The sequence below is a fragment of the Anomaloglossus baeobatrachus genome, unplaced genomic scaffold (genome assembly GCF_048569485.1).
Source record: "Anomaloglossus baeobatrachus isolate aAnoBae1 unplaced genomic scaffold, aAnoBae1.hap1 Scaffold_109, whole genome shotgun sequence".
In the NCBI taxonomy this organism is placed as follows: domain Eukaryota; kingdom Metazoa; phylum Chordata; class Amphibia; order Anura; family Aromobatidae; genus Anomaloglossus; species Anomaloglossus baeobatrachus.
In genome coordinates this window covers 13,590-85,678 of record NW_027441879.1, presented here as the reverse complement: position 1 = coordinate 85,678, position 72,089 = coordinate 13,590, and the positions used below count along the sequence as shown (strand labels likewise).

The following is a 72,089-nucleotide window of genomic DNA, read 5'->3' as shown; positions in this document are numbered from 1 at the left end:
TGTCAGTGTCATTATCCTGTAACCCCAGTGTCATTATCATGTACCCCAGTGTCAGCGTCATTATCCTGTACCCCCAGTGTCAGTGTCATTATCCTGTACCCCCCAGTGTCAGTGTCATTTTCCTGTACCTCCAGTGTCAGTGTCATTATCCTGTAACCCCAGTGTCATTATCATGTACCCCAGTGTCAGTGTCATTATCCTGTACCCCCAGTGTCAGTGTCATTATCCTGTACCTCCAGTGTCAGTGTCATTATCCTGTAACCCCAGTGTCATTATCATGTACCCCAGTGTCAGCGTCATTATCCTGTACCCCCAGTGTCATTATCCTGTACCCCAGTGTCAGTGTCATTATCCTGTACCCCCAGTGTCAGTGTCATTATCCTATACCCCCCAGTGTCAGTGTCATTTTCCTGTACCTCCAGTGTCAGTGTCATTATCCTGTAACCCCAGTGTCATTATCATGTACCCCAGTGTCAGCGTCATTATCCTGTACCCCCAGTGTCAGTGTCATTATCCTGTACCCCCCAGTGTCAGTGTCATTTTCCTGTACCTCCAGTGTCAGTGTCATTATCCTGTAACCCCAGTGTCATTATCATGTACCCCAGTGTCAGCGTCATTATCCTGTACCCCCAGTGTCAGTGTCATTATCCTGTACCCCCAGTGTCAGTGTCATTATCCTGTACCCCCAGTGTCAGTGTCATTATCCTGTACCCCCAGTGTCAGTGTCATTATCCTGTACCCCCAGTGTCAGTGTCATTATCCTGTACCTCCAGTGTCAGTGTCATTATCCTGTACCCCCAGTGTCAGTGTCATTATCCTTTACCCCCAGTGTCAGTGTCATTATCCTGTACCTCCAGTGTCAGTGTCATTATCCTGTACCTCCAGTGTCAGTGTCATTATCCTGTACCCTCCAGTGTCAGTGTCATTATGATGTACCCCAGTGTCAGCGTCATTATCCTGTACCCCCAGTGTCAGTGTCATTATCCTGTACCCCAGTGTCAGTGTCATTATCCTGTACCCCCAGTGTCAGTGTCATTATCCTGTACCCCAGTGTCAGTGTCATTATCCTGTACCCCCAGTGTCAGTGTCATTATCCTATACCCCCCAGTGTCAGTGTCATTTTCCTGTACCTCCAGTGTCAGTGTCATTATCCTGTACCCCCAGTGTCAGTGTCATTATCCTGTACCCCCAGTGTCAGTGTCATTATCCTGTACCCCCAGTGTCAGTGTCATTATCCTGTACCCCCCAGTGTCATTATCATGTACCCCAGTGTCAGCGTCATTATCCTGTACCCCCAGTGTCAGTGTCATTATCCTGTACCCCCCAGTGTCAGTGTCATTTTCCTGTACCTCCAGTGTCAGTGTCATTATCCTGTAACCCCAGTGTCATTATCATGTACCCCAGTGTCAGCGTCATTATCCTGTACCCCCAGTGTCAGTGTCATTATCCTGTACCCCCAGTGTCAGTGTCATTATCCTGTACCCCCAGTGTCAGTGTCATTATCCTGTACCCCCAGTGTCAGTGTCATTATCCTGCACCCCCAGTGTCATTATCATGTACCCCAGTGTCAGTGTCATTATCCTGTACCCCCAGTGTCAGTGTCATTATCCTGTACCCCCAGTGTCAGTGTCATTATCCTGTACCCCCAGTGTCAGTGTCATTATCCTGTACCCCCAGTGTCAGTGTCATTATCCTGCACCCCCAGTGTCAGTGTCATTTTCCTGTACCTCCAGTGTCAGTGTCATTATCCTGTAACCCCAGTTTCATTATCATGTACCCCAGTGTCAGCGTCATTATCCTGTACCCCCAGTGTCAGTGTCATTATCCTGTAACCCCAGTGTCATTATCATGTACCCCAGTGTCAGTGTCATTATCCTGTACCCCCAGTGTCGGGGGCATTATCCTGTACCCCCAGTGTCGGGGGCATTATCCTGTACCCCCAGTGTCATTATCATGTACCCCCAGTGTCATTATCCTGTACCCCCAGTGTCAGTGTCATTATCCTGTACCCCCAGTTTCATTATCCTGTACCCCCAGTGTCAGTGTCATTATCCTGTACCACCAGTGTCAGCGTCATTATCCTGTACCCCCAGTGTCAGTTTCATTATCCTGTACCCCCAGTGTCAGTACCCTGTACCCCCAGTGTCAGTACCCTGTACCCCCAGTGTCAGTACCCTGTACCCCCAGTGTCAGTACCCTGTACCCCCAGTGTCAGTGTCATTATCCTGTACCTCCAGTGTCAGCGTCATTATCCTGTACTCCCAGTGTCAGGATCATTATTCTGTACCCCAGTGTCAGTGTCATTATCCTGTACCCCCAGTGTCGGGGTCATTATCCTGTACCCCAGTGTCAGTGTCATTATCCTGTACCCCAGTGTCAGCGTCATTATCCTGTACCACCAGTGTCAGCGTCATTATCCTGTACCCCCAGTGTCAGTGTCATTATCCTGTACCCCCAGTGTCAGCGTCATTATCCTGTACCCCCAGTGTCAGTGTCATTATCCTGTACCCCCAGTGTCAGCGTCATTATCCTGTACCACCAGTGTCAGCGTCATTATCCTGTACCCCCAGTGTCAGTGTCATTATCCTGTACCCCCAGTGTCAGTGTCATTATCCTGTACTCCCAGTGTCAGCATCATTATTCTGTACCCCAGTGTCAGTGTCATTATCCTGTACCCCCAGTGTCGGGGTCATTATCCTGTACCCCAGTGTCAGTGTCATTATCCTGTACCCCCAGTGTCAGTGTCATTATCCTGTACCCCCAGTGTCATTATCATGTACCCCAGTGTCAGTGTCATCATCCTGTACCCCCAGTGTCAGTGTCATTATCCTGTACCCCCAGTGTCAGTGTCATTTTCCTGTACCTCCAGTGTCAGTGTCATTATCCTGTAACCCCAGTGTCATTATCATGTACCCCAGTGTCAGCGTCATTATCCTGTACCCCCAGTGTCAGTGTCATTATCCTGTAACCCCAGTGTCATTATCATGTACCCCAGTGTCAGTGTCACTATCCTGTACCCCCAGTGTCGGGGGCATTATCCTGTACCCCCAGTGTCAGTGTCATTATCCTGTACCCCCAGTGTCAGTGTCATTATCCTGTACCCACAGTGTCGGTGTCATTATCCTGTACCCCCAGTGTCAGTGTCATTATCCTGCACCCCCCAGTGTCAGTCTCATTATTATAGACCCCCAGTGTCAGTGTCATTATCCTGTACCCCCAGTGTCAGTGTCATTATCCTGCACCTCCAGTATCAGTGTCATTATCCTGTACCCCCAGTGTCAGTGTCATTATCTTGCACCCCCAGTATCAGTGTCATTATCCTGTACCCCCAGTGTCAGTGTCATTATCCTGTAACCCCAGTGTCATTATCATGTACCCCAGTGTCAGTGTCACTATCCTGTACCCCCAGTGTCGGGGGCATTATCCTGTACCCCCAGTGTCAGTGTCATTATCCTGTACCCCCAGTGTCAGTGTCATTATCCTGTACCCACAGTGTCGGTGTCATTATCCTGTACCCCCAGTGTCAGTGTCATTATCCTGCACCCCCCAGTGTCAGTCTCATTATTATAGACCCCCAGTGTCAGTGTCATTATCCTGTACCCCAGTGTCAGTGTCATTATCCTGTACCCCCAGTGTCAGTGTCATTATCCTGTACCCCAGTGTCAGTGTCATTATCCTGTACCCCCAGTGTCAGTGTCATTATCCTATACCCCCCAGTGTCAGTGTCATTTTCCTGTACCTCCAGTGTCAGTGTCATTATCCTGTACCCCCAGTGTCAGTGTCATTATCCTGTACCCCCAGTGTCAGTGTCATTATCCTGTACCCCCAGTGTCAGTGTCATTATCCTGTACCCCCCAGTGTCATTATCATGTACCCCAGTGTCAGCGTCATTATCCTGTACCCCCAGTGTCAGTGTCATTATCCTGTACCCCCCAGTGTCAGTGTCATTTTCCTGTACCTCCAGTGTCAGTGTCATTATCCTGTAACCCCAGTGTCATTATCATGTACCCCAGTGTCAGCGTCATTATCCTGTACCCCCAGTGTCAGTGTCATTATCCTGTACCCCCAGTGTCAGTGTCATTATCCTGTACCCCCAGTGTCAGTGTCATTATCCTGTACCCCCAGTGTCAGTGTCATTATCCTGCACCCCCAGTGTCATTATCATGTACCCCAGTGTCAGTGTCATTATCCTGTACCCCCAGTGTCAGTGTCATTATCCTGTACCCCCAGTGTCAGTGTCATTATCCTGTACCCCCAGTGTCAGTGTCATTATCCTGTACCCCCAGTGTCAGTGTCATTATCCTGCACCCCCAGTGTCAGTGTCATTTTCCTGTACCTCCAGTGTCAGTGTCATTATCCTGTAACCCCAGTTTCATTATCATGTACCCCAGTGTCAGCGTCATTATCCTGTACCCCCAGTGTCAGTGTCATTATCCTGTAACCCCAGTGTCATTATCATGTACCCCAGTGTCAGTGTCATTATCCTGTACCCCCAGTGTCGGGGGCATTATCCTGTACCCCCAGTGTCGGGGGCATTATCCTGTACCCCCAGTGTCATTATCATGTACCCCCAGTGTCATTATCCTGTACCCCCAGTGTCAGTGTCATTATCCTGTACCCCCAGTTTCATTATCCTGTACCCCCAGTGTCAGTGTCATTATCCTGTACCACCAGTGTCAGCGTCATTATCCTGTACCCCCAGTGTCAGTTTCATTATCCTGTACCCCCAGTGTCAGTACCCTGTACCCCCAGTGTCAGTACCCTGTACCCCCAGTGTCAGTACCCTGTACCCCCAGTGTCAGTACCCTGTACCCCCAGTGTCAGTGTCATTATCCTGTACCTCCAGTGTCAGCGTCATTATCCTGTACTCCCAGTGTCAGGATCATTATTCTGTACCCCAGTGTCAGTGTCATTATCCTGTACCCCCAGTGTCGGGGTCATTATCCTGTACCCCAGTGTCAGTGTCATTATCCTGTACCCCAGTGTCAGCGTCATTATCCTGTACCACCAGTGTCAGCGTCATTATCCTGTACCCCCAGTGTCAGTGTCATTATCCTGTACCCCCAGTGTCAGCGTCATTATCCTGTACCCCCAGTGTCAGTGTCATTATCCTGTACCCCCAGTGTCAGCGTCATTATCCTGTACCACCAGTGTCAGCGTCATTATCCTGTACCCCCAGTGTCAGTGTCATTATCCTGTACCCCCAGTGTCAGTGTCATTATCCTGTACTCCCAGTGTCAGCATCATTATTCTGTACCCCAGTGTCAGTGTCATTATCCTGTACCCCCAGTGTCGGGGTCATTATCCTGTACCCCAGTGTCAGTGTCATTATCCTGTACCCCCAGTGTCAGTGTCATTATCCTGTACCCCCAGTGTCATTATCATGTACCCCAGTGTCAGTGTCATCATCCTGTACCCCCAGTGTCAGTGTCATTATCCTGTACCCCCAGTGTCAGTGTCATTTTCCTGTACCTCCAGTGTCAGTGTCATTATCCTGTAACCCCAGTGTCATTATCATGTACCCCAGTGTCAGCGTCATTATCCTGTACCCCCAGTGTCAGTGTCATTATCCTGTAACCCCAGTGTCATTATCATGTACCCCAGTGTCAGTGTCACTATCCTGTACCCCCAGTGTCGGGGGCATTATCCTGTACCCCCAGTGTCAGTGTCATTATCCTGTACCCCCAGTGTCAGTGTCATTATCCTGTACCCACAGTGTCGGTGTCATTATCCTGTACCCCCAGTGTCAGTGTCATTATCCTGCACCCCCCAGTGTCAGTCTCATTATTATAGACCCCCAGTGTCAGTGTCATTATCCTGTACCCCCAGTGTCAGTGTCATTATCCTGCACCTCCAGTATCAGTGTCATTATCCTGTACCCCCAGTGTCAGTGTCATTATCTTGCACCCCCAGTATCAGTGTCATTATCCTGTACCCCCAGTGTCAGTGTCATTATCCTGTACCCCCAGTGTCAGTGTCATTATCCTGTACCCCCAGTGTCAGTGTCATTATCCTGTAACCCCAGTGTCATTATCATGTACCCCAGTGTCAGTGTCATTATCCTGTACCCCCAGTGTCAGTGTCATTATCCTGTACCCCCAGTGTCATTATCATGTACCCCCAGTGTCATTATCCTGTACCCCCAGTGTCAGTGTCATTATCCTGTACCACCAGTGTCAGCGTCATTATCCTGTACCCCCAGTGTCAGTGTCATTATCCTGTACCCCCAGTGTCAGTGTCATTATCCTGTACCCCCAGTGTCAGCGTCATTATCCTGTACCCCCAGTGTCAGCATCATTATTCTGTACCCCAGTGTCAGCATCATTATCCTGTACCCCCAGTGTCGGGGTCATTATCCTGTACCCCAGTGTCAGGGTCATTATCCTGTACCCCCAGTGTCAGGGTCATTATCCTGTACCCCCAGTGTCAGTGTCATTATCCTGTACCTCCAGTGTCAGTGTCATTATCCTGTACCCCCAGTGTCAGTGTCATTATCCTGTACTCCCAGTGTCAGTGTCATTATCCTGTACCCCCAGTGTCAGCATCATTATTCTGTACCCCAGTGTCAGCATCATTATCCTGTACCCCCAGTGTCGGGGTCATTATCCTGTACCCCCAGTGTCAGGGTCATTATCCTGTACCCCCAGTGTCAGGGTCATTATCCTGTACCCCCAGTGTCAGTGTCATTATCCTGTACCTCCAGTGTCAGTGTCATTATCCTGTACCCCCAGTGTCAGTGTCATTATCCTGTACCCCCAGTGTCAGTGTCATTATCCTGCACCTCCAGTATCAGTGTCATTATCCTGTACCCCCAGTGTCAGTGTCATTATCCTGCACCTCCAGTGTCAGTGTCATTATCCTGTACCCCCAGTGTCATTATCCTGTACCCCCAGTGTTATAATCCTGTACCCCCAGTGTCAGTGTCATTATTCTGTACCCCCAGTGTCAGTGTCATTATCCTGTACCCCCAGTGTCAGTGTCATTATCCTGTACCCCCAGTGTCAGTGTCATTATCCTGTACCCACAGTGTCGGTGTCATTATCCTGTACCCCCAGTGTCAGTGTCATTATCCTGCACCCCCCAGTGTCAGTCTCATTATTATAGACCCCCAGTGTCAGTGTCATTATCCTGTACCCCCAGTGTCAGTGTCATTATCCTGTACCCCCAGTATCAGTGTCATTATCCTGTACCCCCAGTGTCAGTGTCATTATCCTGTACCCCCAGTGTCAGTGTCATTATCCTGTACCCCCAGTGTCAGTGTCATTATCCTGTAACCCCAGTGTCATTATCATGTACCCCAGTGTCAGTGTCATTATCCTGTACCCCCAGTGTCAGTGTCATTATCTTGCACCCCCAGTATCAGTGTCATTATCCTGTACCCCCAGTGTCAGTGTCATTATCCTGTACCCCCAGTGTCAGTGTCATTATCCTGTACCCCCAGTGTCAGTGTCATTATCCTGTAACCCCAGTGTCATTATCATGTACCCCAGTGTCAGTGTCATTATCCTGTACCCCCAGTGTCAGTGTCATTATCCTGTACCCCCAGTGTCATTATCATGTACCCCCAGTGTCATTATCCTGTACCCCCAGTGTCAGTGTCATTATCCTGTACCCCCAGTGTCAGTGTCATTATCCTGTACCCCCAGTGTCAGTGTCATTATCCTGTACCCCCAGTGTCAGCGTCATTATCCTGTACCCCCAGTGTCATTATCCTGTACCCCCAGTGTCAGTGTCATTATCCTGCACCTCCAGTATCAGTGTCATTATCCTGTACCCCCAGTGTCAGTGTCATTATCTTGCACCCCCAGTATCAGTGTCATTATCCTGTACCCCCAGTGTCAGTGTCATTATCCTGTACCCCCAGTGTCAGTGTCATTATCCTGTACCCACAGTGTCGGTGTCATTATCCTGTACCCCCAGTGTCAGTGTCATTATCCTGTACCCCCAGTGTCAGCGTCATTATCCTGTACCCCCAGTGTCATTATCCTGTACCCCCAGTGTCAGTGTCATTATCCTGCACCTCCAGTATCAGTGTCATTATCCTGTACCCCCAGTGTCAGTGTCATTATCTTGCACCCCCAGTATCAGTGTCATTATCCTGTACCCCCAGTGTCAGTGTCATTATCCTGTACCCCCAGTGTCAGTGTCATTATCCTGTACCCACAGTGTCGGTGTCATTATCCTGCACCTCCAGTATCAGTGTCATTATCCTGTACCCCCAGTGTCAGTGTCATTATCTTGCACCCCCAGTATCAGTGTCATTATCCTGTACCCCCAGTGTCAGTGTCATTATCCTGTACCCACAGTGTCGGTGTCATTATCCTGTACCCCCAGTGTCAGTGTCATTATCCTGTAACCCCAGTGTCATTATCCTGTACCCCCAGTGTCAGTGTCATTATCCTGTACCCCCAGTGTCATTATCATGTACCCCCAGTGTCATTATCCTGTACCCCCAGTGTCAGTGTCATTATCCTGTACCCCCAGTGTCAGTGTCATTATCCTGTACCCCCAGTGTCAGTGTCATTATCCTGTACCCCCAGTGTCAGTGTCATTATCCTGTACCCCCAGTGTCAGTGTCATTATCCTGTACCCCCAGTGTCAGTGTCATTATCCTGTACCCCCAGTGTCAGTGTCATTATCCTGTACCCCCAGTGTCAGTGTCATTATCCTGTACCCCCAGTGTCGGGGTCATTATACTGTACCCCCAGTGTCAGTGACATTATCCTGTACCCCCAGTGTCAGTGTTATTATCTTAGGCTATATGTAATTACTCTTCAGGTGGCCTCTATATGTGATGATAGTACAGGAGGGGCCTCAATATAAATACATGTAAATAAAAAGCCTGATCTGCCTATAGAGCAGTGTTGTCAGAATACACAGGACTAGTGAAGGGTTTATCCAACATGTAACACTAATGTGGAAACCATAGTGCGGCTTTTCTAGGCCTCTGTCCCCTCAGAATGACTGGTCACATCCAGTGCAGACACTGGGGCCGATCATTACCTGATAATGATGTAATGTGTGACGGTGGAAAGAGAAGAGAATTCACCAGAGTCTCCACATGGAAGAGTGTATGGAGGGTAATGCTTCACACCTCCACATACTGACTCTTAGGCCCTGTGCACAATAGAAAATGGAATTTCCTTAAGAAAATTCCGCACCCTCTGGCAGAATTCTGCACCCGCGGCAAAAAAAAAACACCAAAAACTGCATGCGCATTTGCCGTGATTTGTTGCATTTTTGGTGCGGATTTGCCACGGTTTTTCCGCGGGTTGGTCCCTGCAGTTTTTAACCATTATTTAATGGCAAAAACTCAGGTACCTGTGGAAATAAAGCGACATGCTACTTCTTTTTGCTGCAGAAATTCTGCAGCAAAACCTGGAGAGAAAAAAAAAATGCAGTGTGCGCACAGCATTTTGATTTTCTCATAGATTTTGCTGGAGAAGGACTGCAGGAAGGTTACGGACAAATTCTGCAGCTTTAAAATCTGTGACAAAAAACGCAGTGTGCACACAGGGCCTAATAGGGGATTTCTCAGATAGATGGTGGCAGAGGTGGATTCATTTTAGTAATCTTTTCCCTCTGAAGATGCTGGATAACATTTTGCTTCTCTTTGAATATTGTTTGGCTGATGGACTCGGTGATTTACCAAGGACAAGAAATGTCTGTGTGTGAGAAAAACTGCGACTGACTGTAAATAACAGATTCCATTATTAACTACAATAAATAGGCTACAACAAATCCTGTGATATATGCAGGGCACAGGACAGGTCTCTTCTGCGCACTGTAGAGTTTGCTAAAAGGCGCATGTTATACTGAGAGAAGCCGAAAATGATCAAGTAATAAAAATGTTTATGGCAGCTATAGTGCGGGCCCCTAGAGGCAATTTCCCTGGAGGGCCCCTGGCACCCCAGTCCGACCCTAAGCAGATATGGCAGGTCCACCTGGTATAGATAGATGCAGCAGGTATGATAGGAACAGCTAGTATAGATAGATAGATAGATGCAGCAGGTTTGCCGGGTACAGCAGATACAAGGATATAGTCACATGTTCACACACACAGCATAAGGCTCAACAAATGGAACAGGAACTGACAACTAGCAACACTTACCTAAGGACAGACAATGTTGCCCAGACACCTCCCATAGGAGGAGGATGCCTTTATCACCTAGTGCCAATTAGCCATAAGTTGAAAGGCACTCCCAGGTTAGGGTACATTGGACGTTTAAGAATAGGTGCACAGATGCCTTAAGCACACTTCCAGGAGACCTGCATAGCATGTGCAGGTCTTGGAAGACGGCAGCAGGGACCGGGGCCATGGAAGCCACCATTGGGTGGCCAGGAAAGTAAGTATGCGGGGACACCGATACCAATGTTACAAGCTATTTTATAAATGATATCTGTGAAGATGTAATTTACCCTCTCACTGTATATGCTGTGATACTATGTCATGATATGTATATTTCCCTGGTTGTATTAGTTGTAATTCATGTATTTCCTTGGGGGAGCTGCTGATCTCAATGTGTCTCTCTCATACAATTGTAGTCTTGGCATCTAATGTGATTATGTAAATAGCCTGTCCTCTTCTTTCCAGAGTTGTGTATCTAATCTGTAATTGAATTGGCCAGTGAAGGAATAGTCATTGTTCTGCACAGCAGGGGATCCCTTCATCTACTGTGGCTGGCAGACATATCGGAGCCCTGTGATGGACCAAACCATTGATGATAGGATGTGTGACCCCTACCCCCTGAACATGGTGGGCTGGTCAAGGAGCACAGACAATGCATTTCCCTTTTTGTAACTTCAGAGTGAGCTGAAACTTGAAGGGAGCAGGAGCTCCAGCCTGTGTGGCTGTGGACACGGACGGAGCTAGGCCTGTGTGGCGGCCCGTGGGATTGTGTGGAACTCTTTGGACTACTGTAAGGACGATTGCTTTGTAATCCGGTCCGAGGATTGTCGGGAAGGGCCCCCGAATCTGTTTTACGTGGACTTATCGTGTGCTGTTCCAGTGTTCTTGTGAATAAACCTGTTGGATCGTTCCTCGGCCTGTTGTCTCTCCTTGCTCTGTTGTACACCCCCGTCACAAACTGGTGGCAGCGGTGGGATCAGAGCAGAAGGAATGGAGGACAATGGCTCAACATCAGGAACCAGCACTGCAGAGTACAAGACCTGGACTTTGGGGAGCCTGCAATCAAAGGCCCGTGAAGTAGGAGTTCGTTTCAAAGGACTCTCCAAGGAGCAGCTGATTGAGGCGCTAGAAGGAGTCTGCTCGCAAAATGACGTGGAGGAAGGATCCTCACAGCAAAGGGAGGAAAGACGGGAGCTGGAGGTAAATACCCAAAAAAGTCAATGGATTGTGTGGTACAAGGAAAAGATGGCACTGCTTGGAGATGAGGCCACCATAGAAGATAAGAGGGAGGCCATGCGTGGAGCTGAAGAGAAGGAGCGCAGGATGGAGGAGATGGCATTGCTGGATAAGCAGCTCGCTGTGGAAGCCGCGAGAGGTTCCAGACAGACTGTAACCCCAGCACCCATCATAAGGGAACTTCCCAGAGTGTCCCGCAAAGACTTCAAGCAGTTTAATGAGGCTGCTGGTGACATTGATGGCTTCTTCAAGGACTTTGAGCATCAGTGTCGATTAATGGAAGTCCCAGAAAGGGAGCGCGTCCGGCATCTGGTTGGGCTCCTAGAGGGGGGAGCTGCTGAAGCCTATAGAGCTATGGACCCTCGGTGGAACTGTGAGTATGCGGAGATTAAACAGACTATTCTAAAACATTATGCTGTGACCCCAGACACTTACAGGACTCAGTTCCGTGCTTTAGCCTGTGATGGGGAAGTGTCTTTTAAGATATATGCTCATAGACTCAAACAAATATGTAATCGCTGGCTGGAGGCAGAGGAGGCCTTATCTTGGGAGACCTTCCTGCAGGTCATCCTAAAAGAACAATTCTTTGCCCAGTGCCCCGCTGAGATCCGGGAATGGGTGCGTGAGAGAAAACCAGCGACAGTGGAGGAAGCTGCTGCTCTCGCTGATGAGGCTCTCACCATCAAGCCTCAGTGGAGGGTTCTGTTGGAGGATGGAGAGACGCCTAACAGCTCCACAACACCGGATGCCCCCAGTTATTCTGTCCCCATTGTTCCCCGTTCCTCTAAGCCACCACATGTTGATACCCGTGTTAATGTGCCTCCAGTTGCTTCTACTGCACTTTCTGGAATACGCCGGGGAGAGGAAGTAACAGAGCGCAGGTGTTATGTTTGTAGGCATCCCGGGCATTTGCAGGCCTCATGCCCAGCCAGGCCATGGAGGAATCATCCTCAAACCCCTACAGCACCTTCAGGTGGGAGCCGGCCTCCAAGTTCCCCTACCCCTTACCCAAGAGGACGCCTTGGATGGAGGGAGACCCAGCTCAGATGCTATCAATGTGGACAGCCAGGGCATCGGCAAGTCTCCTGCCCAGCTGTTCAAATGAGGACTGATCCTGCACCCAATCGGATTGTTAATTATTTACAGCCCAGTGCCATGGAGGAAGATGTGGCACCGTTATGTGAGGACTGGCCTAGTGACTCAGCCCCCCATGTTGCACCACCAGGAGTTTACGGGGTGCGACCCGCAGTTATGACGACTTCTGCTCATCGAGGTAAGCACTTGCAGGAGGTTGTGCTGGATGGACAGAGACTTGTTGGATTTTGTGACTCGGGTGCTTTCCTCACACTGGCTGATCCCCGAGTGGTTCGGCCTGAGGCAATCCATAGAGGACCTGGGATTGTTATTGAACTGGCTGGTGGACAATGGAGGACTATTCCCACAGCCACTGTGGATCTGAACTTTGGTTTTGGGGTCAAGCGATGTGTGGTTGGGGTGATGGGTGGTCTGCCTGCAGCTGTTCTCCTGGGCAATGATGTGGGAGAGCTACGATGCCAATTCGTGGCTGCATGAAGCCACATGTAAGTAACGCTCTGCCTGTGTGTACTTAACCAGTGACCTGTAGAGGTCCCTAGTACGTACACAAGTTGGGAGGGGGAGGGATTGTGAAGATGTAATTTACCCTCTCACTGTATATGCTGTGATACTATGTCATGATATGTATATTTCCATGGTTGTATTAGTTGTAATTCATGTATTTCCTTGGGGGAGCTGCTGATCTCAATGTGTCTCTCTCATACAATTGTAGTCTTGGCATCTAATGTGATTATGTAAATAGCCTGTCCTCTTCTTTCCAGAGTTGTGTATCTAATCTGTAATTGAATTGGCCAGTGAAGGAATAGTCATTGTTCTGCACAGCAGGGGATCCCTTCATCTACTGTGGCTGGCAGACATATCGGAGCCCTGTGATGGACCAAACCATTGATGATAGGATGTGTGACCCCTACCCCCTGAACATGGTGGGCTGGTCAAGGAGCACAGACAATGCATTTCCCTTTTTGTAACTTCAGAGTGAGCTGAAACTTGAAGGGAGCAGGAGCTCCAGCCTGTGTGGCTGTGGACACGGACGGAGCTAGGCCTGTGTGGCGGCCCGTGGGATTGTGTGGAACTCTTTGGACTACTGTAAGGACGATTGCTTTGTAATCCGGTCCGAGGATTGTCGGGAAGGGCCCCCGAATCTGTTTTACGTGGACTTATCGTGTGCTGTTCCAGTGTTCTTGTGAATAAACCTGTTGGATCGTTCCTCGGCCTGTTGTCTCTCCTTGCTCTGTTGTACACCCCCGTCACAATATCCTTACATTTTTATATATCATAAAAAAAAATATTTTTATTCTTGGCAGATGAGTGTACCAGGAGATTAGAGGCACAACTGACATCTTCAATTTTTAAATCAGATGATCTTGATATTACACAAGATATAACTGAAGTGAATGCCGTTATTTCAGATATACCATCATCCCTTCACAGCAAAGATCTATCATCTGATTCTTTTAAACAAGTCCAATCTTCTGATTTATCACAGACTATTAAGAAAAATAAAAGTCACAAAAGAGGCATTAAAAATCAAAGTGCTTTTACAGCAAAGAAGCAGTTTTCAATTTCAGAATACGAAAAAATCCATAAAAAAATTCACACAAGGGAGAAAAGATTTTCTTCAGAGTCTGTTTTGTTTCAGAGAACTCCCACAGGGGATAAGTCCTATTCATGTTCAGAATGTGGGAAATGTTTTACACATAAATCACATTTTGTTGCACATCAAAGAATTCACACAGGGGAGAAGCCATATTTATGTTCTGAATGTGGGAAATGTTTTAACCAAAAATCACATCTTGTTACACATCAGAGAACTCACACAGGGGAGAAGCCTTTTTCATGTTCAGAATGTGGGAGATGTTTTGAACGTAAATCACATCTTGTTGTACATCAGAGAATTCACACAGGAGAGAAACCCTTTTCATGTTCAGAATGCGGAAAATATTTTTCAAATAAATCAAGTCTTGTTAAACATCACAGAACTCACACAGGGGCAAAGCCATATTCATGTTCAGGATGTGGGAAATGTTTTGCAGATCGATCAAGTTTTGTTAAACACGAAAGAATTCACACAAGGGAGAAACCCTTTTAATGTTCAGAATGCGGGAAATATTTTTTATATGAATCAAGTCTTGTTAGACATCGGAGAACTCATACAGGGGAAAAGTGAGTGAATGTGAGAAATGTTTTGCACATCAATCAAATCTTGCTAAACACCAAAGTAGGCACACAGGGGAGAACTATTGTGTTTAGAAGGAGGAAAATATTTTACACACAAATGGTGTCATTTTTAACATCAAAAAACTCACAAGTGTAGAAGTCATTATCATACCTAGAAGGTAAATGTTTTACTTGAAAATAATTATTTGTTGACCACTTAGAAAAATTCACATTGGAAGAAATCATATACAGTTCTGCTCATCGTTATTGGCACCCATGAAGTTTAAGTACATAATGTGGAATATCTCCTGAAAAAAAATAATCAAGTGAAATAGCTTTTTTGTATAGAGCACTCATGCTAAATATAAATGAGCAAATGATAAACAACAATTTAAAACAAAAAACAATGGGAAGCAAAATTAAAATACCTAAAGCTGCTATGACACTGACATCTGCACACTTTACATTAAATTGGTATGGAAACACATTTTGACTCGCCTGTGGTAAATTACAAATGAGAATCACCTGTGATAAATTGTCAGTGCCCATGTGACATGAATTAGCCAATGAATGACGTCAGTGTTTTAAAAAGCCACATATTAGGCCCTGTTCCTTTGTAACAATGGTGAAGACAAAGGAGCTGTCTGAGGACATCAGAACTGCTATTATTAGCAAACAAAAGGTTTCCAAAGGGTGTAAGGGTACCTTCACACTTAGCGATGCAGCAGCGATCCGACCAGCGATCTGACCTGGTCAGGATCGCTGCTGCATCGCTACATGGTCGCTGGTGAGCTGTCAAACAGGCAGATCTCACCAGCGACCAGTGAACAGCCCCCAGCCAGCAGCGACGTGCAAGCGACGCTGCGCTTGCACGGAGCCGCCGTCTGGAAGCTGCGGAGACTGGTAACTAAGGTAAACATCGGGTATGGTTACCCGATGTTTACATTAGTTACCAGTGTGAGCAGGGAGCAGGGAGCCGCGCACACTGAGCGCTGGCTCCTTGCTCTCCTAGCTACAGTACACATCGGGTTAATTAACCCGATGTGTAATGCAGCTACATGTGCAGAGAGCAGGGAGCCGCGCACACTGCTTAGCGCTGGCTCCTTGCTCTCCTAGCTGCTGTACACATCGTGTTAATTAACCCGATGTGTACAGCAGCTACATGTGCAGAGAGCCGGAGCCGGCAGCACAGGCAGCGTGAGAGCTGCAGAGGCTGGTAACTAAGGTAAATATCGGGTAACCACCTTGGTTACCCGATGTTTATCTTGGATACAGCTTACCTCAGCTGTCAGACGCCGGCTCCTGCTCCCTGCTTGCTTCATTTGTCGCTCTCTTGCTGTCACACACAGCGATCTGTGTGTCACAGCAGGAGAGCGGCTTTGAAGAAAACGAACCAGGGCTGTGTGTAACGAGCAGCGATCTCGCAGCAGGGGCCAGATCGCTGCTCAGTGTCACACACAGCGAGATCGCTAATGAGGTCACTGCTGCGTCACAAAAAGCGTGACTCAGCAGCGATCTCGGCAGCGAGCTCGCTGTGTGTGAAGCACCCCTAAGACCATCTCCAAAGACCTTGGTACCCAGTTTCAACAGTGCACAATGTTATTAAGAAGTTTACCAAGCATGGAATAATCAAGAGCCTCCCTGGAGGTGGGGAAAAGAGGAAAATTTATAAGCGATGTCTTTGAAGGTTGGTGCGAATGGTGTAAAAACACCACGTCAAACATCCAAAGACTTGAAGGCCAACCTGCAACAGTCTGGGACGATTGTTTCTACAAGTACCATACATTTCACACTAAACCAAGCAAAGCTTTATGGACAAAGGCCAAGGAAGAAACCATTGTTGAAGAAAAAACATAAAAAGGAAAGACTGATCTTTTTCAAAAGAGTATTTTGACAAACTGCACTCCTTCCGGGAACTGTTCTGTGGACAGATGATACAAAAATATACCTTTTTCCCAATGCAAAGCAACAGTTTGTTTACAGATGGCACAATTAAGCTTTTAAGGAAAATAATACCCTACTAAACGCTAAGCATGGTGGAGGATCCATAACGCTGTGGGGTTGTCTTGTTGCGTTTGGTACTGGAGGCCTTGACCGTATCACAAAAATCATGAAATCAGAGAATTATCAAGAGATTTTAGAGCAAAATGTCCCACCGAGTGTAAGAAAACCTAGGTCCTCCAGCAAGACAATGACCAAACAGCACACATTTAAACGTAAACAGGAATTGGTGAAAAAGAAAAAATATACTGTTTTAAAATGGCGAGCAATGTGTCCTGACCTCAATCTCATTGAAAATCTTTGGAGTGAGCTGAAATCTGCCATTGGGAAAAAGAACCCTGCAAAACATTCAAGAGTTTGAACAAAGTGGGAGAAAATAATAAAATACCAGCTGAGCAGTGTAAGAAGCTTATAGATGGCTACAAGAAACGTTTGGAGGCTGTAATCAATGCCAAAGGGTGTGCAACTAAGTATTAATTAGGGGGGTAACCAAGTATTAATTAGGGGTGCAATCAAGTATTAATTAGAGGTGTAACCAAGTATTAATTATGGGTGTAACCAAGTATTAATTAGGGGTGCAATCAAGAATTAATTAGGGGTGTAACCAAGTATTAATTATGGGTGTAACCAAGTATTAATTAGGGGTGTAACCAAATTAATTATGGGTGTAACCAATTATTAATTAGGGGTGTAACCAAGTATTATTTAGGGGCCTTTATTGCTGCACATGCTGTTTATTTTGGTTCTTCTTTGAAATTGCAGCATGTTTTATTGTTCTATTACTTTGGATCACTAATTAAAAAATCCTGAGGATATAACTTCGTTATATTTCCATTTATTTCTGAAGATATTGTATAGTCTATGAAAAAAATGAGAAGGTGCCAATAATGGTGAGCAGCAGTATATATGGCAAACTGAGCAAGAAAACACAAAAGAGACAAAATAAAGACAAGAAAGTAAGGAAGAAAGGGAAAGCATGCTAGAAGTGACATTAGAATTATAATATATACAATTAATAATAGACGTCTGTTTTCTAAAAATCTAATAAAAAGTAATATTCCATGTGCATTGAGCATTTCACATTGTTATATAGTTATATATTCACTATATGTACAAGAGTATTACAACCTCCCCCAAAATACCCAACATTCCTCCTTTCTCCCTCCTAACTCCCAATCTCAGCGATCTGCCATTCATTACAGTTACTTTCAGCGCACAATCTCCATGTCTGAACAATGTCTGTAACTTCTCTATACTACAATAATAAACATGATCATATTACAAATTACTATTTCCATCTACCATCCATTCCTTCTTTGTGGAAACATCTGATGTGATCGAGTTTTTAAAATCGCTTTGTTTAGTATTTTTCTTTCATCATTATCGGGAACTGACTCCCTTTTCTATTCCCCAATACACAGAATATAGGCTCTAAGGGGACTTTGTCTGTATAAAGTCTGAGTATCTAAACTAATGTTCCTCATTTCTTCTTCCTCCATTTCCTTTTTGCTGGAGCAGAGGTCGCCCAACCTGTTCCCTCATTATGGCATTAAATATCTTGGATACATTACTCTAAGCACTGCAATTGCTCACTAACAAAGTGTTAACTGTTTGTCAATTTTTCTAAAAGTACCGTATTTTTCGGACTATAAGACGCACCGGACTATAAGACGCACCCTGGTTTTAGAGGAGGAAAATGGGAAAATAAAACTTTAAGCAAAAAATGTGGTCATGACACACTGTTATGGGGCGAGGATCTGCTGCTGACACTGTTATGGGGGTAATGTCCCCAAATTCTCTACTAAGGTACCCCATCCTGGTAATGATCCTCCTGCCTTGTATATGATCCTGCTATAAACCCCCATCCTGCTCCTATACCAGCATCCTGCTCATATTCCCCCATCCTGCTCATATACTCCCATCCTGTTCATATACCCCATCCTGTTCATATACCCCGATCCTATTGATATACCCCCATCCTATTGGTATACCCCCCATCCATCCTACTCATATTCCCCCATCCATCCTGTTCATATACTCTCATCCTGTTCATATACCCCCATCCTGTTCATATACTCCCATCCTGCCTGCTCATATACTCCCATCCTGTTCATATACCCCCATCCTGTTCATATACCCCCATCCTGCCTGCTCATATACTCCCATCCTGTTCATATACCCCCCATCCTGTTCATATACCCCCCATCCTGTTCACATACCCCCCATCCTGTTCACATACCCCCCATCCTGTTCATATACCCCCCATCCTGTTCATATACCCCCATCCTGCCTGCTCATATACTCCCATCCTGCTATATGCCCCCATCGTGCTCATATACCATCCTGGTATGTGGCCTGTATCCTATAGCACAGAGAAAAAAATAAACGTTTAATACTCACCTTTTCCTCACTCCCTCCAGCACCGATCATCTTCCTCTCTGCGCCACTGACCTGTGTGTGTGGAGCCATTCCCCTGCTGCATCGCGATGTCTTCCTGTCTGTGCCGATCAGCTGACCAGCTCAGCACAGATCAGCTGACCGGCACAGACAGGAAGACATCGCGTGCAGCAGGGGGGCGGCTCCACACACGGGGACGCGTGAGTGTACTGATTCACTGCACCCCGCGCTGGTAATGATGCGCAGGGGGCAGTGAATACAGCCGCACATGATCACTCCAGGCTGTAATTGCCAGGGGTGATCATGTGGCCGGCTCTTTGCTATGCGCGCGTCCCCGCTCGTCCTCCCGCCCACCTGTCAGTGCCGGCTTCAGCGCTGAGAGATGGGCGGGAGGATGGGCGTGCATATGTAATGAGCGGGCCCACGTGGTCACGGCAGGTGCTGCTGCTGCCTGCTCGTGCCCCCGATGACCCGCAGCACCCTCATTCCCAGCCGCAGCCCTATAGTCAGACCATAAGACGCACCCCCAACTTTCCCCCAACATTTGGGGGAAAAAAGTGCGTCTTATGGTCCGAAAAATACGGTATATCTATTTTTCTTCTGTAAGGCCTGACATAAAGATTTAAGCCTATAATCTTCACCCTTTTTTTTAACAATATGACCTCCTCGTCCTTTTCCTTCCTTTCCTCAGCTGTTTAATTCTTCACACAAGGTCGTTGATTACATTTTCTATGATTTTAAATCTAATATATAAAGCTGTGTATGTGTGTGTGTGTGTGTTTTGGGTGTATGTCCGCTAAAGGAATTTGCACCGTCGCATGTACAATCACGAAATTTTGTACAGATGTTCCATTTGACTCAGGGCACGTCATAGACTATGTTTTGAGGGGAAATTTTAACCCCGCTCTTTACAGTTATTCACCAAAAAACCTGTTTCCATTAAAGTCAATGGAGCTGGGAGGCACAATGCAGCCAGAACTTCAGAAGAATGCGCAGCCATGCCTTTGAATGGAATGTTGGTGTGTCCCAATGCAGTCAGGGAAAGAGACAGACACAGACAGGGAAAGAGAGACAGACAGGGAAAGAGAGGCAGACAGGGAAAAAAGAGAGGGAGACAGACAAAGAAAGAGACATACACAGAGAGAGAGAGACAGACAGGGAAAAAGAGAGACAGACAGACAGACTGGGAGAGAAACAGAGACACAGTTACTATCCTGGACAACGTCTTATTATACCGAGTAGAGAAGCTCCAGGGACAAAGACCCCGCCTTGTACTGACACGCTGGAAGCCCGAAGTCTCCAGCCCCGGGGCCCAGATTCTATCATTTTTGGCTCCAGCGTTTCTTTTAGAATAAATCTCCTTTTCATACCGTCCTGTAGTAATGACTTTGTTAATCGCGTTTTGTCGGAGAGTCGTCTGAATCATCTAAATGGTGTCAATTTATGTGTAAGAAACAGTAAATGTCCTACCACAGTTTCCCGCGTGTGTCCAGTGTCAGTTCTTCTATATTCCGTTTTATAAAACCTTGGTGTCTCGAACCAAACCTGCTGATTAGGATTTTACAATTGTAATAACTTTACTCCAATAAAGTATTTATACTCCGCAGCCTGTGTATAAGATCTGCAGCCTGTGTATAAGATCTGCAGCTTCCGCTCAGCACTTCCCACCTTTGTCCTCTGTACGTATGCCAACCTTGTGGAGGAACAGAGGGGTCCTATATCCCCTATGGATGATTTACAGTTCTGACAGTCTACAATGTCCACTAGGGATATAGATCTGACCTCTTCTTATCCTTGCCCATTGATCGTCAGTAACAGCCCAATGTCCCTTTCCCATTTACACATAATAACAAGATCATAATTTCCCACATATTTGGATAGAGGCACTTTATAAAGTACAGAAATCTCATCAGATGTTCTCCTTGAATTAAATATTGTGCTCAGCATCATGTCTGACCGCAGTCAGGGTCGTATTTACCTTTTTTTTCCCTGGAGGAGTTGGTAATCCCAGAATTAATTTGTATTAGCGTCTTTAAGACAAATCACCAAATACAATAGCGTCTTTAATATAAGTCAACTTCTGTACTTGCTCCTTGTCACGGGCAGTGAGATGAGTTTACCTCAACACACTGCTGGCGTCTCTGCAGAGTGCTGAGGAGGAGAGGTTTCCAGAGCTGGAAGCAGGTAATTGCTTATTGAGCCAACGATATAGGGGTCAGGCGGCAGGGGGGTAATCTGTATGGGGCAGGGGGCAGCAGCATGAGGTGGGATCTGTATGAGACAAGGGGGCTGCATGGGGTGGGATCTGTATAGGGCAGAGGGCCGCATGGGGTGGGATCTGTATGGGGCAGCAGCATGAGGTGGGATCTGTATGAGACAAGGGGGCTGCATGGGGTGGGATCTGTATAGGGCAGAGGGACGCGTGGGGTGGGATCTGTATAGGGCAGAGGGCCGCATATGGTGGGATCTGTATGGGAAAGAGGGTAGCCTGGAGGGTGGGATCTGTGTGGGAAAGGGTGCAGCCTGCAGAGTGGGATGTGTATGGGAAAGTAGGCAGCCTGCGGGGTGGAATCACTGTGGAAAAGGGGGTAGTGTGTGGTCAGCTCAGTATGGAGAAGTGTAATCTAAGGGACATAATTTGAAGAGGGGACAGCATGTGGTGGACACCGGAGAACAGTTCATTAGTGAGGAGGGTGTGGTAGGTGTAAATCATGAGGGGAAACATTGTGGTGGTCATGGTATGTAGCTATATAAAAGGGGCCAGCATGATTGTCATGGTATATAAGGTGGACAGTGTGGTGGTCATGGTATATAAGGGAGGACCATGTGGTGGTTGTGGTATATGAGGGGGATGGTGTGGCGGTCGTGGTATATAAGGGTGCACTATGTGGTGGTCGTGGTATATAAGGCGGATGGTATGGTTGCCATGGTATAAAGGTTGGACGGTCATGGTATATAAGGCGGATGGTATGGTTGCCATGGTATGTAAGGGGGACGGTATAGTGGTCATGGTATAAAGGGCGGACAGTGGGGAAGTAATTTACCATAATAGGGAGAGTGTGGGGTCATTTTTTGTGCAGGGATCAAAGTGAGGGATAGTTATTTGGGGGCTTAGTTAAGACATAGTATGGGTGATTATTTTTATAATGATGTTATTTTTAAGGGCACAATGACGTGATGTCCTGCAGAAGAGTGCAGAAGATGGAGGTCTGCAGAGATGAGCTTTGGATGTGAAGTCATCATGGCACCAGGACCTGTGAGGTACCTACATCTAAGGCTGGATAAATGCAGGTGGTGGTAGATACATTGTCTAAATACAGGTTTTAAGTGACCGCTGACCTATATTCAGCAGATAGTCAGTCGTTTATAGCGTGTTTAGCCTGTGACAGCACTTTCATGTGAACAGATCTGTAACGTCATAGTCCTGTGCACATAGGATACCATTGTTCTTGAAGTGTGTTCACAGGACAATATGCTACCAAGAAAGATGATATTTAAAGGCGTCTGTCACCCCCCAAATGCCAATTAAATTGAAAAAAAATTATTTAGGAAATGTTGCCCATATAAAAATCATGCCAGGCATATACAGTTTAACCTAATAATGAAAAATCTTTTTTTTTTTTTTGCCTGTGCCATAAATATATCTGGATTTTTTTTAGCAAATGTATACACCTGGTATGATTTTTTCTATTAGATACCTTCCCTATTATGAATATTTGTGCAGGGTGATCGGCATTTTGTGGGTGACAGATTCCCTTTTAAACTTGTAAAATATATCTTTGTACCGTGTTAGCCAGTATAGAGAAGAAATTGTTTAAAAGAACTGAAGTCCTCAGTGGTTGATACCTTTTAATGGCTAACTGAAAAGATGGTAATAATAGCAAGCTTTCAAGACTACCTACCATGCCTGATGAAGAGACCTGAGTAGTCTCGAAAGCTTGCTATTATTACCATCTTTTCAGTTAGCCATTAAAAGGTATCAACCACTGAGGACTTCAGTTCTTTTAAACAATTTTTTCTTTTAAACTTGAAAATTTCACCAAACAAATGTGTTGCTCCTGCATTGGGTGATTGACAGCTTGTTTAGGTAGATCGATAACCGGCTGCAGTGTAAATGCACCTTAAAGAGTAACAAATGTTGGAGAAATTATTTTGTATGATTTATGGTCATTAATTTTGAGCAGATCTGAGGGGAACCTGGTCCTGAGTCCCCACCAATCGCTCAAAAGACCTCTTAGAAAAGTGCATCTCATGAGACAGGAGAGCAGACAGAGCAGACCGGATGCTGTAGAAAGTCATAGTCCTGTCTCCTGAGCTGTACACTTCGTCTGTGGGGGTCTCATTACACTTTACTGCACCAATCTGCTAAGAATTGAGTGTCACTAATGATGCTTCATTTCAGGGAGGAGTCAGAGCCTGCGGCAGTGACTGCAGCCTCGGCCCCTTGATGACGTTTGGTTGAGTATCCCAGCATGCACCATACTCAGATTCTCAAGCGAAGCGTCGTCAAAAAAGAAGTAGGGGAAAAAAAGAGAATACCAGTAATTAGGGAAGGATGGGGAATTATTAATGCAGGTAAATAAATAAGTGCGCAGCTTACAAGGGGAAGTTGCCTGAGGAGTGGTTGGGTCACGTCATTCAACCTCTTCAAAAGGCTGACCATACAATCAGCATGTCATTTTTACACTGCAGGGCATAGATTCAGTCTTTTTAGAGTTTATTTACTACTTTTTCAGGCGGGTTATGGAGCAGATCTGCCTGACATAGATGTTGTATGCACATACTCGTTCTGACTTACCAGTAGGGAGCGTTACAACTTAAAGTGCCGAGGGCAGCATGAATGCCAAATACGGCTTTGACCACAGTCCAAGTTCTTTAATATTTTGTGTGTTAAAATTTTTTTTTACTGGATCAGATCTGAATATATTGATAACAACATCTATGAGGAGGTTAAAGTCTTCTAATTGCTGAAACGAGCAGAAATCATTATTGGACAATAGGCGGTATCTAGATGTAGGAATTCAGAAAGGGTCTGATTGTTCCCCAGAGATGTATAAAAAGCCTTTATCTCCTGTGTTTTATTTTAGATCACAATTAAAACAAATTTATTTCAGATAATTTTTTTGTTACACATCAGAGAACACACAAAGGGGAGAAGCCATTTGCTTGTTGAGAATGTGGGAAATGCTTACAGAGAAGAAAGTTCTTATTACACATCAGAGAATTCACATAGGAATGAAATAATTTATCTTCAGTGTGGCCAAGATTTTAGTCAAGTATCATGTCTTGTTATACACTGGGGAGAAGCCATATTGATGTTCAGACTCTAAAAAATGATTTGTGTGTAATTCAGATTTGGTTAAACATCAAAAAAGTCACATAGGGAAGAAGCCATATCTATTTTGAGAATGTGGGAAATTATTATTATTATTTTATTTTTTTTTTTATTTTTAAAACAACATGGCTCACTCATTTGAGAACAAATTTTCAGACGCAGTATGTGGGAAGTATTTTATTTTAAAATTAAATTCTATTTTTCAGATATTAAGTCTTGCAACACATAGGCTAACTCACAAAGGGGAGAAGCCATATTCATGCTCTGAATGTAAGAAATACATTTAGTCTTCATAAAACTTAGAAAATAGCATTCTTTATCCTGTTTTATGGTTAATTTGTACAAGAAAACATCAATTACAAAAGTAATGTCTCATGAATACAAAAATAAAATAGAATCTAATTTGCTCAAATATAATTCACACCTGTGCACTGAATATTTTATAGTAATATAATACATCGCATGATATGCATTTGCCATGTTCCAAATTATTATGCAAATTGGATGTCAAAGATATTTTTTTTGTTTTGTTTTTCAAATAAATTCCTGGATGGTCTTGTGTCTCATGGTCTTTGGATCACTGAAATCATTCTAAAACAGATGTGATAGATTGCCAGGTGAGTCCAATTAAAAGGAAAATTAAGACGATGGTCCACTGTAATAAGCAGTCAGAAGTTTCAAACAATATGGGTCCCATCACTCTCCTGCCCCTCTCCAGGCGGGGACTTCGGCACACTCATCGCCGGTTAGCGATGACTGCTGCGACCTCTGATGCTGGCACCCAGGGCCTGTGCACACCATGCAGGTCTCCTGGGAGTGTGCACCTATTATTAAAAAGCCAGTGTGCTCTAAGGCTGAGAGGCACTAGGTATTTAAGGCACCCTCCCCTTATTTGAGGTGCCTGGGCAACGTGGTCAAACTTAGTGATATGTTGCAGGCTGTCAGATCTCTTTCCCATGTGCTGCTGTGTTTCTTTTACCTATCTGTTTAGTAGTACCTGTGGTACCCGCTGCTGCATCTATCCATACTGGCTGTACCTGCCATACCAGATGCCGCACCTAACCATAATGGCTGTGTGTACCGCATCAGCCATTCTGGCTGCATCCCCGTATATCAGAGACTGCCAGTGTCTGTACCCCGATCCCTGGGACCGGCTGTTGCAGTACTGAGTTCCCCAGAGAATCACCTGGTGGCTACCAGCAGCCAAAGCCAGTCCTACCATTAAAGGCACTGGTGAATACCCAGTGTGGGCCTAGTCAAGCTCCTCAGGTGTACCAAGTGCTGCGGCCCAGTCGGTCCACCCTCGCTCGCACCCGCGAGCATTACAATGGAAAAAAAGATGGGTCAGATTAATGGAGTAGTGGATGGTTGGTGAATGGCCATCATTTCCCAACAAGGCTGCAACATTAGAATATAGGTGGTAGAGTCATGTTTTGGACTGCATATATAGGATAGAATCTGGCTCACAATAATAGTAGGTGCCTCCGAGAAAAAAACATTCCAGCACACTTTATGAAGGCAGGCCATTCAGTCTCTCAGTTACGCTATCAGGTGATAGAACATGCTCCACTTAGCAGGAGGGGGGGCAACAGGATTCAAAGGCTTAAGGAAAGAGAGGCCTTCTGGATATACACCTTGCAGACCCTTGAGCCCAATGGTTTGAACCGCGAATACGAGGTATTCTATTGAATAAATACATGTCATTTTGAATTTAGTATAGGTTTCTGTTAAATATACTACATTGTCTTTAGAGGCTCAAATATCTTAAAAATTGTATACACTACTGTTATATTGGCCTAATTATCTTCAATTTTGTTTCTTTTAGGCACAATAATATCCCCACGGACTCGCACCATCACCCGGCTAATATCCACTGATGTCTCTCCCACATGGCCCGTGTGTGTGCGCATGCACGCGTGGCCGTGGAAGGTACTACAGTCCCGTGCCCGCGCCCGCGTCTACCACGCACGGCCTCACTCCTGTCACCTCTGCCGCCGTCTGTGGGGCGCGGGAGCGCATGCGCGCAGGGTTCTCCTTGCGCGTGCGCGCTCCTGCGCTTCACTGCTTGCGTGCTACTGCGTTCCAAAGGCTGCGTTTGCGGCTCACCAACGGGATTTCCTGTACCACTCAATTGGCCCTCCCCTTGGCTTTAAATGGCAACCATCAGGCACGAGGCAGCACCTCAAGACTCCATGTGTTCCCATCCCAAGGCACGGCACTTGCTTCTTCACTCTAACCAGGTAACCAATGGGGACTCTCTGCCCCTCGGGGCTTTCCACTATATGTTGTTCACCTTAGACTCATAGCAGTCTATCCTTATACCTTCACAGATCCTCATAAGGGGTTATATGTACGGGGTCTTAACACCCTACCCTCTTCGGGAGTAACATAAGGTTTGTGTTATATTCCCCAATGTGTTACTAAAGATGTTTGTCAAATCAAGGGATATATACCTGTCTGTATGCACTTTTATATATCACAGGTTCATAAGCTTGGGAGTCCTGCCATTCCATTATATACTATTGATCCACTTTACCTACACCATATGTGGTGAGTCTGTGATACTTCATATTGCTCATCTGGGCCATTATATACAGGGGTGAATAATGCATTATTGCTAAGTCAGCATATTTCTATATATTTCTATTTATTAGAGTTCCACATGTATGGAGTTTTAGCCATTCTACTGTATAAACTGATCTTCCTGATCAAAACACATTGTGGTGAGTTCTACGCATTTATCACAGCATAGAGAGGGTAAATTACATCTTCACAATCCCTCCCCCTCCCAACTTGTGTACGTACTAGGGACCTCTACAGGTCACTGGTTAAGTACACACAGGCAGAGCGTTACTTACATGTGGCTTCATGCAGCCTGTCATGATATGCATATTTCCCTGGTTGTATTAGTTGTAATTCATGTATTTCCTTGGGGGAGCTACTGATCTCAATGTGTCTCTCTCATACAATTGTAGTCTTGGCATCTAATGTGATTATGTAAATAGCCTGTCCTCTTCTTTCCAGAGTTGTGTATCTAATCTGTAATTGAATTGGCCAGTGAAGGAATAGTCATTGTGCTGCACAGCAGGGGATCCCTTCATCTACTGTGGCTGGCAGACATATCGGAGCCCTGTGATGGACCAAACCATTGATGATAGGATGTGTGACCCCCACCCCCTGAACATGGTGGGCTGGTCAAGGAGCACAGACAATGCATTTCCCTTTTTGTAACTTCAGAGCTGAGCTGAAACTTGAAGGGAGCAGGAGCTCCAGCCTGGGTGGCTGTGGACACGGACGGAGCTAGGCCTGTGTGGCGGCCCGTGGGATTGTGTGGAACTCTTTGGACTACTGTAAGGACGATTGCTTTGTAATCCGGTCCGAGGATTGTCGGGAAGGGCCCCCGAATCTGTTTTACGTGGACTTATCGTGTGCTGTTCCAGTGTTCTTGTGAATAAACCTGTTGGATCGTCCCTCGGCCTCGTCCATCCTTTGCTCTGTTGTACACTCCCGTCACAGCATTATATATTAATTTCCGGGGGCTGCTCCACATATGGATTTCTCCAATATAATACAATTTCTTTTTGTGCCATCCAATAGGCCGTATATTGCAGTATATACATGAATACTATATCTATGAGAAGTGTACCCCACAGATAGTAGCAAAGGTAATTCCTCTGGCCCACATTCATCTATATACCTATATTCTACAAACTACACGAGGTATCTTTGAGCCTCTGTCTCTCCGTTTTCTGCAAACAGAGTAGTATATAACTCATGCTGTTCATTTTTATCTTAGGTAGATATTTAAGTTCAAATACAACACGTGTGAAAAATTTTTTCACCATCCTTATACTTCATATACTCTCTTTGGTACGTATTATTGACAGAATATGTCTATGTCTCTGTATTAATAATGAGATCTCAACCTCAGTTTATTTTATTTGATGCATATCTTGCTCTCCATTTACACCTTGGTATGTCTATTCATGTATGTACATATTGGTCTTTTTGCGTATTTATGTTTCATGCATTGTAAAGAGGTTTTTTGCATGTATGTCTAAATATTATCATATTGTACTCTGATTTACCCTTATTTTGTTATCTCTGTTTAATTACAGAACATAAATTTGATAAAGGCCTGAGTGTAAAGGCCGAAACGTCAAAATATATTTTTCTATATACCTTTGCATGAATAAAAATCGAATCAAAACCATCATAAACTCGTTACTTTTCATGACTTTCTGAGTGCCCGAGTTATCCCTCTATATGTTTTGGACTGCAATCATGGAGCGAGCTGGCAGGCCCCATGAATGACCTTGGCAAACTCTATAGGGTTTCATACAAACTGTTCCATCAATAGTAAAATCATCTTCATACTGGACAATGCATCGTCTCATGCTGCAAGGAATGCAAAACTAAGTCTAAAATTTACTCACCTGACATTTTCATTTCCTGCAATCCGCAGGTAGCATAGAATGGGTTAATACTTTACCCCTGGCTAGAGAAAGAAGACAGGTTAAGAAGCAATTACTAATCAACCACAAATGGTTGACTACTCTCCATTGTATACCATAACGGGGACAAAGACCATCGTAACCACGTATGTTCATGGGGGTCAGTGCTGCCGACGGATTCCAGGAGAGTGAATTTTAGACTACCCTGGATGTCCTACAGGAGCACATAATGGGATTTGTAAAGCAATAACAAGAACATTTTAGGGTAGGGAACCAAAACCAGCAGCTTGTTCTCTTTTCCCAAAGGCTGAATGCGCTGGAGCTGAGACATCTGATCTATAATGCTTCACAAATGTAGACGTAGATGACCAGGAGGCCGCTCTACAGATGTGATCTAGTGGATCATGCGCCAATAAACCCAAGAAGCGGGAGTGGTGTGTCCTAACAATGTCACGTCGGCCCTGACATGGCTGGAACCGTGCCGGCACCGGAAGTGAGTAAAGGCTTTGCTATTCTTATGGGGGCGCACACGGGGAATGAGAAGGGGTTGTCCAAGTAGTGGATGGCCCCTATAACCTGTCTTCTGTTTCTAGCTAGGGGTAAAGCTTTAACCCTTTATGTGCTGCCTCAGGACGTCCAGGAAATAATAGATTTTCCAGAAGATTCTTTTCGGGCTTTGCACGCTGCGACATCGGTAACAATGTGTTACCGATGCTGCAGCGATAGTCCCGCCCCCGTCGCACGTGCAATATCTAGCGAAAGCTGCCGTAGCGATTATTATCGCTACGGCAGCTTTACACGCACATACCTTCCGTGCGACATCCCTCTGGCCGGCGACCCGCCTCCTTCCTAAGGGGGCGGGTCGTGCGGCGTCACAGCGACGTCACACGGCAGGCGGCCAATTGAAGTGGAGGGGCGGAGATGAGCAGGATTTAAACATCCCGCCCACCTCCGTCCTTCTCATTGCAGCCGGCGGCAGGTAAGGTGAGGTTCCTCGCTCCAGCGGCTTCATACACAGCGATGTGCGCTGCCGCAGGAGCGAGGAACAACATCGTACCTGTCGCTGTACCGGCATTATGGAAATGTTGGAGGCTGCAGCGATGATACGATAACGACGCTTTTGCGCTCGTTCATCGTATCAAAAAGGTTTTACACGTTGCGATATCGACTGCGACGCCGGATGTGCGTCACTTTCGATTTGACCCCATCGACATCGCACGTGCAATGTCGCAACGTGCAAAGCCGCCCTTAATTAAAACATTTGAAAAACTTTTACTCCATATTGTAAAAATTGACACAATAATTACAAGCAGGATGTATTATCCTACACGTTTCCAACGAGGAAATGTCCATAGTGATTGATAAAGTTCACGTCAGCGAACCCCGGATTATATAGAAGAGATCCCTCCTGTGATGGGGCAGTGACTCCACCAATCATTAATGACGGGTATCAGCATCACTTGTGGAGAAATCCAGAGAAAAGGAAAAGACAAAAATATCAGATAGAAAATAACACAAAACACAAGGAATAAATATAATGAAAATACTTCATAATATAAAATAAACCCGACTGAATAAAGAGAATAACAAAGAAACACGAGGAAATAAGATCAGAAAACACCAAAAACACCAGAGAAGAAATACTGAAAAATAAACTGGAATTTACCGAGAAAACTCAGCAATAAAGGAGCAGAGCTTCCATTGTTACATTCACCCCTATTGTCCTCTGGTGAAGAGCGGCGACATCCGGACGCCTCCATGTTACTAAGAGGTGAATGACCCTGATTCCTACATGTCACACACACGGCTCCGCTCCGTACACCTCGCACACACACGGCTCCGCTCCGTACGCCTCGCACACACGCGGCTCCGCTCCGTACGCCTCGCACACACGCGGCTCCGCTCCGTACGCCTCGTACACACGCGGCTCCGCTCCGTACGCCTCGCACACACACGGCTCCGCTCCGTACGCCTCGTACACACGCGGCTCCGCTCCGTACGCCTCGCACACACGCGGCTCCGCTCCGTACGCCTCGCACACACGCGGCTCCGCTCCGTACGCCTCGCACACACGCGGCTCCGCACGCCTCGCACACACGCGGCTCCGCTCCGTACGCCTCGTACACACGCGGCTCCGCTCCGTACGCCTCGTACACACGCGGCTCCGCTCCGTACGCCTCGTACACACGTGGCTCCGCTCCGTACGCCTCGTACACACGCGGCTCCGCTCCGTACACCTCGTACACACGCGGCTCCGCTCCGTACACCTCGTACACACGCGGCTCCGCTCCGTACACCTCGTACACACGCGGCTCCGCTCCATACACCTCGTACACACGCGGCTCCGCTCCTTACACCTCGTACACACGCGGCTCCGCTCCTTACACCTCGTACACACGCGGCTCCGCTCCGTACACCTCGTACACACGCGGCTCCGCTCCGTACACCTCGTACACACGCGGCTCCGCTCCGTACACCTCGTACACACGCGGCTCCGCTCCGTACACCTCGTACACACGCGGCTCCGCTCCGCACACCTCGTACACACACGGCTCCGCTCCGCACACCTCGTACACACACGGCTCCGCTCCGTACACCTCGTACACACGCGGCTCCGCTCCGTACACCTCGTACACACACGGCTCCGCTCAGTACACCTCGTACACACACGGCTCCGCTCAGTACACCTCATACACACACGGCTCCGCTCCGCACACCTCGTACACACGCGGCTCCGCTCCGTACACCTCGTACACACGCGGCTCCGCTCCGTACACCTCGTACACACGCGGCTCCGCTCTGTACACCTCGTACACACACGGCTCCGCTCTGTACACCTCGTACACACACGGCTCCGCTCCGTACACCTCGTACACACACGGCTCTGCTCCGTACACCCGCGGCTCTGCTCCGTACACCTCGTACACACGCGTCTCCGCTCCGTACACCTCGTACACACGCGGCTCCGCTCTGTACACCTCGTACACACACGGCTCCGCTCAGTACACCTCGTACACACACGGCTCTGCTCCGTACACCTCGTACACACACGGCTCTGCTCCGTACACCCGCGGCTCTGCTCCGTACACCTCGTACACACGCGTCTCCGCTCCGTACACCTCGTACACACGCGGCTCCGCTCTGTACACCTCGTACACACACGGCTCCGCTCCGTACACCTCGTACACACACGGCTCTGCTCCGTACACCTCGTACACACACGGCTCTGCTCCGTACACCTCGTACACACACAGCTCTGCTCCGCACACCTCGTACACACGCGGCTTCGCTCCGTACACCTCGTACACACACGGCTCCGCTCCGTACACCTCGTACACACACGGCTCTGCTACATCCACACTGTAAACCCCTCCTGACCCCACACATAAACTTCCCCTCATCCAGCACCATGACAACCAGCACAGCAGAGTCCTGCATACACTGAGGAGCTGATCATGTGACCCCTGACTCCTCCCCTCCATGTGACATCATCACAGGTCCTGGAAGCACAGAGCAGCCACATGTATACTGTGCGGCTGTTTCGCTGGATGCGGGGGTTGGGAAGCACCAAGCGAACAGCAAAAAGTAAGGTAAGGAAAACCCTGTGTTTAGGGAAAGGGAATATAGTGGTCCCTGACCGATCCTACTGCTGGTCCCTGGGTCCTCACCACCATAGATAGGTTCCTCACCTCTGCCCCGAGCCGGATACCTGACCCTAGCTATAACTACTGCTGGTCCCTGGGCCCTCACCACCATAGATAGGTTCCGCACCTCTGCCCCGAGCCGGATACCTGACCCTAGCTATAACTACTGCTGGTCCCTGGGCCCTCACCACCATAGATAGGTTCCGCACCTCTGCCCCGAGCCGGATACCTGACCCTAGCTATAACTACTGCGGGGCCCTGGGTCCTCACCACCATAGATAGGTTCCTCACCTCTGCCCCGAGCCGGATACCTGACCCTAGCTATAACTACTGCTGGTCCCTGGGTCCTCACCACCATAGATAGGTTCCGCACCTCTGCGCCGAGCCGGATACCTGACCCTAGCTATAACTACTGCGGGGCCCTGGGTCCTCACCACCATAGATAGGTTCCGCACCTCTGCGCCGAGCCGGATACCTGACCCTAGCTATAACTACTGCGGGGCCCTGGGTCCTCACCACCATAGATAGGTTCCGCACCTCTGCGCCGAGCCGGATACCTGACCCTAGCTATAACTACTGCTGGTCCCTGGGTCCTCACCACCATAGATAGGTTCCGCACCTCTGCGCCGAGCCGGATACCTGACCCTAGCTATAACTACTGCTGGGCTCTAAATAGGGAACGGATGGGACGAGCTCTTCATCAACCCCACTAAAGACACAAGAAGGACACAGGAAAATGCATGAACTACTTATCTACAGGGGACACAGATAGAAGATACCAGCGACGATACCACAGAAGAGTACAAGCCTCCTGCTTGCAACCAAGGCTTGAATGAACCTAAAAATATCACCAGCATCAGTCCAAGGAAGTATTGGTATTTAAGCACCCAGACAATGCTGATGATCAGGTGTAAGACGAGCTCCTGCTGGGTCCAAAAGGGGGAGAGAGAAATCCAGCAGGAAATGAATACTGACAGCAGGAACAATGGAAAGTCAGGGAGCATTCTGCACAGCCAGATGCTGTGACCTTCTATAGCCAGAAACCACATGACTGTCACACATGACAGCGGCTCTGCAGGTGCAGGTGTGTGGAAATTCCCTATTATTGGTCACAGGCGGCATTAACCCCTTCAGTGGTGCTAAGACTTTCGTGGTGTTTTTCTCTCGCTGATTTCTATGAATCATGAAGCTTTTGTTCCTTTGTCTGTGATAGATTCAGTCGACCCAACTGTGAGATTGTATAGAAAATAGTTCCGGCACACTTCACAAAATGCGAGACAGGAATATAATGCTTCAAAGGATTTTCTTTTACTTGTGCATAGGGAAAAAAAGTCCAACGTTTCAACTATCAATTTTGTTTTTTGTCCAGGACAAGAGGATCTAATGTAACAAAAACATAACAGATTCTTTTAGATGATGACAGTCACTAACATACATTACAAAGCTTTATACAAAACATCACTAATGAAAAGAATGCATCAAACTGACGCTATAAGATAATAAAGGAACAATAATGTGATGATTGCACAAATACATGAACAAAGGGGAATGACTGAGTTTATACAATTTATGAATTAATATTAATTATTCTCATTTAAATGGAACAAATGCCAGACTGGCCAAAATTATGCCAAGAGTACAAAATATAATAAATAGTGTCCACACAGCTAAGAAAAAAAGTGACAAAAGGTTCCTCAAGCTCCAAACTGTGGCTTCTCACTGGGTATATGAGGATATGGGGATATGAGGATATGAGGATATGAGGATATGGGGTGAACAGCCTAAGATGAGTAAGCAGAAAAATAACATACAAATGTAAGAGTACAATATAAAAGACACAGTGATACCCTTATATTGCGGTACACACCGATTACAAGACAAGCACATCAGAGACCCCCGAGTACAGAATGGAAGGTATATGCCTTTTGCACTTGTGTAGAAAAACAAGGACACAATCGTTCTTAAAGGAAGTGTTTTTGTGGCTTTTTTTCAGCAGCGATATGGCATAAGAGCAATATCTGAGGAAATAGACAAAGTATATAGTGTTATTATCAATATATAATGGATTGAAGCATAATTGATATAAGCTGCATCCACAGGACCTATTCCAGGGTAAAGCCTGTGACCGGCTGCAGGTAACTAATCTGCTGTGTGACCGCCTGCAGGTAACTAATCTGCTGTGTGACCGGCTGCAGGTAACTAATCTGCTGTGTGACCGGCTGTAGGTAACTAATCTGCTGTGTGACCGGCTGCAGGTAACTAATCTGTGTGAAGGCAGATTTCTCCCGGGCTCCACAAGTGACCTTCAGAGAAACCAATGTTAATTCAATTGAGGGGGTGCGCACTAGTGACCTGAATCACGTGGGCAGCAAATAGTGACTTACATGAATCAGAGTAACAATGGGGATATTTCTGAAGTGCTGTGCATATGCAGAAAATTAGATTTCTAGATCTCTGGCTCTATAAAGCACCTAGGAGTCATAGTGTTAAAAGGAAAAGAATTAGTCATGGGAATAAGCTTAATGTCATGTAATATACCCGGTTACTGCAGGGAGATACTACATAAAACTCTACTATCAGAGGTTACTGTAATCTAATATATGCCATACTGAGATATAACACTGGATTAAGAAAAGGGCAACCTGTGTATTATTTAGGATGATCCAGTATCTGAGAGTAGCTGCGGTAGTGGCTATATACATTGTATGTAAATAATGCCCCTGTGGCCAAAATCTAATCATGTGAAACAGACCTCTCATATGAGTACATACCTTCAGTGGTGATTCAGGGAGTGATTCCAGTGGAGGGGAGTGTAGCCGTGCCGGCGGTGACCTGCCTTTATATATGAGTCTCTGTGCTGCGTCCATTATCCATTTCCTGAACATGGAACTCAGTGTGCTGACTGGTGGAACGCCCGCCGCGCATGCACCACGCACACCGCTGAGTGGCGCATGCGCAGCACGTGACAGACCAAAAAGGGCATGAAAACTAAGTGGTGTTCACAGTGCGCTGGATGTGCGTGAGCAGTGGTAATTTCTTTATTTCTTGTGCCAACAGAATACAGGAGATGCGCTGGATGATGGAATACAGGAGATGTGCTGGATGAAGGAATACAGGAGATGTGCTGGAAGACGGAATACAGGAGATGTGCTGGATGATGGAATACAGGAGATGTGCTGGATGATGGAATACAGGAGATGTGCTGGATGATGGAATACAGGAGATGCGCTGGATGATGGAATACAGGAGATGTGCTGGATGATGGAATACAGGAGATGTGCTGGATGATGGAATACAGGCGATGCGCTGGATGATGGAATACAGGAGATGCGCTGGATGATGGAATACAGGAGATGTGCTGGATGATGGAATACAGGAGATGCGCTGGATGATGGAATACAGGAGATGTGCTGGATGATGGAATACAGGAGATGTGCTGGATGATGGAATACAGGAGATGTGCTGGATGATGGAATACAGGAGATGTGCTGGATGATGGAATACAGGAGATGTGCTGGATGATGGAATACAGGAGATGTGCTGGATGATGGAATACAGGAGATGTGCTGGATGACGGAATACAGGAGATGTGCTGGATGATGGAATACAGGAGATGCGCTGGATGATGGAATACAGGAGATGTGCTGGATGATGGAATACAGGAGATGCGCTGGATGATGGAATACAGGAGATGTGCTGGATGACGGAATACAGGAGATGTGCTGGATGATGGAATACAGGAGATGTGCTGGATGATGGAATACAGGAGATGTGCTGGATGACGGAATACAGGAGATGCGCTGGATGATGGAATACAGGAGATGTGCTGGATGATGGAATACAGGAGATGTGCTGGATGATGGAATACAGGCGATGCGCTGGATGATGGAATACAGGAGATGTGCTGGATGATGGAATACAGGAGATGTGCTGGATGATAAGGTGCCGTAGTGATAGTGACAGCCTAATCGTGCTTACAGAGGGGGCCTGATTCAGGTGACAAGGGGAGCCTGGAAGGAGAAAAGGGAGAACATTTATAATACAAGTCTATTTACTTAAGTGACAAAACATGTGTTAATAGATATTTAGATCTATACATACAAAGGAACCTCATCCACGGCCATATAGCATATATAGTAATATAGGAATATAAGTCAGTATATTACTAACACAATCAGTTGAAATAATATGTAAATAACATGCTCAACATTGATATGATAGTAAAACAGATCTGTAAGGATAAATTCCCTTTATAATCTCTACATGAGTGAACAAAACGGCATATGAGAAAATAATTAAGTGAAAACCTCATATTCTGTATTAAGACCCCTTGGTTCCAGGGTCTTAAGTGTGTGTATCCAATATGCCTCCTTCTCTTTGAGGATACGTACCCTGTTGCCACCCCTTCTCATCGGGGGCACATGTTCGATTTCCTGATATTTGAGTTGTGCGATCGTATGGCCGTGTGTAATACAATGATGAGGTACGGGAAGAAGAGTTTGTTTGCATCTGATGATTGATTTGTGTTTGCTAATTCTGTCTCGGATATGTTGGGTTGTTTCCCCAACATATCCGAGACCACAAGGACATTTAATCAGGTAAACTACGAATGAAGAATCACATGTGAAAAACCCATGAATAGGGAATACACGACCTGAAAAAGGATGGGTAAATGTATCGCCCCTAGTGAGGTTATTGCATTGTATACAGTGATGACAAGGAAAATTACCTTTCCTAGGAATGCCTAGGAAGGTTTGACGAGGAGCAGTCTTTTGAGGGTCTATGTCGGTTCTAACTAGACTGTCCTTAAGATTTTTGGGTCTCTTGTTGCAAAATAGTGTGGGCTCTGAGAATTCACGTATTGTCGGATAAGCCGTTTTTAGGAGTGGCCAATGTTTGAAAATGATATTTTTTTTTCAAAGGTGAAAAGGGATGATTTGTATTTATACCGGGTATTCCAGATGAATTTTGTATAGTGTGTGGCCTTTGAGTCATTTTTATGTTAGCAATATCTTCGGGATAACCTCTTGCTATGAATTTTTGGCTCATTTCAGTAGCTCTAACATTCCGTTGTATACAATCAGATATGATTCTTTCAACTCTCTTGTGTTGAGAGATAGGTAACCCATGTTTAGTGTGTTTTGGATGGCAGCTTGTATAATGAAAGAGGTTATTTCTGTCTGTGAGTTTCACATACAAATCTGTTTTTAATCTTCCATCGTTAGAGAGAATTACCAGGGTATCAAGAAAATTGATATTGTGAGAGTCCAAGTGGATAGTGAATGTAAGACCAGGTCTATATGTATTAATCTCTTGATGAAACTTAATTAAAGAGTCCATATCCCCCCCGCCAAATAGTGAAGCTATCATCTATGTACCTTTTTCAGGTAATAGCATGCTTAATCCACAGAGGGTGATTATAAATGTGATTTTCCTCAAAGCATGCCATGTAAATATTGGCATAAGGGGGCGCTAAATTTGACCCCATCGCGGTGCCCCTTTTCTGTAGAAAAAACTGGTCTTGAAAAAGAATAAAATTATTCTTGAGGACCAGTTGGAGAAGGTCCTTACAGAAAGAGTTTTGAGTACTGTCGTAGAAACTATGTCTTTCAAGAAGCCAATCAACCGCTACCAGACCATCATGATGTTCTATAAAGACTATTTAGATCAAGTGTAACTAAAAGACTGCCCGGTGGAATTGACTCAAACTGATGTAGATAAAAAATCAGAAGTGTCCTTCAAATATGATGTTTTCTTTGGGACAAGCGGTGTTAAAATCTTCTCTACTGTGATGGCCAGGGGAGAAAGGACAGACTCAGTTGAAGCCACTATGGGACGACCCGGAGGTCGTTGAAGATTTTCACGAATTTTCGGGAGGGTATAAATTACTGGTGTAATGGGATGTGTTTTAATGAGGTACTCCGCCAATTTAGCATCTATTGTTTTATTGTGGAAATATGAATCTACCATGTTCTTAATGAGTGACTGTATACGGGATGTAGGATCTCTTGAAATAGGTAAGTATGTATTTCTGTCTTCTAATTGGCCATGTAACTCTTCAATATAATAGGCTCTGTCCATTACCACTATTGCCCCTCCTTTGTCAGCAGGTTTTATGATGATTTTATGATTATTCTTTAGGCTTTGAATCTCCGTTTTCTTCTGCCGAAATATTATGTCTGACTTAAATTTGCCTCCTTCTACTGATTTTAACGTGTCGTCAATGTCATTAGTTACCAGAGAAATGTAGGTTTCTACTGGATGATATGTCTTGGGAGGGGTTGAATGAACTCGGAATTCTGAGATTTAACTGTCTCAATTGCAATGTGTTACCTTGCTCTATTTCAGTTGTGTGAGTCTGAGTCCCACTTTCAGTCCCAAAATGTACCTTAAGCCTTAACAATCTAAAAAATCTCCTCATCTCTTGATCAAGCTGAAATGTATTAAAAGCTGGAGTTGGACAAAAAGATACCCCTTTCTGAAGAACCTGTGACTCAATGAATGACAAATTGTGAGATGATATATTGTACACTAAATTCGTCGTACCTGTGAGTGTGTATGTGGTATGTCGATGTGGTTCCGGTGCCTCCTCTTGCTACGCCTCGTTTTCCTCAATCTTGTCTTGGTCCTAAAAAACGAGTTATGCGAGTAGTATACTGGTCACCTTCTCAACTGGATGAAGAAGGATAATGACTGTAAGTTGTAGATCATCTAGGAGCCTCGTCGGAGAACCGCCATCGATACACCTAATCTTTGGAATAATCTTCCTGGTCCCGAACAAATTTAGATCTCTTTTTCTCCTGTAGGGTTTTTCTAAATTCTATAATGGTTTCTTTAGTCTTAGATTTAATCTTCTCCCATTCGGTGTTAGGGATAGTGTTCGTTAACTGCCCTTTTATGGAATGGATCTTAAGACCCAATGTTTCAATTTCTTTTTGTAAATATTCAATGGTTAAAATAATGATGTCCATTGAACATTTGTTGATGATGCTCTCAAACTTTGAACAGTATTCTGGATTGTCCGAAAACAAAGTGAGTCTCAAGGGTTCTCTCAATCCCCTGGGAATCCTTTGTACTCTATGGTATTCGGCCAGAGTGGCGCAATGAAGTTCCAGTGCCGTCTGTCTCCTCAGTTCCTTCTCGTAATCCCGAGAGCGTACCTCCTCAGTGGTAACTGATAAAAATGCATTTGGAATGTTGACCTTGGATAATATAGTCTTTACTTCTTCAGCATTATATGAAAAGGTAGTAAAAGACACGAGGATAGTCAAAAAATGAGACCCAGGAGCTCAGGGAAAAAATATATAATCAAAATACACGATAACCCTGGCTTCACTGTGAGAAAAAAAGGTGCACGGAAATATAGAACTAATTGTTTAGAAAATAGTTCCGGCACACTTCAAAAAAATGCGAGAGAGGAATATAATGCTTCAAAGTATTTTATTTGTGCATAGGCAAAAAAAATCATCGGTGTGTACCCCAATATAAGGGTATCACTGTGTCTTTTATATTGTACTCTTACATTTGTATGTTATTTTTCTGCTTACTCATCTTAGGCTGTTCACCCCATATCCTCATATCCTCATATACCCATCGAGAAGCGACAGTTTGTAACTTGTGAAACCTTTTGTCACTCATTTTTTTCTTAGGTGGGTGGACACTATTATTTATATTTCGTACTCTTGGCATAATCTGACCAGTCTGGCATTTGTTCCATTTAAATGAGAATAATTAATATTAATTCATAAATTGTATAAACTCAATCATTCAACTTTTTTCGTGTATTTGTGCAAATCATCACATTATTGTTCCTTTATTGTCTTATAGCGTCAATTTGTTGCATTCTTTTCATTAGTGATGTTTTGTATAAAGCTTTGTAATGTATGTTATTGACTGTAATCATCTAAAAGAATCTGTTATGTTTTTGTTACATTAGATCCTCTTGTCCTTGACAAAAAACAAAATTGATGGTTGAAACGTTGGACATTTTTTTTGCCTATGCACAAGTAAAATAAAATACTTTGAAGCATTATATTCCTCTCTCGCATTTTATTGAAGTGTGCTGGAACTATTTTCTATACAATTAGTTCTGTTTTTCCGTGCACCTTTTTTTTTCCTCACAGTGAAGCCAGGTTTATCCTGTTTTTTGACCCAACTATGAGCGGCAGGAAGTGAGGAAATTCATCTGCCCTCGGTCCTCGGCCCCTTTCTGCCCTCGGTCCTCGGCCCCTTTCTGCCCTCGGTCCTCGGCCCCTTTCTGCCCTCGGTCCTCGACCCCTTTCTGCCCTCGGTCCTCGGCCGCTTTCTGCCCTTGGTCCTCGGCTCATTTCTGCCCTCGGTCTTCAGCCCCTTTCTGCGCTCGGACCTCGGCCTGTTGCGGTCCTCGGCCCCTTTCTGCCCTCGGTCCTCGGCCCCTTTCTGCCCTCGGTCCTCGGCCCCTTTCTGCGCTCGGTCCTCGGCCCCTTTCTGCGCTCGGTCCTCGGCCCCTTTCTGCCCTCGGTCCTCGGCCCCTTTCTGCCCTCGGTCCTCGGCCACTTTCTGCCCTCGGTTCTCGGCCCCTTTCTGCCCTCGGTTCTCGGCCCCTTTCTGCCCTCGGTCCTCGGCCCCTTTCTGTCCTCGGTCTTCGGCTCCTTTCTGCCCTCGGTCCTTGGCCTCTTTCTGCCCTCGGTCCTCGGCCCCTTTCTGTCCCCACACAATGTAATGTTTCCCCAGAATGTTCTCATTATGTTTCCCTTTATTATCTCCAGTAATTGTATTATTACAGTGGATTCTCTATGATGTTACATCGTCATCTCAACATTCAGGTCCCTACAATATCGGATCCTCTCAGTGGAGATCTTGTATAGAAGAGAATTCTCCTGATTGCCCCGTGAAGGATGGAAATGGACAGGGACAAGATGGCGGAGAGGATATTACACCTCACCCTAGAGATCCTCTTCCGGCTTACTGGAGAGGTGAGAGATTCTGATGACGTCACATTACATCATTCTTATCTATGGGAATAACAGATGGACAGAACTGGAGAGGTGAGGACTCTGGAAATGTCTGGAGTGAGATTTATTACTGTGTCTCTCCATAACCAGGATTACACAGTAGTGAAGAAGACCTCTAGTGAGCGCTGTCAGGCCCCTGTGTCTGAGGGATGGGGAAGACCCCTGAGCCAAATCACAGGGCCTCCACCTCACCCCCCGATACATGAGGACATCAATGACCAGAAGATCCTAGAACTCACCTACAAGATGATTGAGCTGCTGACTGGAGAGGTGACACTGCTGGGAATGCTGGGACATTATACAGGAACGCTATGGAGGGATCGGGGGTGACGGTATCATTGTATGTGTCAGGTTCCTATAAGGTGTCAGGACGTCACCGTCTATTTCTCCATGGAGGAGTGGGAGTATTTAGAAGGACACAAAGATCTGTACAAGAACGTCATGATGGAGGTTCCCCAGCCCCTCACATCACCAGGTAATAGACAGGACTAAATACACACGGCCTATAATTATCTGTATGTAAGGAATGAATTCAGTCCCTGTATGTGTCTCCTCCAGTTCTATCCAGTAAGAGGACAACACCAGAGAGATGTCCCCGTCCTCTTCTCTCACAGGACTGTAAACAAGAAGATCCTGATGTTCCTCAGGATCATCAGGTAGATGGAGAGAAGGGGCCATGAAATCTCCCTATGATGTGTAGACGGCTGTGAAGGTCTTGTGCTCAGTCTTGTTTTATCCTCCAGTATTCTATGTGTTATACTTGTGTAATGAGAGCGGTGGAGATGGCAGGATTAGCAGAGATAAGAGCTTTGATGATTCCTTTTAGTTCTCGTTCACACTACTGTATTTTCAGAGCTGTCCATAAAATAACACAGCGTCTCGCCCTCAGACCATTGTTATTGGATGTGGCAGTGCAGATGGGGATTTTTCTTTCTCACTGACAGAATCTGCGTGTGAGAATAATCCCAGCATCCTCTAGTGCCTTCTGTAAATCGGAGGAGACTCGTCCATTCAGGTCTGTGTCTGCACAAACCATCAGATTCCCACCAGCTCCACCATACAGCAGACATTGTGTTACGGATACATTGCAGTTCTGTAATGGAGGAAGCTGTATATGGTCTTGTAAATGATTAATAGCGGCTGTAAATACCGGATTGTATATGGATGACAAATAAGAAAAGACTTGTCCTAGTTTTCTGGATGAAGCTGTGATGATTCTTTATCCGGCCGTGTGATCCCGGCATTAGAGGCCGTTACATCCCGGGAAGAGAGGATTTATCTAGAAAGTGTAAAATCTTTCCCTTCCCTGAATATTTCTGCCTCCGGTCACATCCCGTCTGCTGGTATAACGGGCTCCGCACCACAAAACTTACATCCAACTCATCAATTGTGGTGCTTTCAAACGCCCCTTTCACACGTCAGTGATTCTGGGACGTTTGTGCTTTTTTTTAAACGTACCAGAATCACTGACATGCGCAGACCGATTATAATGAATGGGTCTGCTCACACGTCAGTGATTTGTCACTGCACGTGTCTCCGTGCGGCGTACCCGCGTGTGCGAGATTGCCGCACGGAGACATGTCCATTTTTTTCTGGCATCACTGATGTCCCACGGACCACGCAGTGGTGTGGTCCGTGAAACACGTGCCAGAAAAAAATGTGCTTTTAAAATAAAAATCATTTTTACTCACCCGGCGTCCAGCGATGTCCTCTGCAGCCCGTTCTCCCTGCTGCTTCTGAGCCGGCTCATTATTGTCGCGCATATTCATTATGCACGACACAGCCGACCCGGAAGCAGCTGCTGCGGGGGTCAGCGCCGGCCGGATGCTGCACCGCGGGAGCGATCAGCACCATGGACAGAAGGGAGCAGGCGCAGGTGAGTTGTTTTCTAAGTGCAATCACGGGCCACAGAGAACGGAGCCCGGATTGCACTTAGACAACCCACGTGTGCCGTGAATCACGGCACACGCAGGGACATGTGCGTGTTTTACACGCCAGTGAAAAACGTCACTGTTTTTCACTGACGTGTGAAACGGGCCTAAGTCACTTTTTTTTTTTTCTTGTATTAATTAATATTTTTTTGCTACAAATTCTTCAGAATGGAGCAAGTGGATCATGAATTTTGCGCACAATAGAAACGGTTTGTATTTTTCCCTATAAAATATCTCGGGTGTGGACTGGAGAACATTTCTGACAAAAGTTCGTCATTTTTTAGGCTAAAGATAAACATACCTTTCCTTGAAAAACTATTCACACCCAGTGAACATTTCCATGTTTTTTTACATTACAGCCACAAACAAGTGGATTTTATTGGGGTTTTATGTGATAACAACACAAAGTAGCAAACATTTGTGAAATATAAAGGAAATTATACATGGATTTCTAAACATTTTAAGTAATATAACTCTGAAAATTGTGATGTGCATTAGTATTCAGCCCCCTGAGGGAATACTTTGCAGGACCGCCTTTCACTACAATTGCTGCTGCTAGTCTCTTGGGGGGGATGTGTCTACCAGCTTTGCACACCTGGAGGTGCCATTTTTGCCCCTTCTACTTTATAAAACAGCTCTATCTCAGGTAAATAGGATGAAGGCGTCTAAGAAGCAATTTTCAATTCTTATGTTTTGCTTTTAAAATAGTCCACTCTTCCATAAAGGCCAAATTTGTGCAGTTCATGACTTATAGTTGTCCTGTGGACAGATTCTCCCCCTGAGCTCTGGATCGCTCCTGCTTTTCCACTGACCACAGGCCTCTTGGCTGCTTCTCTATAATTAGTGCTCTCCTTGCTTGGGATGTCACTTTAGGTGGACGGCCATGTCTTTGTAGTTTTGCAGTAGTGCTATAAGTGACAACCAAGCATCTGGAGATTTTGTGTGAGGGGTTAACTGTTCTTAATTAGGCCAGACATATTGTGCCTTTGATTGGCAAATTAGGAGAAATTAGCCATTGTTTCATGTCAGACTGACCGGAGCCCTATTGTCTGTTAAATGTGGATTGCCTCAGCCTCTATGACTACATCAATCAGAAGAAAATTATGCAGTCGGATTGAACTGAACCAATGAGAGAACAGCCATCTCCCACCAATCCTGTCAGACACAATAACCTGAAATGAAAACTGAGGGTATAAAAAGAGCTTTTCTCCTGTCACCACATTAATTCTGCAGGACATCAACCTAGGATCCACATTTTCAGCTGGAGGATCACAGATCTGCTTCACTGCTCATTGGTGAGCCCACAAATTTGCTTGGAGAACCCAGGTGAGGATAGTTCAGTTGCCTGGCTACATATCTTGCTGTGCTCGTTCATCTTTCTAAGCTTTCCGCTATCTCCTCCCAGTGGGTGCTTGTTAAAACCAGGGTGCTGCTGGCTGGGATAGTTAGCCCAGGAAGCCCCGAAGTCACAAAAATTCTAATCCTTCGCGAGCTAATGGATGGGAGAGACTCTGTCGCTTGTACCACCTTATGTTCATTTCTATTGCAAATGTACAATAAGATTTTGCCTGTTGGTGAACCAAGAACGTTTTACCAAGGTGAGGTTCCCTCATCCTGTGTTGTCTAAGGCTGCTTTCACACATTAGTTTTGCTTCCGGTTTGTGCCTGATTGTGTAAAAACGGATGCGACGGATCCGGTAAAAAACGGATCCTGGTGTTTTTTTTTTGTTTGTTTTTTTTATGTTTTGGGGGGTTTTTGCTGAGAGACCCCATCATCCCCGCACAAACGCCGGCACTATCGCCCCCATCATAACTGCACACACCGGCACTACCGCACGCATCATCACCGCACACACCTGCACTCCCGCACGCATCATCCCCGCACACACACAGGCACTACCGCACTCCTCATCACCGTACACACCTGCACTCCTACACGCATCATCCCCACAAACACCACGGCACTCCTGCACGCACCATCATCGCACACACACCGGCACTCCCGCACGCATCATCACCGCACACACACCGGCACTCCCGCACGCATCATCACCGCACACACACCGGCACTCCCGCACGCATCATCACCGCACACACACCGGCACTCCCGCACGCATCATCACCGCACACACACCGGCACTCCCGCACGCATCATCACCGCACACACACCGGCACTCCCGCACGCATCATCACCGCACACACACCGGCACTCCCGCACGCATCATCACCGCACACACACCGGCACTCCCGCACGCATCATCACCGCACACACACCGGCACTCCCGCACGCATCATCACCACACACACACCGGCACTCCCGCACACATCATCACCGCACACCCCGGCACTCCCGCATTCATCATAATCGCACACCCCTGCACTACCGCACGCATCATCACCCCACACCCCTGCACTACCGCAGGCACCATCACCGCACACCCCTGCACTACCGCATGCACCATCACCGCACACCCCTGCACTACCGCATGCACCATCACCGCACACCCCTGCACTACCGCATGCACCATCACCGCACACCACTGCACTACCGCACGCACCATCACCGCACACCCCTGCACTACCGCACGCACCATCACCACCCACCCCTGCACTACCGCACGCACCATCACCGCACACCCCTGCACTACCGCATGCATCATCACCGCACACGCAGGCATTACCTCAGTGACTTCCCCGCTGACAGCGCGACTCCCTTAAGTTGCTGCGTGGAGCATACACAACTCCTGTCAGCTTCATGTAGCAGAGCTGAAAGCGTCGCGAGACGTCTGTGGATTACGTCGGACCTGGAGGGGTATTTGGGGATTTTAATAAAGTGGTTAAAGGGGGTGTTTTTTTGCCTTTTATTTCAAATAAAGTATTTTTTGGGTGTATGTGTTTATTTACTTTCACGTACAGGTTAATCATTGAGGTGTCTCATAGACGCCTTCCATGATTAACCCCTTATTACCCCGGCAATTCGGGATGAGGCGGGTAGAGTCCTGGGACTGTCGCATCTAATGGATGCGGCAATTCCGGGTGGCTGCGGGCTGATATTTTTAGAGTGGTGGGGCTCCCCATCCTGATAATACCAGCCTTCAGCCGTGTGGCTTTATCTTGGCTGGTATCAAAATTGGGGGGAACCGCATGACGGGTTTTTTTTTTAATTATTTATTTATTTGTTTACTGCAAGAAATAGACCCGCCCACCAGCAGCTGTGATTGGTTGCAGTGAGACAGCTGTCACTCATCGTGGGGGTGTGTCTCCCTGCAACAAATCATAGGCACCGGTGGGCGGAGAAAGCAGTGAATACGAGATTGAATAATGGGCGGCCGGCATTTTCAAATCAGGTGAAGCCGCCAGCAGTGTGTTACGGTTGCTGTGGCTCTGGAGACTATGTCCGGATTTCTTGCTACTGCACATGTGCAAGCGCTGGAGACTAAGTCCTATCTTGGAGCCATTGCACATGTGCGGGTGACATCATCGCTGACACGAGGTCACATGTCTCTGACACCTTCTAAGCTGATTGGCCACTGGTCATGTGCTTGTGACATGTGGTCACATGTCTCTGACACCTTCTATGCTGATTGGTCGCTGGTCATGTGCTTGTGACGCTTTGCTTAGTGATAGGCCAGCATGACGTCATTGCTGTCATTCTGGCAGCGGATTGGCTCTGGTGTTCTCCATCTTGTATGAGGCACAGAGTCTATATAAGACCCTGACGCACGCCGCCCGGCGCTCAGTCCTCTTGGTTCATGCATGAGGGTAGACGCCATGTGCACGTCCCTCTAGGCATCTCTCTGTCTATGTTAGGTGAGCGCTACCGGCAGGGTAGCGTTCTTATACCTTACAGCTTCAGCTGCAGTCTGTATCCTTACCTCTTAGTGGAGCGGACATAGGCAGGTGCCTGAGGCACATGGTCCGGCTGGGCCTTGTGATTCTACTCGTAGGTGGACGTTGCCGCTAGGGTAACGTTCCTTATACTGCGTCTGGCAGTTGTTCGTATCCTCGCACACTAGGGGAGCGAACAGAGGTAGGAGCTTTGTGCGGCTTATGCTGCTGTCCGTCTCTTTTGCACCACTAGAAGAGCGGACCTAGGCAGGTGCCATATCTAGTGGTTCGTGTCCTCGCACACTAGTGGAGCGAACGCAGGTAGGAGCTTTGTGCGGCTTACGCTGCTGTCCGTCTCTTTTGCACCACTAGAAGAGCGGACCTAGGCAGGTGCCATATCTAGTGGTTCGTGTCCTCGCACACTAGTGGAGCGAACGCAGGTAGGAGCTTTGTGCGGCTTACGCTGCTGTCCGTCTCCTGGCACCACTAGAGGAACGGACCTAGGTAGGTGCCATTTCACACTCCCTGCTTTTGTCTCTGTGATCTTTAACAGAGACCATTCCACACGCCCTCCAAGTAAGGGAGGAATTGCTTTATTTTCTAATTATATTCCTCTGTGAGTTTAACAGAGGTATTGCACTCTGCACTTGTGCTATTATTTTTTAAAGTGGTACACTTATATACCCCTTATCCTCTGCCATAGTCTGCAGCAGAGTCTTTGCACGGTGGACCCTGACTGTCTGACATTCCTTTAGGTTTATTATCAGACAGCCCCCCGGAACACAGTGTGACAGCCGTGCAGCACCACGCCGGTGATCAGTGAGTGGGTGAGAGTGAGTGAATGAGTCAGTGAGTGTGAGAGAGAGAGGCTGGGGCCACATGGGGCACTACCGTGATGCTCGCATGACACCCAGCTCGCGCTGGAAGCACAGCAGGAGCCGAGTGTCATGCTATTGTCCCTGCGTCTGAGTGCGGTCCGACTGTACAAGCGGACCACAGCTGCGGGGGGCGGGCTGGCACGGAGGAGGGGAAGGAGGGATTTCTCTCCCTTCTCTCCTCCGTAGCCGGCTATTGCGACTCTCGCTCTGCATGCGTGGTATACCGGTGTACCGCAAGTGCAGTGCGATTTTTCTCTCGCCCCATTCACTTGAATGGGTGTGAGAGAAAGAGTCTCGCATTACAATCGCAGCATGCTGCGATTGTTTTCTCGGTCCGATTAGGACTGAGAAAATAATCGCTCGTGTGCTGACACATAGGCTAGAATTCGTGCAAGTGGAATGCAATGTTTTCTCGCACTCCACTCGCACCGATTTTCTTAGGCCAGAGAGAGAGGGATATTTTCTGACAAGCAATTAATTTATCTCACTTCTGGGCTTGCTCAGAAGTAAAAACCGAATCCGGTACATGCTTCCAGTGTTTGACGCATGCCACCGGATTCGGCTTGTATAGACTTTCATTATGCTGGGCGGCACGGTGGCTCAGTGGTTAGCACTGCAGTCTTGCAGCGCTGGGGTCCTGGGTTCAAATCCCACCGAGGACACCATCTGCAAGGAGTTTGTATGTTCTCCCCGTGCTTGCGTGGGTTTCCTCCGGGTACTCCGGTTTCCTCCCACACTCCAAAGACATACAGATAGGGACTCTAGATTGTGAGCCCCAGTGGGGACAGTGTTGCCAATGTATGTAAAGCGCTGTGGAATTAATAGCGCTATATAAATGAATAAAATTATTATTATTATTATTATTATTATTATGCACCATGCCGCACGGCGCCGCATGCGGCGCTATGCAGTTTTTTGCCGCTGGCAAAAAACGTTCCTCTCTGGGTCCTGTGCGGCCGCCGGAGTGACGATTTTTGCCGCAACCGGCAAAAACCGGATCAAACGCGAGTACATGCGGCACAATCCGGCGCTAACAAAAGTCTATGAGGAAAAACCGCACCGGGCGGCAAAAAAAAACGAATCCGGAAAAAACGCAAAGCGCCGGATTGTGCCGCACAGCAAAAACCTGATGTGTGAAAGCAGCCTAAGTAGTGTCCTGCCCACAAGGAAGGAGTGTGGGCGTTCAGTGGGATGAGCCCTGGTCCGAGCAGTCTATCTGAAGACAGCTAGGCAAGCACATGACTGTATCAACTGACCCTCGTGTCTCCACACTATACTCCTGCCATTTTTGGATGATGGATTGAATAGTGCTTAGTGAGATGTTCAGAGTTTTGGCTTTTTTTTTTAAACCAAACCCTGCTTTACTTTTTTCCACAACTTTATCCCTGACCTGTCTGGTGGGTTCCTTGGTTTTCAAAATGCTGTTTGATCCCTAATGTTCTCAAACAAAACTCGTGAAATCTTCACAAAACAGCTGTAGTTATACTGAGAATAAATGATACAGGTGACTCAGGTTACTAATTATGTGACTTCTGAAGGCAATTGGTCACTCAGGGGCATCATTCTACAAGGGGCTTAATACAAATACTCATCACAATATTCAGATTTATAGGTTTAAATATTTAGAAAACCATCTATCATTTCCTTTACACTTCACAACAACTTGTTACTTTAATGCTGGCATATCACATAAAACCGTAATAAAATACATTTACGTTTGTGGGTATGACGCTAAAATAAGTGGAAACGTTCCGGGGGTGTGAATACTTTTACAAGGGGCAAAATTCCTTCATGACTCTAAAAATATTAGACTAGTTCCCTGGATCAATGTCCCATCACAAAATCTAGTCCTGATAACCTGCCATAATATACTTTTTACAGAAGGCATCCAAGCCCGCCGTGAATTTTTGTAGTCTATCAACATTTATCACATCATGTGTCAGAGAGTTCCATATTCTCACTGCTCTTACAGTAGAGAATCACCATCTGTAATTATGACTGAACCTCCTTGTCATCAATGCAGGCCTCAGTTGTAAAAAGCTAATTAGAAATATCTCAGTAATGCCCCTGGTATACTTGTACATTGTAATAAAATCGCCCCGTAGCCTTTGTGTTCCCAAATTAATAACCCCAAGCTTGCTAACCTGTCCTCCTATTGCAGACCTTCCATTCCTTTAATGGTCACTCTTCCCTGCACCTGCTCTAGTTCAGTTATGTCCTCCTCTTTCACTGGAGCCCGAAATTGTAAGTGTGGCCGCACTAGTGACTTGTATAGAGGCAAAACTGTTCTTGTCCGGCGCATCTGTGCCTCGTTCACTGCATCCTATTATATTATCTGCCTTGGCAGCAGCTTCCTGGCCCTGGTTGGTTTTCTCGTCCTCCCGCACACTCACGTCTTTTTCAGTGTCATTATTATGCAGTAATTTTGCAAATATTTTAAAAAAAATTGCAGTTTAAAAATCAGCCAAAAAAATCTGGAAAGCTAAAAACCTGCAAACATACAAAAAAAAACAAAACAAGCAAACCGATGAATATTATAAAATAGTCACGTGCCATATTTGTCAAGTAAAAGCCACTTCTTAATATTATTGGATCAAAAATCTTCATTTCGGTTCCTGCAGCCCAAAACCAGGAATTGTCTTCTTCTTCATGCCATTGTACAGGATTCTTTATGATGTTATATTGTCATCTTCTCCCCATTCAGGTCCCTACAATATCGGATCCTCTCAGTGGAGATCTTCTATATAAGAGAATTCTCCTGATTGCCCCATCAAGGATGGATATGGACAGGGACAAGATGGCGGAGAGGATATTACACCTCACCCTAGAGATCCTCTTCCGGCTTACTGGAGAGGTGAGAGATTCTGATGACGTCACATTACATCATTCTTATCTATGGGAATAACAGATGGACAGAACTGGAGAGGTGAGGACTCTGGAAATGTCTGTAGTGAGATTTATTACTGTGTCTCTCCATAACCAGGATTACACAGTAGTGAAGAAGACCTCTAGTGAGCGCTGTCAGGCCCCTGTGTCTGAGGGATGGGGAAGACCCCTGAGCCCAATCACGGGGCCTCCACCTCACCCCCCGATACATGAGGACATCAATGACCAGAAGATCCTAGAACTCACCTACAAGATGATTGAGCTGCTGACTGGAGAGGTGACACTGCTGGGAATGCTGGGACATTATACAGTAACGCTATGAAGGGATCAGGGGTGACGGTATCATTGTATGTTTCAGGTTCCTATAAGGTGTCAGGACGTCACTGTCTATTTCTCCATGGAGGAGTGGGAGTATTTAGAAGGACACAAAGATCTGTACAAGGACGTCATGATGGAGGTTCCCCAGCCCCTCACATCACCAGGTAATAGACAGGACTAAATACACAAGGCCTATAATTATCTGTATGTAAGGAATGAATTCAGCCCCTGTATGTGTCTCCTCCAGTTCTATCCAGTAAGAGGACAACACCAGAGAGATGTCCCCATCCTCTTCTCTCACAGGACTGTAAACAAGAATCTCCCGATGTTCCTCAGGATGTGTTTCCTCCAGCTCTATCCAGTAAGAGATATCTACTCATGTACTTTCTGCACTAATTTTGTGATTACATTTTTAGACTTTCTGCTCTGGGTTTTTCAGCTGTATTTTCTTTGCTTCTGCTTCTTCTGCTGTTTGTTTCTAGTGCCTTCTCTATGTTTTTATAAAGGCAACTCAAAGGCCTGCAGAGAGTTCATGAATACCCTGTTTCCCGAAAAGACGACCTACACCAAAAATAAGAACTAGCATGATTTTATGGGATTTTTGGAGAATGCTTGAAATATAAGCCCTACTCCATAAACAATCCCTAGTTACAGTCAGGGCCAGCGTTGGGAAGAGTCAAACTGCACAATTTCTCAAGAACCCCACTCTGTTAGGGACTCCATCAGTTGTATTCTAAAGTTGATTGTTTAAGGACCTTTGATGACTTCAAAGTCATGTGACATGATGTAACCAAAGGTCTTTTAATTGCAGGAGTCTAAAAGAACTGAACAGAAGACAGGCTGGCATGCAGGACTGGTATTAGGTGAAAGGGACAGCAAACTGGGCAATTTCACAGGGCCCCCATTCTCCTAGGGGCCTGGTGTTTATTTGCCGATTATAGGACTGCTTAAGTTCCTTTTCAAAATCACATCATGTGACCAAAGGTCTCTTACTTGCAGGAATCTAAACCTGAAGAAACATGAAGGAGACAGGCTGGTGTGTGTGTGTGTGTGTGTGTGTGTGTGTGTGTGTGTGTGTGTGTACACGCCAATTTTAACCAGCTTTGCCAAAATAGCCAGAGCTGGGCCAGAACAAGGGTGTGATGCCACCTCTTCTCTAATTCATAACATACTGCGGCGTTCCCTATGCAAGAAATTTCACTCAAATCCCCGGTGTCATTTTTCAGTGTGTATCGCCGGTCTTGATGAACTAAAGCCCTAATGTTTATCTGGATAGACCGCAAGACCCTGCTACCTACTTTAGTTACAAAGCCTCAGGATAGGCCATCAAAGTTACAGTCCCGGACAGCACTGTTAAATATCAGACATCTGTCTCTAACTATTTTATTTTCGTCTTTGAAAAAAATCCTCATTGAAATTGTCTATTTTGTGGGTCAATGTTACTAGGAAAATTTTGCAGCTTCTGACAACTGTCATGGCGGCGTCAGGATCTGTGGATACTGCACTCTGCCTGCTAACTTATCTGAGGTTTGTGAGCAGCTCATGGAGACGCAGGCATGGAATCACAGGCTTAAGCAGGCTAGCAAGAGTTAATCTCAGTGTCATTTGCTCCCCTCCTGTATATGCTGGCTGGACTATTCCATTAATGCCAGGTGAAGTTTACCTATACTGGTCTGGTCAGGTGTGGTGAATTATTGCTGTGACCAGTTTTGGTGTTAACCCTTGTTGTCTTTTTGTTGCTGCCTTCCTGCTCTTGCTTTTCTCCTTAGTCTCTCATTGTTTATTTCTGTGAGTTTGCAGTATGTCTGAATTTTGGTTTTCTTATCTGTCTTAATCTGTTTCTATCATACTCCTGCCCCTTCCTTCCCTGGGGTGATAACAGATTACATCTGGTCAGGAGAATAGTAAGGCACAAGACTCTGGCATCTCCACTTACAGGAGTAATCCAGAAGTTAGGGATAGCCTAAGGTCTCCTAGCATGAGGGGCAGTATAGGAGTACCTTGTGCCTCGCTATCCTGCAGTCACATCGTGACAAATCAGATTATTTACTGTAGGAAATTTCAGAGAACTAGTGCTACTGGAGAGATATTTTGGAGACAGGAATGGGAGGTCTGAATTAACGAAGATGTAACACTAAGATCTCGAAATTAGAAAAAAAATTCAGAATAATTTGTTTCCTAGTTTAATTTCTGCTGTTATGGTTTAAAACACAATGTGCTTTCAAAATATTATTAAAAACTAATAATATTGTGTTTACTTTTAGCAGATGACTGTATCAGGAGTTCAGATGGACCTATAATATCTTCAGAATTTATAACAGATGATGAAAGTATCACACATGATACATATGAAGAGCATGCTGTTGTCCCAGATATACCTCCAGTACTTCCTAGGATTGATCTATCATCTGATCTTTTCAAACAAGTCCAAAATTCCAATAATCAAAAAACTCACACTGGGGAGAAGCCATTTTCATGTTCAGAATGTGGGAAGTGTTTTATTCATAAATCAGACCTTGTTAGACATCAGAAAATTCACACAGGGGAGAAACCATTTTTATGTTCAGAATGTGGGAAATGTTTTATTCGGAGATCAAACCTTGTTAGACATCAGAAAATTCACACAGGGGAGAAGCCATTTTCATGTTCAGAGTGTGAAAAATGTTTTATTCAGATAGCAGACCTTGTTGTGCATCAAAGATCTCACACAGGGGAGAAGCCATTTTCATGTTCAGAATGTGGGAAATGTTTTAAACAGAAGGCAGTTTTATTGGCACATCAAAGAAGTCACATAGGGGAGAAGTCATTTTCATGTTCAGTATGTGGGAAATGTTTTATTTGGAGAGCAAATCTTGTTAGACATCAGAAAATTCACACAGTGGAGAAGTCATTTTCATGTTCAGAATGTGGGAAATATTTTATTCAGAAATCATCTCTTGTTTGGCATCAAAGATCTCACACAGGGGAGAAGCCATTTTCATGTTCAGAGTGTGGAAAATGTTTTTTTTGGAAATCAGAGCTTGTTAGACATCAGAAAAATCACACAGGGGAGAAGCCATTTTCATGTTCAGAGTGTGGGAAATGTTTTCTTCTGAAATCAGACCTTGTTAGACATCAGAAAGGTCACACAGGGGAGAAGCCATTTTCATGTTCAAAGTGTGGGAAATGTTTTATTCAGAAATCACACCTTATTAGACATCAGACAAATCACATAGGGGAGAAGCCGTTTTCATGCTCAGAATGTGGTAAATGTTTTACTAGGAAATCATATCGTGATGACCATCAAAAAAATCACACAAAATAAACCATTTTTATGTTCTGAATGTGGAAAATGTAATTTTCAGAAATCAAATTTTGTTAAACATGTTAAGAAGCCGCACAGGGCAGGAACCTTTTTCATGTTGTGAATAATTGTAATGTTTAACTGGTAAATCAAGTCTTTCCGACCATCAGAAAACCAACAGAGCGGAGCAGCCATTCTTGCTTTCAGAATTTGCCAAATGTTTTTCAACATTAATCAGGTTCTGTTGTCAGATGAGTCACACAGGAGAAACCATCATAATGTACTATAATTCAAAGGGTTTTATCTAAAAATCAGCTACAATTGTTCAAGTAAGAATTGGTGAGGGAAAGAACCATTTTCTCTCTTTTTAAACTTATCGTATTTTTCAAACCATAAGAATGTGGTCATGATGCACTGTTATGGGGGGTTCTGCTGCTGACACTGTTACGAGGGTAATATCCCCCAGTTTCTAGTGCAATGTGTTTGATGACTTTCCATTTAAATATGCTTATAACAAACCTGTGGCTGCCTTTATTATTTACTAAAACAGTGAAGAGCCGCAGATTAGTGAATTTTTTTAAATATAATCCAGTACCAAAACTTTTGGAAGTGTTCCTAATGTCCCCAAAAGGAACTTTCAGGTTGTGAGATCCCACAACCCTCAGTGATCACTCACAGTGGAAGAGTAAGCTCTACGACCCCAGCTCTGTGGCATCCTTCTTAAGCAGTTCAGTAAAACCTTAAAAAGTATGTGATCACGCTAGATTAGTTGAGAGAGCAATGTCTCGTGCTTAGAGCAGCCGCAGAGATTTGTGGGATCCCGCCCTGCATACTAAGATCCCACAAAATGGAAATTCGAGCTCCACTTTGCTAGTAACTTAAGTTGGGTATTTCGGGAGCCTTTATGAACATTTCTGAAAGGTTTTGATACTGGATTATATTTAGATAATTCACTAATCTCAGGTTTCCCACTGCTTTATTTACTAAAAAGCGCAGTCCCAGATTGGAGATAGGAACTCATAAGTATATTATATTGTATATAATTGCATTTCTAAACTTGTTTTGTTAATAAATGCTGGTAAATGTATATTCTTCATGTCTGTCTTTCTCTATTGTTTAGATGTTATGATTTTGCCTCAGAACCTCAGAAGTTGAGGCAGAGCTGTAGGCATTTAGCACAAAAATAGTGAGGTGATGTCACAGAGTTATCATGGCTGGAATCCAATGGCAGAAATGTTGGAAAATCCCAGAGATTTGCAGAACGTGTTGTTAACTGACAGTTTTCTGTTTGTACAGCAACGGACTCTATGACTCTGGGAAACTGTCAGTTTTTACTCTGTTGCGAGCCTCTGACTTCCTTTATAATCCTCACCCTGGGGTGCTTTGGATGAGGTTTATAGTTGTTCCTGGCTGTGGTTTGCAGCAGTCGTTTCCTCTTGTTGTTCCACAGACTACTGTGGTAGCTACTCCTAAGATAAGTGTTTGACGTTTGCTATCTACCTGGGCTCAGGTGGTATCATTTGTGTCTCCCCTGTATTGTTTCCTTTTGTCTCCCTTAGCATTAGGGGTGTTGACGAAGAGCTCATACCTACCATTCTTACTTAGGGCCCAGATTAGGGTTTGCCTAGGGTGAGGTATTCCTGCTCGGCGATAGGTGCAGAACCTGTATAGGGTTGGTGAGGGCAGTGAGGGTGAGCTGCAGGTTATTTCCAGGGGTCACCACTTCCCCCTTTCCCTAGTGATAGGGCATTCTTTTCCCTTCCCATTTGTATTGTAATATACAGCTGGTGTATAGCTTCTATTCCCAGCTGTGACAAGGAAGAAGTGAATCGCATTCTGCATCCTAGATATGTGGAAGTTGTTAAGACACTCTGGTCCCAGTTTATCAAAGCTTTTATGCCAAAAAAAGTTGCACAAGCTTTGAAAAGTCACAAAAATTTGAATCAATTCATATTTCTCAAATTTTGGCGGATTTTGCCATTTTCACTCCAAAATTGGCAGAGTTTGGGTGGGACAGAACGTGACACCACAGCTCTTTAAATTCATGACGAGCTGTGGTGTTCTCTATGCCAGAAATCTCACTCCAGTCCCTGATGGAGTAATATTTCTAGCATGGTACAAGGAGGCACATGCCACTCATCAAACGCTCCAGATTCATGAAGAGGCATGCACCACTTCATCCATCAAGAGTGGGCCCTTTATGTTTTAAAAGCGATCCCTTTTACAAAAGATAATTGTTGTAATAAAAAAAACTGGAAGGATTTTATCTGTCTGATATCCAAAGGGATTGTTTTTTTGTGGGGCTACCCGCAAATAGAGATGAGCGGACCCGTTGAAGTTCGGGTTCGGCTTTTTCAGTCGGACTTTAGATAAAGTTCAGTTCGGGAATCGGGCTTGTCCTGAACCCCGTTGGAAGTCACTGATTGGGCAGTTTGGGTCTCCGTCCACATGCATCCAGCCATTAACAGAGTATTTATTACCAGGGGAGGGAGGGAGGGTTTTTTCCTTGTGCACAATAAATCCTATAACGATGCTTTTACCTCCCCGTGAAAGTCACACACACACTGCAAGCAGCTCGCACTGGGCCGAGCACTGAGTGTACCTGAGCACACCAATGCAATCAAGCGGTTAGGATACATAAAGCACCCGAACTCCGAACTCTAAAGCAGGCTTTACACGCTGCGACATCGCTCAAGCGATCTCTTTGGGGTCACGGAATTTGTGACGCACATCCGGTCGCTTTAGTGATGTCTTTGCATGTGACACCTATGAGCGATTTTGAATCGTCGCAAAAACGGTCAAAATCGCTCATCGGTGACATGCCCTCCTATTCTCGAATATCGCTGCTGATCGGTGTATGAAGTAGTTCATCGCTCCTGTGGCAGCACACATCGCTACGTGTGACACCGGAGGAACGAGGAACCTCACCTTACCTGTGGCCGAACGCAATGAGGAAGGAAGTAGGTGGGCGGGATGTTACGGCCGCTCATCTCCGCCCCTCCGCTTCCATTGGGCGGCGGTTCGGTGACGCTACTGTGACGTCCCTGTGACGCTGAACGAACCGCCCCCTTAGAAAGGAGGCGGTTCGCCAGTCACAGCGACGTCGCAGAGCTGGTATGTGCATGTGGCGCGATGGGGGCGGGTGCTATCACGCTCGACATCGCTAGCATTGGCTAGCGATGTCGCAGCGTGTAAAGCGGCCTTAACACTGATTTTTTGTTTAAAGCCTGTATTTGGTACAAACGCTGAACTTTACTATTCAGGTTCACTCATCTCTGCCCACAAACCTTTATTACAGTTTAGATTATGGGTGTAGAAGAGACCAGAACTGAAAGGGGTCTACCTCTTTATGAAGAGCAAGTAACATTTATGATACCTATGCTGAGGTTTTGAGAATTTAATGGGATTTGGTTTACTACTTAATCAATAATCAGAATAATGTAAAAATAGTGTCACGCTAGGTACGGTGAAGTACCAAGTGAACGGCGAAAAGGAAGAGAAACCCTGTGCCTATGGAAGGGGGATATGGTAACCCCTGACTAAGCCTACCACTGGGCACTGAGTTCCCTCACCACCCTAGATAGATTCCACACCTATGCACCAAGCTGCATACCTGACCCTAGGCTGACCCTGATCTGAGCCCTAAATAGAGAACGGATGGGATCAGCTTTTCGTCAACCCCACTGAGCACTAAAGCATACACAGGGATAACGAACAAGGGAAAACAACAAACAACTTATCTCTAGACGACTCAGTAAAAAGTTCAGTAAAGAGCAGCAAAGATCCTACTGATACATGGAAGCCACCTGCTTGCATCCAGAGCTTGTGAAGGAACTGAATATCACCAGCACAAGTCCAGGGAACATGAGAGTATTTAAACCCAAGGGAAAATACAGATTATTAGCAACTGAAGGGAAGAAGAGTTCCCTTAGGTCCTAACGGGGAAAAGGATGAAAACCCAACAGAGGAGATACCTAGTACAATGAATTCAGACAGCAGTAAAAAATAGAAAGTCAGGGAGCATTTTACGCAGCCAAACGCTGTGACAGACAGGGACTCTGAAGTGTCATTTACTGGGCTGCTTTCTGTAGTTTTAATAAAATCACTGTATTATCACTAGAGAACTAGTAAACTTCTACCATGCATCGTCGATCTCCATTAGATCTGTATAGCCCTTCCCCACCCATGATTGGCAGCTTTCTCTCTGTTACCCATGACAGACAGGGACTCTGATTCCAATGATGTGTCATTTACTGGGCTGCTTGCTGTAGTTTTGATAAAATCACTGTATGATCGCTAGGGGATTATCACTAGAGAGCTAGTAAAACTGCTGCCATGTATCCTCCATCTCCATTAGCTCTGTATAATTCCACCCTTGCTTGATTGGCAGCTTTCTGTCTATGCTCATTGTACACAGCTGCCAATCAGTGGTGTGGGTGGGTTATACACAGAGGAGCATTTAGAGAACTGGTAGATCCTAAGCAGATAAAACTGATGTTTATCAAAACGTCAGCAAGCAGCCAAGGAAGTGACACATCGCTGGAATCAGGGTCTCTGCCCCTACATCATGCTGTTCTGAGATGGGATAGCAAAACCCAGTGACAAATTCCATTTAAAGGATGGTCAGATAAACATTTATTTAGCTAATCTAAGGAAAAAATGTATGTCAACTAAATGACAATTATAATCGTGCTAATTTTCTATTTAATTTTCCGATTACGTTTCGGAAATGTAGCTATTGTGCTGTCTAAAACACTCTTGATTTGTCACACAAATACCATAGATAAATACTCCTTATTCATGGACCTTCACACAATCCTATATAAATTATTCCTTAAATTTTACAATGGATAAGGATAATCCCCCAAACAGAAAAACGTTTGATACAAGATGTCACAAAACAGCACGCTGCTGCCCCTAATTGTCAGGATAATTATGCAATTGACCGACGCTTAACGGAAGAGGCCATGACTGTTTCCACTACTAGGCCGATTATTGGGGAGCTCACAGTGAGGGTATAGGATATATACAACCTTTTCTATCTCTGGAATATATCTACATCTTGATACAGTCACTGCCAACTCCACAATAACAAAAGGAACTACTGCTAGCTGCCACCACCAATCGCTTATACAGGCCAATTGGACACATGTTACAGGTAGCGTATGGCTTCGGGATGCAATATATAGAGTAAGAGGAATGAAGCTATTAAATTTTAGATAATCTGAAAAGTAAGCAGTGTTCATAAAATATACAAAAGATATTACAAAGGGGAACAAAACAATACAGTATATACAATTACATAAAATAAAAGGGAATAACGAAAAAAATTATTGAACCTGGGTCACAAAAATTGGCTTCAGATTTATGGAGGGAAAGACTCCAATGGAACGTGGAGCAATCCTACATGGCAATATTCCTTTCATTGAACGAGGATCATAATTGGCATTAGCTTTTATTAACACAAGTTACACTCACATACTGGTGACTCATAACAGGGCTGGACTTCGGATAACTATAGGATGTATGGAAGTCTTAGAAAATTATGAGGGTCCCAACATTCTGATATCTTTGCCCCTGGAGGTCCCAGACGAGAGATATTACAATCATCTTTCCTATCACGATTATATCTGTTCATAGATAGATAAAAATATCTATGCAATGTCTCCTATCTGACCGATATCCAATTGGCGGGACCCCGCCCATCACCCATAGATGCAGAACAATGCTTTGTGTTCTCCACTATATCACAAATGTCAAAATATGACTTTCCTATCTATTATATTGATGCAGTTCATAAAACTTCAATTCTTATTTTCTATAAGGAGAAACAAAGGATTTGAATTTCTCTGCTATTTTTCTGTTCAACTGCTGCTCTTATCTCTACCGGTCATAAATCTGTCCTTTTCTACATTCTTCTTGCATTCAAGATGAGATTGGCCTTACATCTGCTAAAGGATTCTTTTTAGTTACCTGTTTCCAAAGGAGGGGGTCAGCTGCATATGGGTCTTATTGAGTCTTTATGGATTTTATAATTTCTATATGACACTGAACTACATATTGATGTTTTTCCAAAATCAAGCTTTTACCCCTTGAAAGCCAAGGTAATTTTTTGGACACTTTCCTCGACTTGGTGCTTGAAGAGTTCAATAAAATCAGAAAAATTACTATCATGATTCACATATGACTCTGCTTGTGGAAACCAATTATATGTGTTTGTTTTCCTGCTGTCTTTATTCTCTGGGGTTTGGTCTGATGGGAGGAACCTATTATGTTGTACCTCATTCCGGGGGTCATGCTTCCTTATCTTGGAACTGTTTTCCTTGGTACGCTTACAGTGATAGTTCCTGCTCTGCAGTGTGCGCTTTTGGTTCCTGTGAGTCTGTTCTGATCCTGCCCACTACCTAGTACTCCATTACCTTACCTTTGTTCTTCCCGTCTTGTCTTACCTACCTGTCTCCCTAACCCGCTCTCTGCTTTGTTATCCCGTCTCTACTCCCTCTATACTAACTTGTCCTCTCGGTTTACGACCCCGGCTTGCTATCTGACTACGGCTCTGCTCCCCTCCAGCTCCTGACGATACCTCCTGGCTTTCCGACCCTCGGCTTTCACTTGACTCCAGCTCTGCTTATCCCTCTGTACCTACGTGACTTCCTGGCACTGACTTTCGGCTTATCGACCATTTCTATTGCATCATTCCGCAGATACTAGTGACCTCTAGTGGGCTTGCGCCTAACTACACTTGGAAGCACTACATTCTGCCTCAGTACTGGCTCCCCCTGGTGGTAGCATCACATTTACACTCCCATATACCCAAAATAAAAAACAAAAAGTTACTCTAAAATCATTATGAAATGATTCAGATATAGTAACTATTAGCAGACAAGGGGGATGGAATATTCATGCAAAACAGGAATGACTTTAAGGAAGCTGAGATGAATCTCTCCGACCCCATACACTAAGGCAGGGTTCCCCAACTCCAGTCCTCAAGGCCCACCAACAGTGCATGTTTTCAGGATTTCCTTAGCATTGCACTGCTGTTGGAACCAGCACCTGGGCAGGTAATTACATTAACACCTGTGCAATACTAAGGAAATCCCAAAAACCTGCACTGTTGGTGGGCCTTGAGGACTGGAGTTGGGGACCTCTGCACTAAGGGATTACAACTATGGATCCTTTTTCAGCATTTAAAACAAAATATGCTCTCCCCATAACAAAAGCTTTTGAGAAAGGAATCTTAAAGAGAACGAACCACCAGGATTTTGCTATGTTGAAAATATTTTTATAGGATAATTTGAACATAAGGGTATATACAATACAATACAGTACAATACAGTACATTACCATAAATAATTAAAAGCTTCCAATAACTTAGTTACTTACTCATATTGTTCATAAACATTTAACACATAGGAATCTGAAACATAAGGGAGGTGAGGAAAAGGGAAAGGTAGGGAAGGAAATCTTTATTAGGGAAGAGGTAAAGAGCAGGAAGGAGAGGGAAATCCCTTAAAAAAGGAAAGATGACAAGCATCTAAACATCTATAATTACATTATAATTCAGTTCTTGGATAAGTAGTGCTAAATATTAATGCATAGAGTAAAGGCCGCTTTACACGCTGCGACATCGCCCAAGCGATGTCGTTGGGGGTCACGGATTTTGTGATGCACATCCGGCATCGTTAGTGAGGTCGTTGCGTGTAACTCCTATGTGCGATGTGAAATCGTCGCCAAACCGCTCAAAATCACTAATCGCTTACATGGGTCTCCATTCTCAAATATCGTTGTAATTTGTCTCCAAAAGTCGCTGATTATTACCATTTTTATGAGATTCATTACGTGTGACACTCTTTGAGCGACAATGAATATCGCTGTTGCGGGCGTCATCATCGATACGGGCGTATTTGTTTAGACAAAAGGAAGAATACGCCTCCTTTCCTCATATTGGTTAACGCATCAGCGTCATGATTGGACATTACTGAAGTAAAAGGCAAAACACGCCTTTGGGTTCCGTACGGAAGGCAAACACGCCTACGTCGCTCATAACATCGTAAGTAGGAATATGGTGTGACGCCAATAACACGACACAAAAGGATCTGAAGCACATTGTGGGAAGATGTGGTGTCACTTCCGAGATGAAACGAGAACGCTACGTATGACCGCTACATGACATCAAAATGGCCACACAGCGATGTTGCGAAATCGCACACGCGACTTGGGCGTGCCACACTTCTAACGAGATCGCTAATGAGATCGTACTGTGTACAGTGGCCTTTAGTAGCGGAGGATTATGAAAAGTCTTGAATATAACTTTCTAAAGGTAGAGTACGGTATAATATATTCCTTGGAGAAAGGTCAACAGCTAGAAGGGGAAAAAAGTCAGGTTAGTAATACATATCAAGCAATACTTAGCTCACAATGTTTATTACGCTTGCCCAGATCAAGATTAAACCTCAACTCTGGGGGAAGAGAGTCCGGCCTTTAGATAAAACGAACAGTTCCTGAATTAAGGTCCTTAGTCCACCATTAAATGAAGAAGTACTAAAGGATATTCCAAGAAAGAGTAGTAGTTCCAAAGTATAAAGTTAGTGGTATAAAGTTATCCATTGTAATCCTACAGTAGCCTTATAACTGGTAGATCCAGTAGGGCTGAAAGATTTAGTATTCTTTTCAGTTAAAAACGCCTAAGATCAAGATCCATATTTTCAGACTACAACTGATCAGAGACCATGTAAAAAGAATTCTTAATCAAGTGGAGCAGATATGATGGCCATTCTGATCAATGTTTATGTTAAAGCGTTGAAGTAACCGAAATCCTTCCTCCGGTGATTAAATAAAGAAGGACTTGTTTTTTAAACCTAGCTTGATGGTTGCAGACTGTAATCATTTATATTTTATTCCACTGTTGATAAATTCTTTTGTGAAGCCACTGAAAAGTTTCCTAGCTTGTAAAGTTGACTTACAAAGGTCTTTGAATAGTGAGATAGAGTCGAAAGGTCTTGGGAGCTTCATTGAGTTTCTTGTTAGTGACAGTAATTTATTCCTTGCATAGAGAGAGGAGAAGGTGACGATTATATCCCTTGGGGTCTCCTTAGGGAGGTAAGAAGGTTTTGGACTTCTATAGGCATCAGACACAAGTTCATTATTTGAAAGATCTGGTATCAGTGTGCTTGTCATTGTCTTAAGGTAATATTTTAAGTCAGTTGGGATTACCGATTCTCGAACGCCTCTTATTTTTAGATTTTTTTCTTCTAGCATAATCCTCAGAATTTGCCTTTTGCATTTTTAAAGTTGAAATGTCTTTACGTATTAAATTGATGGAATTATTTAAATCTTCTTTTTCTTGTTGTATAACCAGAATTGCATTATCCATATTTTCAGTTTTCCTTTGGATATTATTGATTTCCGTAGATAAACCTGTAATCTGTATGGCAAATATTTGTTTGATAGAGGCCAGCATTTCATTGAATATTTTCTTAGCAGATAATTCTATGATGTGGGTGTCTGAGCAGTCGCATCATCACAGTCCAGTATTATTGAATCCACAGTACAATCGCTTGGAGGGTAATTACCATCCTCAGCAGACAATCCTGATATATAAGTGTCCGGAGAGTTGACATCGTCTTCTGTACAATTGCTTGAGGGGAAATTATAATTTTCAGTAGACAGTTCTAAAACATGTGTGTTTGTATAGTAGGTATCATCACAATCCAATATTTTAGAGTCTTTTGTACTATTGCGTGAAGGGGAATTAAAATCCTTACCAGACAATTGAGAAATATGGGTATCTGGGCTGTAGGCATCAACACAATCTAGTATTTTAGAGTCATCCGTAATGGAATCTTTGTCTGGGTTTAATTGTATCACTCATGTTTTTGAGATGTTTATCTATATTCTCCTGAAATGCTTTACATAACTTTATTAGATATAATCTGGTGATTGGAGAGTTAGAAGCAAGGATATTACTTAATGATAGTCTTTTTCCCATAAGGAATCCTTTGAACTCATAAAGTTGTCTCTTCTGAATTGAAGATTCTCAGAGCTGTTAGATGTAGATGCATCTGCTTCAGATTCATCAACTGGTGAAGGGGTGGAAATTTCCCTATTAGTCTTGGGTTCCTCTATGTTAGCTGCATCAGATATATTAGTGTGGTAAATTAGTTTTGTATATTTGTCGTCTTCTTCTGAAGTTACCCTTGCAGGAAGAAAATGAGCTATCTCCTGTAGATGACAGCCCATCCAGTAGTCCTCTCCTTGTATTTGAACACTATCATTATTTTCCTCATGGGAGGGTGAAGCTATTTTGATCTCCGCAGCTTTTATATCTGCAGCCGCTGACTTGTGTTTTTGTATATCTATTTCCTGAGGCAGGGGTATTGTAGGCTTGGAAGGAGATCGTATTGAGCCTCTTGGTGTATTTTGTCTCCAGGGTATCTTATAATCCTGGTTTTGGGTAAGTACAGCAGGTTTTTCTGTTTTGCGTTGACTGCACTTCTGTTCCAATGTCATCGATTTAGAATCTGTGTTACATGCTGTGGACGTGGACCAAGAGTTCCTTACAGGCCTTAGAAGAGAGCCCAATTTTTGCAAGTGCAGGAGGGTCCGAAGGGTTATGCCCTAAAAAATTAGATGCTTGTAAGGGGTTCTTTACATGCTGCGATATCGGTACCGACATCGCTAGCGAGCGTACCCGCCCCCGTCGGTTGAGCATCACGGGCAAATCGCTGCTCGTGATGCATAAGATCACTAACACCCGTCACACGCACTTGCCTGCCTAACGACGTTGCTGTTGTCTGTGAACCGCCTCCTTTCTAAGTGGGCGGTTTGTGCGGCGTCACAGCGACGTCACACGGCAGCCGTCCAATAGCAGAGGAGGGGCGGAGATGAGCGGCTGGAACATGCCGCCCACCTCCTTCCTTCCTCATTGCCGGTGGACGCAGGTAAGGAGATGTTCGTCGCTCCTGCGGTGTCACACACAACGATGTGTGATGCCGCAGGAACGACGAACAACAACGCTACTCACCAGACAACGATATTTGGGGTTTGGACAACCTCTCCAACACCAACGATTTTTACCACTTTTGCGATTGTTGAAGGTCGCTCGTACGTGTCACACACTGCGATGTCGCTAACGACGCTGGATGTGCATCACAAACACCGTGACCCCGACGATACGTAGTTAGCGATGTCGCAGCATGTAAAGTACCCCTAACTGCCTGCCTTTGTCATTTTGATGAGGCACAAGAGGGGTATTTGTTTTATGTGTAGTGTTTCTTCTATTTAAGGTGGTTTTATTATTTTTCCAAACCCTAGGCATTTTCTTTAATTTGTTCAGTACCACATATGTTAATGTAGTACTCTTTAGTTATCTATAAAACTTATTTGGAGGTAGAGCAGGTGTTCAGAAGATACAGGTCTGCTCCGGTTCCTCACAGGTAAGGAGCCTCCTGTAGATAAGAGGATTTCTTCAGTTGTCTCAGTCACAACAGCCTCCACTGAGGATCCTATAAGTACTGCACCACAGCTCCACTGCCATGTTACAGCAGCAGGTATAGTGTGTGAGGAGTAACCATGGCAACCTCAGCACAGCAGCCCGGCCTCTTCCTCACACCCTGGATGCTTTTCAGTCACAAATTCTTTAATAACAATTCATTAGGAGCTTCTTATTCTTTTGGTGTGAAATTAATAAAACTTTTATGTGCTTGAGCTTGGTGACCGAGTGATTTATTTGGTGTTACAGCCCTCACATACTCTGTGATGACAGGAGTCCAGGGATATCAGCGGAGCTGCAGCTTCCCTCACTGCCTGGAAAGATGATTGATATCTAATCTTTTCCTTATCAGAAACAGTTGGTTTTAAGGTCTTCAGATCCCCCAACAGTGGATCAAAGATTAGCAGTAGTGAGTTTCTCCTATAAGGTCCCTGAGGACCAATTCATTGGGGGAATCAGTATTCTTCAGTGCTTTCGCTTTCAGGGCACTCCCAGGCCTAGAATTGTGTCACAGCCCTGCCGGGAATAACTCCCTATATCTTTCTTATCTACCTCAGGAAATTGATGAGGCTAGTCTCTAAATGATCACAGGATATTCCTATGTCTGATGAAAAAGGATTTGATCAGTGTTTTCTTCTTTGGGTAGATTTATTTGTCGCTTGAACTTACTGACTCATAGAGCTCATTCACCTAGCGTCCATCTTGAACGGCCGCAGGCCATGCCCCCTTCAGGATTTTGCTATATGAAGTAAAGGCAGTGCCATACTGGCACTAGGATGCTGTATCCCAAGCAATGCCCAGGGTTCATTAACCAATGCACCCTGCATTTTAAGCTGTTGGGTCAATCGTTTTCTTCAGATCAGTCCAAAGTGGTGTTTCTGATTTTGCACCTTGGTGGAGAATCTGTCTCCTGGGTCTGTACCTTGTCGGAAAAAAAAATGACCAAATTACTACTGACCTCTTAGAATTGCTGGAGAGTTTTTGAGGAACTGACGCAGGTCATCTCGACTGCACCCTTTTGAATTACGATGGAATGATCAGGCACTGGCGGACACCTTTTTGGGAAGGTTTTATCTAAGAGAACCAATGATGTACTGGCTGGTCTTGATATACGTACTACCCTGGATGATCTTATCTCCTTTGCCATATGTTCCAGGAATGTTCCAAGGAAGTCTTCTGTGTGAAGAAAGCTATCCGCCTGGCTCCATCCTTCCAAAGGCCATTTGATTCCCAGGTTCCTATTTCCGCTCCTGTTCCTGAGCCTACAAAAGTAATCAGTATCAAAACATCTGATCTACATTGTGAAAATCTCCAAATCGTGGTACTGTGTTTAGGAGCAGAGCACCTTGTCCAAACCTGTCCTTTGAAGCCGGAAACCTATTACCTGGAATTGGAAGGAGGTATTACCCTCGGCAAAAGCAAGCCTTCTTCCTATTCCTCGTTCCAGTCCATGTCTGCATCGTTTGGAGACGTTCAGCTCCCTTAGACGGCTCATCTTGACTCCAGTTCTATTGGGAATTTTGTTCAGCGAGCTGTGGTGGAGAGTTATCAGATACCGATTCGACACCTTCTAAAGGTCTTGTTGGTGTCATGCGTGGATGGAATGCTCCTGTCCGAACCCAGATGCTTCATTCCTGGGCAAGTGGAATTATGCATGGGAGATAAACATTCGGACTTTCTTGTGCTTCCAAACGTGTCTTTTTTCTAGGTCTGCCTAGCTCCATGCTCTTGAGTCTGTTCTTGCAAATTACGATCCTTATCCATTTAGTTTAACATTGCAATGGCCTTCTGTTCAGAGAAGAATCCTTCAGATCCATTAAACATTGTAAATATATTAGGAGAGTAATTATGACCTGAAAGATTTCTATCCTTATCAAAAAAATGCCAGGGACAAAATTTAAGCCCCTGTCCAGGACATTAATCTGCTCAACTGATAAAACTGTGGGTGTCAAAACTAAAATATTACGTCACGTCAAAGCCTACAGATGCTTAGTGCGCAGCATAACAAAAGGGTAACAACGGAAATGGTAAAAAAGGAAAGCCCTGATGATGAGGAGAGGGGACCTCCTGCAACTCGCATGAGTCTGTACTCTACGCTCCCTAACATCTTTTTATGGGTCCTCCCCCACCCGACGTCATCACGTGCCTAGACCTTCGCTCGCCCTGATCTCATCATGGCTAGTGAGAAGGCCGACGAAAACAGTAGTCTCACCACTGCACTAATACAACACAAGGTAAAGGAGACAAAGGGAAAATAGACACAAAAAGGAAAAACATTTCAAACTCTTCCAATGCAGCTAAACATCACAGCTGCAATAGTCAGAACTCCTCAGCTTCATCCAGAGATAGGCTCCTTCCATAAAGGTCAGCATAAAATGAGAAGCTATAACTGGTGTCAGATGGTAAGATGCATGAATTTTTCTAACAAAGGGGAATGGTCACAAAAGAGATGAACCTGAGATTAAGGCTACAAAGGACAGCCAGAATGGAAAGAGTCCTTAACTCCTACAGCACTAAAAAAAAAGTAGATTCACTCAAATCAAGTTGTAGACCTGTGAACAACCGGTGCTGTGACCTTCTGATCCCAGAGTCGCCAGAGGTCTCAGAGCGGGACACACTCATCACACATTATCCATAAATTCCTTCATATTCAAGTTCATTTTTTCTTGTTCCGTATTGGAGATCTTGTTATATCCTTCTTATTGGTTCTCCTTCCTCCTCTTTATTTTCTGAATTCCAAAATTCTCTGAATGACGTATTAGAATGAACATTTTCTCTTATATAATCACTTAAATTCTCAGGATTACAGTCTGAAGATTCCAGATCTGTAGATCTTTGCAGCGTCCGTGCAATAGTTATTGTGAGGGATTTTCTATAAGATTTACTTCTGTGAAAGAAGGTGTTTGCCCGACATTGCGCTATGAGCCAAATGTCTATCATGGTGCAGAGAAAGGCGGCAATCGATGTCCCCTAGAAGTGGGACTCCTGGGACAAACAGGGGACAAATTTGGAGTGGGAAAATGTGTGATCAGTGTTGGACAGAAATAAACTCCATTTTAGTATAGGTTATTACTTATGTTGTGCTCTGATCTGGAGGAACAGGAATTGTGAGCACTTTGGGAATGTCACAGAATGGATTGATAAAGGTATAACTAGATTGTCCCCATTATTAGAGGAATGTGATATGTACATTGTGTAATGTTCAGCAGAGATTTGGGTAACAGAAGAATGACTTTCACTATCTGCAATTATTATTCTACTTGATAAAGGATAAAAATAAATGATATTCACTGATAAAGGGGAGAATAGATCAATAGAGAATTAATCAATAGATGTAAGGGGAAGGGAAATTCAGAGTTGTCACAATTTTATGGATCATTGTTGGATATTTGGCTGACATCATCCACTTGTTACACGCCTGTCCCGTGTCTGGGATCTGCTCCCTTCCCCCGCTCTGATAAACTTTCCTGTGCTCCACGTTGGGCTTTGTAAGTAGCCGGACACGCTCCATGTGCTGAGCTTAACTGGCCTATATAAGGCTACCAAGATACACCCCTGTGTCCTGAAAAAAACAACAAAGAGCCAGCACCAGTGTGCACTAAGGCATCAAATATTCCAAACTGCATTATAAAAATTTTTTTTTTGAGATTTTTGGCAAAAAATTGCAATTTCTTGAGCTGCTTCGCCACGTCACGGCAAATCTCATTTGAAGCAGTCCTACACTAAAATATTTTTATAAAATGTGCCATGCGGCCTCACATATAAATAGCAGAACTGCTCTCAGCAGCACTCACCTGTCTATTGCAGTCCCGTACCCATGACTGAGTCATGGCTGTGGGCGGGACAGGTCCAAGCAAATGCTGCATGAAGTATATATATAGCCTGTGGACAAAGCCTGATGACCCAGTGTGAACAGTCACCAACCGCCAAAATCCAGACAGATGGAATACATCCCAAATTGGGGTGCATAGCAAGGTGGAGGTCAACCACCGACCAATTCAACAAAAAAACAACAAAGAGCCAGCACCAATGTGCACTAAGGCATCAAATATTCCAAACTGCATTATAAAAATTTTTTTTTTTGAGATTTTTGGCAAAAAATTGCAATTTCTTGAGCTGCTTCGCCACGTCACGGCAAATCTCATTTGAAGCAGTCCTACACTAAAATATTTTTATAAAATGTGCCATGCGGCCTCACATATAAATAGCAGAACTGCTCTCAGCAGCACTCACCTGGTCTATTGCAGTCCCGTACCCATGACTGAGTCATGGCTGTGGGCGGGACAGGTCCAAGCAAATGCTGCATGAAGTATATATATAGCCTGTGGACAAAGCCTGATGACCCAGTGTGAACAGTCACCAAACGCCAAAATCTATACAGATGGAATACATCCCAAATTGGGGTGCATAGCAAGGTGGAGGTCAACCACCGACCAATTCAACAAAAAAACAACAAAGAGCCAGCACCAATGTGCACTAAGGCATCAAATATTCCAAACTGCATTATAAAAATTTTTTTTTTTTTTTGAGATTTTTGGCAAAAAATTGCAATTTCTTGAGCTGCTTCGCCACGTCACGGCAAATCTCATTTGAAGCAGTCCTACACTAAAATATTTTTATAAAATGTGCCATGCGGCCTCACATATAAATAGCAGAACTGCTCTCAGCAGCACTCACCTGGTCTATTGCAGTCCCGTACCCATGACTGAGTCATGGCTGTGGGCGGGACAGGTCCAAGCAAATGCTGCATGAAGTATATATATAGCCTGTGGACAAAGCCTGATGACCCAGTGTGAACAGTCACCAAACGCCAAAATCTATACAGATGGAATACATCCCAAATTGGGGTGCATAGCAAGGTGGAGGTCAACCACCGACCAATTCAACAAAAAAACAACAAAGAGCCAGCACCAATGTGCACTAAGGCATCAAATATTCCAAACTGCATTATAAAAATTTTTTTTTGAGATTTTTGGCAAAAAATTGCAATTTCTTGAGCTGCTTCGCCACGTCACGGCAAATCTCATTTGAAGCAGTCCTACACTAAAATATTTTTATAAAATGTGCCATGCGGCCTCACATATAAATAGCAGAACTGCTCTCAGCAGCACTCACCTGGTCTATTGCAGTCCCGTACCCATGACTGAGTCATGGCTGTGGGCGGGACAGGTCCAAGCAAATGCTGCATGAAGTATATATATAGCCTGTGGACAAAGCCTGATGACCCAATGTGAACAGTCACCAAACGCCAAAATCTATACAGATGGAATACATCCCAAATTGGGGTGCATAGCAAGGTGGAGGTCAACCACCGACCAATTCAACAAAAAAACAACAAAGAGCCAGCACCAATGTGCACTAAGGCCTGGTATTAGGACTATTAGTCTGTGCACAGCGACCTGTCTGCAGCCTCCAGAACATCTCCAGACTATCTGTGGCCTCCAGCACCTCAGCTACCAATCTGCCTGTGGCTTCCAGTATGTCTGCCCCTGTCTGAGGTCTCCAGGACGTCTGCGGCTTCCAATACCTCAGTTACCTGTCTGCCTGTGGTGTCAGTACCTCTGCAACCTGTCTGCAGTCTTCAGGACTTCTGCTGTATGCCTGTGACTGGTAGTGCCTCTGCTGCTCGCCCCAGGTTTTCCAGGATATCTGCTCCATGTCCGTCCACGGCTTTCAGTCTCCTGTCTGCCTACAGCCTCCATTACCTCACTGTGACCCCCTGACAGAAAACCGAGACCATGGCTCCCAATACCTCAGTTACCTGTCTGCCTGTGGGTGTCAGTACCTCTGCAGCCTGTCTGCAGTCTTCAGGTCTTCTGCTGTGTGTACGCACGCGGCTCCGCTCCGTACACCTCGTACACACGCGGCTCTGCTCCGTACACCTCGTACACACACGGCTCTGCTCCGTACACCTCGTACACACACGGCTCTGCTCCGTACACCTCGTACACACACGGCTCTGCTCCGTACACCTCGTACACACACGGCTCTGCTCCGTACACCTCGTACACACACGGCTCTGCTCCGTACACC

At 45.2% G+C, this 72,089-nt stretch overlaps 1 protein-coding gene across 1 annotated transcript; it reads left to right on the top strand.

Moving 5' to 3' along the window:
- Positions 1-41,311: 41,311 nt before the first annotated feature.
- Positions 41,312-55,628, top strand: LOC142260461 (uncharacterized). The gene is made up of 7 exons (XM_075331932.1): positions 41,312-41,402; positions 41,532-41,711; positions 41,793-41,891; positions 51,062-51,241; positions 51,323-51,446; positions 51,530-51,643; positions 53,547-55,628. Exons 1-7 carry the CDS (start codon positions 41,325-41,327, stop codon positions 54,584-54,586), a joined length of 1,815 nt encoding a protein of 604 aa, XP_075188047.1. The 5' UTR covers positions 41,312-41,324; the 3' UTR covers positions 54,587-55,628.
- The last annotated feature ends 16,461 nt before the right edge of the window (positions 55,629-72,089 follow it).

Coding starts and splice junctions, on each gene's coding strand:
- LOC142260461 (XM_075331932.1), top strand. CDS start 41,325: ATGGAAATGGACAGGGACAAGATGGCGGAGAGGATATTACACCTCACC. Junction 41,892..51,061: donor ACAAGAACGTCATGATGGAG/GTTCCCCAGCCC, acceptor CTCCATAACCAG/GATTACACAGTAGTGAAGAA. Junction 51,447..51,529: donor CCAGCCCCTCACATCACCAG/GTAATAGACAGG, acceptor TGTCTCCTCCAG/TTCTATCCAGTAAGAGGACA.